General features: G+C 37.2%; 1 protein-coding gene and 2 pseudogenes across 4 annotated transcripts; 1 reads left to right on the top strand and 2 right to left on the bottom strand.

Annotated features, from left to right (window-relative positions):
* Positions 1 to 3,176, top strand: part of LOC113922385 — a 3,495-nt pseudogene extending 319 nt beyond the window's left edge.
* A 23,187-nt stretch (positions 3,177 to 26,363) lies between these two features.
* Positions 26,364 to 58,941, bottom strand: CPSF6 (cleavage and polyadenylation specific factor 6). Of its 4 annotated transcripts, none has more exons than XM_027595628.1 (11): positions 58,817 to 58,941; positions 51,089 to 51,298; positions 49,408 to 49,511; positions 45,510 to 45,655; positions 44,440 to 44,613; positions 44,199 to 44,309; positions 43,245 to 43,749; positions 40,351 to 40,466; positions 39,720 to 39,873; positions 35,490 to 35,682; positions 26,364 to 28,760 (listed from the first exon to the last, which is right to left on the bottom strand). In XM_027595628.1, the coding sequence occupies exons 1-10, from the start codon at positions 58,874 to 58,876 to the stop codon at positions 35,496 to 35,498; spliced, it is 1,767 nt and encodes a 588-aa protein (XP_027451429.1). In that variant the 5' UTR covers positions 58,877 to 58,941; the 3' UTR covers positions 26,364 to 28,760; positions 35,490 to 35,495. The 4 variants fall into 4 exon arrangements, with proteins under 4 accessions (XP_027451429.1, XP_027451428.1, XP_027451431.1 ...); XM_027595627.1 differs by having other exon boundaries at positions 35,490 to 35,685; XM_027595630.1 differs by lacking the exon at positions 44,199 to 44,309.
* Positions 58,942 to 61,936: 2,995 nt separating this feature from the next.
* On the bottom strand, positions 61,937 to 62,746 carry LOC113922819 (annotated as a pseudogene).
* Between the last annotated feature and the right edge of the window lie 9,343 nt (positions 62,747 to 72,089).

Consider the following 72,089-nt stretch of genomic DNA (forward strand, 5'->3'; position numbering starts at 1 on the left):
AGCTCAGTTTTGGACATGTTGATCTGAGTAGCTTGTGGGATTTCAAAGAGAAGAGGTTTCTATTGATCTGGAAAGAGAAATCTGGGATAGAAGTGAACATCTCAGGGTCCTTACAAGGTAGAGTTGAAACTCTAAGAGTAGATGAGATCACCCAGACAAAGTCAAAAGAGAAAAAGCCTAAGGAAGAACCCTGGGAAACACCATTTATAGCCAGTCAGATTATTATCAAGAACTCTCAAGAGAGATTGAGAAAGACTGAGCAGAAAAATATGTAAGTGAGAATAATGTGGTGTCATCGAAGGCAGAAATTGAATTTGCAATTGGGAAGCAATTGGTGATCTTTTGTCGGATTAATTTTTAGGGAGTAGTGGTGATATAAGCCAGGTTGAAGTGAATTGGAGAAAGGAACCTGAGAAAGTATTTTTCTACTATTCTTTTTTCTAAATTCTATTAAGACATAGTTTGCATTCAATAAAACTTACTCATCTTAAATGCAGTTTCATGAGTATTGGCGAATGTAAACACCTGATTAATCATCACCACAATGAAAATATAAAACATTTTCATCACCCAAAAGAGTTCTCTCTACCCCTTCTAGTCAATGCCTTCTGACCCTGGCCCCAGGTACCCACTGACCTGCTCTTCGTCACTATGGATAGTTTTTTCTTTTCTAGAATTTCCTAGAAGTGGAGTCATACTACAGATACTCTTATATCTGGATTCTTTACTTTATGTCAGCATGGTGATTTGTCCATGTTGATGAATGTATTAGTAGTTCATTGCTTTGTATTGCTAAGTAGAAATTTATTGAATGGATATACCATAATTTATCCATTCAACTTTTGATGAACACTTGAATAGTTTCCATTTTTTTTTAGTTATTATGAATATACCTGCTACGAAAATTTGTGTTCAAGTCTTTGTGTGGATATTATTTTCATTCCTCTAGGAGGAGAACTGCTGGTTCACTGGTGTATGTTTATAAGAGAGCTAAACTGTTTGCCAAAGTGGTTGTCTCATTTTACACAGCCAACAGCAGTCCCAACTCTGTAACATTTCGTATTGTCAGACTTCACAGTTTCAGCCTTTTTAGTGTTTATATTATAGTATCACATTGTGGTTTTAATTTATATTTTTTTAATGATAAGACATCTTTTAAGGTACTGTCATTCATGTATCTTCTTTTGAGACGTGCAAGTTCAAATCTTTTGCCTGCTTTTGATTAGTTTTTAAAGAATTCTTGATAATACCCCTCTGCCAAATGTATGTATTGTGAATCTTTCACCCAGCCTTGTTTCACTTGCCTTGTTTTTAAAACTGTGTCTTTCAAAGAGCAAATGTTCTTAACTTTTATGAAGTAAAATTTATCAATTTTTAATGTGTTTTCTGTGTCCTATTTAAGAAATCTATGCTTATACTAAAGTTGAAGATATTTTCTTCTATGTTTTCTCCTAGAAGTTTTATAATTTTAGCTTTTATATCTAGGTTTAGAATGTACTTTGAGTCAGTATTTATGTATGGTAGGAGAGTAGTTCACTTTTTTTCCATAGAGATTCCTGTTACTCCAGTACCATCTGTTGAAAAGACTTTCTTTGGGGCGCCTGGGTGCCTCAGTTGATTGGGCGTCTGCTTCGGCTTGGGTCATGATATCAGGGTCCTGGATCTGGTCCCATGTTGGGCTCTTTGCTTGGCGGGGAGTCTGCTTCTCCCTTTCCCTCTGCCCCTCCCGCCTGTTCGTGCTCACTCTCTCGAAAAAATAAAATCTTAAACAAATAATACATTATATGTTAAAAAAAAAAAAGAAGAAGATAGTAGGAAGGGAAAAATGAAGGGGGGGAATCGGAGGGGGAGACGAACCATGAGAGACTATGGACTCTGAGAAACAAACTGAGGGTTCTAGAGGGGAGGGGGGGTGGGGGGATGGGTCAGCCTGGTGATGGGTATTAAAGAGGGCACATACTGCATGGAGCCCTGGGTGTTATACGCAAACAGTGAATCATGGAACACTACATCAACAACTAATGACGTAATGTATGGTGATTAACATAACATAATAAAATAAAATTTAAAAATTTTTTTGAAAAAAAAAAAAAGCATATACCGCTCAAGGGAGTAGCTGGTCCTGATACCTGATGGTTCTCTGAAACTAAGAATGTAGATGCTCAGCCCCTGTTGTTCTCAATTGAGCCTTAGTTGCTAATTCTTATAAAGTAGGAACAAGCCCCACATGGTACCTCAACCTGATATCAATTGAAAAGTGATTATTGGTTAGAAATGCAATACATCTGGAATTCTCAAAAATTAAACATTAATGGTTCCTTCTTGTCCTTAATAAAGAAAAAAAATTAACAAGAAAAAAATAAAGATAACAAATTAAAGTACACAATTTGGTAAGTTTTTACATATTCATACACCCATGAGGCCATCACTACAGTTGAGAGCGAACATACTCTTCACCTCCAAAACAGTCCTTGTGTCCCTACGGCATGTATATGCTTTGTAAAGATTTTCCCCCAGTCTTTTCATTATCATAGCAGTGTCTTTTAAAAAGCATCATAAGTTGTCCTGCATGGTGCAGAGCACAGGCCAGATGCAGTGCAAGGTGTACGACTCCCTGCTGGCGCTGCCCCAGGACCTGCAGGCCGCCCGCACCCTCGGCCTCGTTGCCCTCCTCTTGGCCCTGCTCGGGCTGCTGGTCTACCTCGCGGGAGCCAAGAGCACCACCTGCGTGGAGGACAAGGACTCCAAAGTCTAGTCTAGTCTCTGGGATCATCTTTGTCATCTCAGGGGTCCTGATCCTCATCCGCATCTGCTGGATGGCTCACGCCATCATCTGGCACTTCTACAACCCCCTGGTGTCGGACGCCCAAAAGCGGGAGCTGGGGGCCTCCCTCTACTTGGGCTGGGCGGCCTCTGGTCTTGTGTTGCTGGGCAGGGGGCTGCTGTGCTGTACCTGCCCCTCTGGGTGGTCCCGGGGCTCGAACCATTGTATGGCCCGATACTCAGCATCGGCCGCACATGCCACCTCTCAGGGGGCCCCTGAGTACCCCACTAAGAATTATGTCTAAATCTGTTAGGGGAGTGGAGACTCCCTCGACAGTGGAGCCTAACCCCCTGAGCTGGAGACATGGAGATGGTAATCCAGACAGCTTGGGGGCTGTTTTTATCTTTTTTGCTTTTTGGAGGAGGGAAATTTTTAAAGTTCATTTGAAAACCTAACCAAGGAACCCAAGTCTCTCCTGGGCTCTGCTGTTGGTATTTCTCACCTCTGGATGATGGAGCCAAGGAGGTGATGCTTCACAGATTCTAGATCTTTCTCCACCCTGGACATCCCCATCTTGGAGGCCAACCTGGAGCTGTGAGCCAACATAAGGCTGCCTGCTGTTGAGGTGCTTTCAGCCTGTCCCTGAGTCCCTCCTTACCGGTCAGGCCTCTGGAACCCCTGGGGGCTCTTGAGCCTCAGGGATAATAAATCACCAAAGAACTGCCCGCCTCCAAGTCTTCTGACCTCTGGCTCCTCTATCTTGAGTCCCGAGTTCTGTCCTGGCTGTGCCGTAGGCCCCCTACCCCACCCTGATCCTCTCACCTTCAACCCCTGCACACTTCTGCCACACCTCCCCCCATACACACTCACCAGTTTTTGCTAAATAAAGCATGTCTTATTTTGTTAAAAAAAATAAAAATAAAAAGCATCATAAGTATTTAAACTATGTTTAAGTTCAGTTTATCTATTTGTCCTTTTCTTGATTGTGCTCTAAGAAATCTTTGCCTAACACCCAGGTCACAAAAGTTGTCTCCTATTTTTTTTTTCTAAAACTTTTATGGTTTTAGGTTTTTCATTTAGGTCTGTGATCCCTTTTGAACTCTTTTTTGTTATGTGGTGCGATATATGGGTTCAAGTTAATTTTTTTGCACATCGATGTCTAATTGTCCCAACACACCATTTGTTAAAAAGCTATCCTTTCTATACATTGCCTTTGTGCCCTTAAAACACTTTTTATATTTACAGAAAAGCTGCAATGATAGAAGAGAGAAGTCCATCACCCGGTTTCCCTAATGCTAATATCTTAGTTTTGACAAATGAACTGGGGTTAAGTAAGATGTTAACATAAACATTAGTACATTACTATTAACTAAATTTAGACTGTATTTAGATCTCTCTAGTTTTTCTACTTACGTCCTTCTTCTGTTCCAGGATCCAACCTAGGACATGATATTGCACTTGCACTTGTCATGTCTCCTTATGTTTCTTTCATTTACACATAAATAAAAATGCACTAGGCCAAAGCCTTATAACACAGACAAGAAAGAACATTAAGCATTATTCTGAAGTGCTAACAGTTGTGGCTATTAAGATTTTAAAAGCAAAATAGACAATTTCCCTTCAGAGTTCATAATGAACGGTGGCATTCTGAAACTTCATGAAAGTCACCAAAATAATTGCTACTTTTAACCCATGAGCATTTGAGAAAATATTAAAATGAGAAAAGCAAATTTAGCATTTATCCAAAAAACTTAAGAGTTAATTTTAAAATGGGAAAGTAGGTATAAAATTAGGTGGTTAAAAATAAACAAATTAGCAGGAATTATTGGAGATTTTCAGATATGACAACCCTGGTCAACTGCTGACTATTATGTAATATAGTTATGATAAAAAATCCTAGGCATAATTTTTAACTATCTAGCTGTGGCTTTATTCAACAAAGTGAAGCAAGATCTGGATGATGTGAACCTACTGTTGAATGACATTTGTGATCAGTTGTATAACAACACAGTTGTGATAACAGGTGTGAACAAAGTGTCCTTTAAAAACATGAATAAGCACACAATATGTGCTTTGTCTAGCTATTTTTTTAAATCTCATTGGAGAAAATATGACTTCTTTACTACTAGGATTTGTTGACTTGAATTCAACATTTTGCAACTATTATTTGTATTCTTTTCAGATTCATCTCACAGATGAAGTATTTTAAAGACACCTGTGAACTAGATGATCTCCCCATGATGAAGCTGTTCAAACTTTGCAACATGGGCTCCAAAACATTTTAAGGACTCCAAAATATATTTTCAAAGATTTGAAGAGAAACCGCATCATAAAGAAGATGCAACATGTTTTTTCCTAAAAGCTGATAAAGCTCTAATACACCATTAAATTCCTTTTAAATAATTATAAGGTTATAGGAAAGTTGAAAGAATATTATAAAAACTGTTTCCCTGAATAATTTGAGAATAAATTGCTGAGCTGATGTCCATCACAAACAAGGACATTCTCCTACATTACCACAACCAAAATCAGAAAATTAACACTAATATGTTAATCTGATCTTCAGCCCCCATTCAAGTTTCACTAATTATCCCAATAATGTCCTTTAGAGCAAAATAATTCAGTTTACAATCACACATTGACTTCTTTGTCCCATCTTTTTAGTCCTTTTAGGCTAGAACAGTTCCTTAGTCCTTTTTGAGGTTTATGATCTTGACAATTTTGAAATCATGTTAACTTATTTTGTAGAAATGTCCCTCAATTTTGCTTTGTTTGATTTTTCCTCATGACTAGATTCTGGTTATGTATCTTTGGCAGGAATATTACAGATATGAGGCTGTGTTCTTCTCAATGCATCCTATCAGGTAGCACATGGTATCCATTTGTCCAATTACTAATAATATCCACTTGATCATTTGATTATGGTGGTGTCCACAAGGCATCTTTACTATAAAAATAATGTTTTCCCCTTTATAATTAGTAAGTAATTTGTGGGGAGATATTTGAAATGATGCAAATGTCCCATTCTTTATCAAATCACCCTTCGATTTATTTGTTTGTATCTGTATAGGCTCATTCTTCTTATTTTTACATTGTGTTAAAACCTTTTATCACATTTTTTGCAATTTAAAAAATTGTAGTAAAATACATAATACAATAACTAAGTGTACAGCTCAGTAAACTATATTTACACTGTTGTGTAACAGATCTCTAGAATTCTTTTTTTTAAAAAGTAGGCTCCACACCCAATGTGGGGCTTAAACTCATGACCCTGAGATCAAGGTTCACATGCTCTCCTGATTTAAGCCAACCAGGTGCCCCTCTAGAATTTTCTCATCTTGCAAAACTGAAAAACTCAAAGTCTATACACACAGAAAAACAACTCTCCATTTCTCTCTTCCAAGCCCTGGTAACCACAATTCTACTGTTTCCATAATTCTAACTGGAAATTTGGAATCATGATTGTGACTGGGGATTACTCTAGATATCTCATGTAAGTGGAATCATACAGTATTTGCCCTTTGGTGACTGACTTATTTCATGCAGTATAACGTCCTCCAGGTTCATCCATGTTGTAGCATGTGCCAGGATTTCCTTCTTTTAAAAATCTGAATACTCCACTGTGTATCTACACCACACTTCATTCACCTGTTGATGGATGTTTGGCTGCTTCCACCTCTTTGATATTGTGAATACTGCTGCAATAAACATGGGTGTGCAAGTATTTCCTTAAAATCCTTCTTTCAATTCTTTTAATTATATATTCAGAAGTGGGATTGCTGGATCATATGGTATTTTTATCTTCAGTTTTTTGAGGAACTTCCATGCTGATTTCCATAGTGGCTGCACCATTTTACATTCCCGCCAGCAGTGCTCAAGGGTTCCAATTTCTCTACATCTTCATCAACATTTGTATTTTGTATTTTTTGATAGTGGCCATACTAATGTGTATGACGTGATATCCCATTGTTATTTTGATTTGCATTTCTCTAATGATTGGTGATGTTGAGCATCTTTTCATATACTTATTGGCCATGTGCATATCTGCTTTGAAGAAATGTCTATTGAGGTCCCTTGCACATGCTTTAATCGGGTTAATTGCTCTTTTGTTGTTAGAATTATTTATTCTGGATATTAACCCTTTATCACATATATGATTTGCAATTGTCTCCTATTCTGTAGGTTGCCCTTTTACTCTATTGTTTTCTTTAATGTGCCGAAGTTTTTAGGTTCGATGTCCCATTAATATATTTTTGCTTTTGTTGGCTGTGCTTTCTGTGTCATATCCAAGAAACCATTCCAAATCCAATGCCATCAAATTTTCTCCTATGTTTTCATCTAGGAATTTTATAGTTTTAGGCCTTAACTTTAGGCCTTTAATCCATTTTGAGTTAAATTTTGTATATGGGGTAAGGTAAGGGTCCAAATTCATTCTTTTGCATGTAGATATTCAGCTTTCCCAATACCATTTGTTGAATAGACTGTCCTTTCCTCATTGTGGTCTAGGCACCCTGTCAAAAATCATTTGACCATATATGTGAGGGTTTATTTCTGAACTCTCTATTCTGTTTCATTGGTCTATTTGTCTGTACTAACACTTTTTTTGTTCCCAAATTGTTCCCAGTTTGGCCAGGTGAGCACCCATTCTTACTGGCTTCTAGGTCATTTCGATATGTTTCCATTTCCTGAGAACTTCCTTGCTTTCTGGCACAAGATGTTCTGTCATTATTTTTTTTTTTTTGAGAGAGAGAGAGTGTGTGTGTATGCATGCAAGTAGGGGTGGGGAGGAGCAGAGGGAGAGAGAGAGAGAGAATCTTAAACAGGTTCCACACTCAGCTCCGAGCCCTACGTGGGACTCAATCTCACGACCCTGAGATCATGACCTGAACTGAAACCAGTCGGCCACTTAACCAACTGAGCTATCCAGGCACCCCTACTCTGTTACTATTCACTTTGCCTGTGACAGCCTCAAAATCAGCCATTTCTCTAAGCAGCCCTAATTCCTTTTAGTGGATATAACATTTAGAAGTCAAGATCTAGATACTAGATATCCTCGTTAATATTAAAGTGTCACTGTTCCCAGGCCCTCTGAGTGGATAGATATAGGAAATATAATTACATAAAACTCCAATAAAAAAAAACCACAGGGTTCATTCTATTTTTCATCCTTTCTATATTTTTAACTCCTTTCTCAGAAAGTGAGAAACCTGTCTTCTATCTCCCTTTTCCCGTCTACTCAGTTCCCTCATACGTAACCAATGTCCCATCTCCATTGCTACCCTCTTATACACATGACTCTCTCCTCTCCCTGCTTGGGTTCTACCACTCTACACCAGGCCACACTCCTGGACGCCCTCCTCATACCTGCATAGCCTCTGACTCCCCATGTTGGGTTACTTCCATACATGGACGCCCTCCTAACCGTACAGGCTGTGGCAACCCACAACAGGCATTCTTCACCTTACTCAGGATCTGACTCTCCATGCCAAGGTGCAGCCCATCATGAAACTTTTCCTCATTTACTTGGACTGTAATACTCTAAAGTGCCATTCCACAATGTGGGCACTGTGGACTCTAACCTCATCTGACTACCTCCCTGCACCACACACACACACACCCCACCCAGGCTACTCCTTCCATATAGACACCCTGCTAATGCCATTGGGCTCCAACAGTCTATGTAAGGCTGCCCCCATGTGGGCAGCCTCATCACCCTGCTTGGCTCTACACCACACACTAGCCAGCTACCATGGACTCCCTCTTCACCCAGCTCAGGTGAGACCAGGACACCCTTTTCTATTCTCTGGACGGTTTAATGTACTTGGTGTTATTTCGTCCTTAAATGTTTGAAAGAATTCATCTGGTGGTTTCTTTGTGGGAATTACGAAATTCAGTTTCTCTTTTTCTTAAAAGATTTTATTTATTTATTTGAGAGACAGCGCAAGGCGGGGAGGAGCAGAGGGAGAGGGACAAACAGACTCTGCACTAAGCCTGGAGCCCAATGGGGGGCTCGATCTCACAACCCCATGATAATGACCTGAGCTGAAATCAAAAGTCAGACCTTTAATCGACTGAGCCACACAGGTGCCCCTCAATTTCTTTAACAGACAAAGGACTACTCACTTTTCTCATTTCAGTTTTGGTAAGTTGGTTTTTGCCTGGCGGAACTTGAACTAATTTTCCCCTTTTCATTCCTGATGCTGATTAGTTTTACCTTCTCTTTCTCAATCTATCAGTCTCATTAGGGGCTTAGCTTTTTAATTACCTTTTCAAAGTACCAATTGTTGACTACGTTGATTCTCTGTTTAGTATTTACTAAGTTCTCCCCTTATCTCTATAATTGCCTTTTATTTCTTTTAAATTTCCTGTTGGTTTTGGTATCTTATCAAGGTAGCTTAGATTGGTGGCTAGCAAACTTCTGTAAATATTTTTGGTAAATACTTTAGGCTTTGTGAGCCATAGAGTGGCTCTCACTATGCTGTTAAGAGTACAAAAGCAGCCAGAAACATACATATATGAATGAGTGTAGGTCTGTTCCAATAAACCTTTATCTACAAAAACAGGCAGGGGGCAGGATTTGACCCAGTGGGCCATATATTGCTGGCTCCTGGCTTAGATCAGTCGATCTCTTATAGGTCTGTTTCCAATACGGGTCATTTCTCTTAAGTTTTGTCCATATCTTGTCTTCTAGTAGGTAAATCAGGTTATTTTTGATTGAGTGACAGAACTGCACTCGAAGGACTGTAGATAGTTTGGAACTCTGGATGATGTTAATCTTCCTCCAGGTAATTCACTTCTGCTTGTGCCAGGCAGGTAGACTCAACTTACGGTACCTTTAATCCAAACAGGGATTAAGAGAATTTTGAAGCTGTATGAGCTCTCTGGGGTGCCAAATGAAAACCTGATGTGTATACTTTTTCCTTGCAGCCCTCAACTCTAATTTGTGTCCCTTTAGCCCCATGCATGTTAAAGATCGTGTTTAGCTTCTAGACCTCTTGGCCTCTACTTTCAGAATTGAAATTTTAGAATATTTTTCAGAATCTCACATGCCTCTTACCTCCTTTTCCTAGATTTCAACCCTGCAATTCTTCATGTATGCGTGCTTTTGATGCTTTCAAACAGATACATAATTTCTCCAGCTTTCCCAGTTATTTTAGGTGAGAAAGTAGGCCTAGGCCATTCATTCTGCCATCAATGGAAACAGAACTCTCTTTGTACTAACCTAGTATACAGTGTGCCTTTTCAATGTAGAGATTTGAGTCATCACTTCAGAAAATTATTCTGATTTTCTATTTAGAACTTCAATTATGTTAGGCTTTTTTTTTTTTTGCCTGCCTTCCTATTTCCATAATTTTAAAATAGCAATAATTTTTAAACCTTTAAAAAAACCACTTATCTTACTGTGCTCCTTTTCAATTTTATTTTCATTTCTATGATGGTTTTTCTTTTTTCCTTTCCTCAATATGTCATTTCATATTTCATCTTCTGTTATCCGGCCATCTATATTTTTGTATTTGACACTGTTTTTTCCCACCATAGCAGTAACTGCTTCATTGTCTGCAACTTTTAATGCATGGCAAATGTTTGACTGGTTGACTCCTTTCATTTGCAGGATCTGGGGCAAGAATATAAACGGGAGCCCCTAACCATGTCTAAATTCAAAAGTTATTAAACTTTAAAACAATGAAATAAAATATATTCAGCCCTTCTACCTCGACAGATATACCTTCAAAACAACGAAAGATGTGTAAAGCTATGGTTTTTATATCACTGAAACTCAGTAAATATCAGACAACTAAATTTAATTATTACTGTACATGTCTAGGTATTCTCTTGAGGGACCAGCAATGCTTGCATACAGCATAAAAGAGGCACATTATTTCATAAGTTATATTACTTATCCCATGAATTTTATTTTTTGCCCTTATTTCAGCACAATCATTAATAATGTTATCCTATTTTCACATAATTTGCATTCCATTGACAGTAACAATCTTCAAGACTACAAATTTAAACATAATCTTATTCAAAGTACACCAAATTTGTACGGAGGTGTATACACTTCGGTACACTTTGAACATAAAGAGAAGAAATCCAATGCTTGGCACTTGGTGGGAAAATGCTTTGTTATGCAGGAATCTTTTGCATTTGTGCTAAGGAAGAACTTGACAATTAGTCTTTTCTGTGTCCCCAGAAAAGGGGACACTCAAATCCTCCTTGCTCTATGAAGCAATGTAAGTAGCAGCACAACCCACAAACCTGCATGGTATTTGGACACAGTTTTCTTTTGAAGACACTAGGCAGAGGATATGGAGAAACATTTCCCTAGGGTCTGAACGCGGTTATTCACAAGAGCAGAAGTTTTGAGTTCCTAATTGCACTGTGCTGGCACTGAGCATCGGAGTCAAAGTGACAGTGCTGCCTATGTGTTAATATATTTGTGTGCCTGTGATATGTGGGTCCCTCTAAAGTGTGGGACCCAGAACAGGGACTCCTTTTGTCTAGATCTATGGGTGGTACTGGAATTTGGTTATAATTCTCATCTTCTGCACAGTTTTTTCTGGTTACTTTTTTTTTTGTCTAATGCCAAGTTTTATTGCTCTACTCACATTTTTTTCTTTAGTATGTTTGTATCGGTGCAATGCCAAATACTTCACACCGTATACCCTTGCTGGCTCTTTCTTTTTTTTTTTTTAAAGATTTTATTTATTTATTCATGAGAGACAGAGAGAGAGAGGCAGAGGGAGAAGCAGGCTCCCGAGAAACAGGGAGCCCGATGTGGGGCTCGATCCCAGGACCCTGGGATCATGACCTGAGCCGAAGGCAGACGCTTAACCATCTGAGCCACCCAGGCGCCCTTGCTGGCTCTTTCTAAAAGGTGCTATCTATCCCTCCCCCCCACCACTCCAATAGTCTCCATTCACACTTGTTTTCAATACCACTTACATCTTTTGTCATTTGTGGATTTTGATCTATAATCCAGTTTTACAGGTCAAACTGTGTCTGTCCCCTTCTGCGACGCCCCCCTCAAAAAGATATGTTGAGATCCTAACTCCAAGTAGCTCAGAATGTGACCTTAGAAATAGGGTTAGTGCAGATGGAATTACTTAACACTGAGTTATACTAGAGTAGGGTGGGCCCCTAATCCAACATGACTGGTGTCCTTACAAACAGTCATGAAAAGTCAGAGACACACAGGAAGAATGTCATAACGAAGCAGAGACTGGAGTTATGCAAATGTAAGCCAAGGAACGTCAAAGATTGCCAGCAAATGACCAGAAACTAGGAAAAGGACTGCCCTACAGTTTTCAGAGGGAGCATGACCTTACTAACACCTTGATTCTGAACTTCTAGTCCCCAGAACTGTGAATCAATAAATTTGTTGTAGTGCTTGTACGCTCTTACGGCAGTGCTAGGAAAATAATACGCAGGCTGTCCTACTGCCTGCTTGTTGCTTGGTCGGTGTCTAGAAGGGGGAAGGAACTTTGGATCTAAGCTGTCACAAATTTCACTGCCCACCATTCTCCACATTTACAAAAGAACTCTGTCCCTAGAATTTCCTACATGATTACCCCAAAAGGAATGGGTTCCTGTTCTGTATACTAACCTACAAAGGATCCTGAATAAATATATACAAGCAGTATTTTCATACATGGAGGCAAATGAACTTCTCCATAGTATAAGTGTGACTACAATATGGAAGGCTTTTGAGTTACTGTGAGCTTGTGTCCTTGCTAAGAGCTTGCATTATTGGGAACAAAGGCTATTAGTAGCTGCACAATAAGTTCTGGTAAAAGTCCATCATGCCCTCCCTCCAAGTCCCAAATGAGACACAGGCTTACTATGTGAGAGAAATGGGAAGCTCCATTGTTAGGACTATGGAAGGCTCAATGAAGTCACAACTCTAGAACTTTAGATATTTCTGCTATTCCCTGACCAGTAGTAGCTCATTGGAAAATACCTATTTTGCAAAATTGTGTACTTCTTGGGGGCTTCAAGTTTACACAAGGCAACAAGTGCAAGAGGGCTTTTCAATCAAGTGCAGAGGGCTTGGCCACTCTGAATAAATCATCATGACACTTGATCTGTGCAAAAGTCCAAACACCTATCGATTAATAACATCCCTACCCAACTACTTTCCCATTTATTTGCTCTTCACAGTATTCTTTTAAAGACTATCTCCTTAAAAAAACAAAAAATTTAAAAAAAAATAGACTATCTCCTTTCTATCCTCTCATTCCCTTCCAAATCCACTCCTGAATTCATCTTTTTACGCTCACCACCCCACTAAAGCATACCATTCAAAGACACCAGTGAATTCTGCATTGTCAAATCAAATGGTCGATTTAGTCTTCATCTTATTGAACCCCTCAGTAGCATGTAACACACTCCACACCCTCTGTTGTGAAACTTGGCTTGAGACACCCTCCTGTTTGTTCCTTCCTTCCTCTGGCTCCTCCCTTCTCTCTCCCCTTTTTGGTTCTTTTACCTCACAGGCTGCCCCCTCTCAGTATTCATTGCCTTGTTCCATTTTCCCTATTTCTAGTCATAGAAGCACCCCAGAGTTCAGTCTGCTGACCTTTTCTATCATCACCCTCTTGATGATCTCACCTGGCCCCACTGCTTTATCTTTTTTTCATTTTTAAAAAATCAATTAATTAACATATAATGTATTATTTGTTTCAGGGGTACAGGTTTATGATTCATCAGTCCTATATAATATCCAGCGCTCATTACATCATGTGCCCTCGTTACCCCATCCCCCATCCCCCACCCCCTCCCCTCCAGCAACCTTCAGTTTATTTCCTAAGATTAAGACTCTCCTATGGTTTGTCTCCCTCTCTGGTTTCATTTTTTCCTCCCTTCCCCTATGATCCTCTGCCTCGTTTCTTAAATTCCACATATCAGTGAGATCATATGATAGTTGTCTTTCTCTGATTGACTTATTTTGCTTAGCATAATACCCTCTAGTTCCAGCCATGTCATTGCAGATGGCAAGATTTCATTTTCTGATGGCTGTGTAATATTCCATTGTATATATACACCACATCTTTATCCATTCATCTGTCGATGAACACCTGGGCTCTTTCCATAGTTTGGCTAATTTGGACATTGCTGCAGCCCCACTGCTTTAGTACTTCATTGTACAAATGTCCTATTTATCTACTGTCAGTGGACATCTGAGCTGTTCCCAGTTTTTTGCTATTAAAAATGTTGCTATAAATGTTCTTGTAAATGCCTCCTAGTGCAGAGATACAAGTTTTCCTAGTGTATATATGGACATTTACAAAGTAAGACTAAACTGGTTTCCAAAGTGGTTGTACCAATTTACACTCCTTCCAGCAGTATTTTTCATTGCATCACATCCTAGCCAATACTTAGAACCAATTAAACATTTTTTGCCTATCTTGTAGATATGAAATGGCACCTGTGATTTTAATATGCATTTCTTAGATTACTAATGAAATGAGAAATCATTTCGTATACTTATGGAATATTCTGTGAAATGTCAGTTCATGTCTGTTGCCCATTTTTCTGTTGGGTTTTTGTCATTCTCATAGATCTGGTGTTTTATATTCTTGATCCTAGTCCTTCCAGATTGCAGCTTCTCTTTGCAGTCTTTGTGGTATCTTCTAATGAGCGTAAGTTCTTAATGTATTCACACTTATCTTTCCCTTTGATTTGTACTTTGCCTTAAGAAATTCTAATCCACAGTCATAAAATTATTTTCTAGATTTTATGTTTTCCTGTATTTTCTAACTTTGCCTCTCACATTCAGTCCACATTTAATCCACCTAGAACTGGTGGTTATGTATAGCATTAGGTAAAAATCCTAGTTTTTCTCAGTATAGTCCACAGTAATTTCCATTCTAGCATAAATCTAGCTTTCATATATGTGGTTTTGGTCTCTCTATATTGTTACATAGTCTGTTTATCTATTCTTGCACTAAGACTTATTACACTGCACTATCTTATTGCAAGTTTTGACTGACGGGCGTCTTCCCCCATCTTGTTCTTATTTATCATTTGCCTTTAACTTCCACACAAAGTTGAGAAAAAAATTATCAAGCTCAATAACAAAAAGAAACCTCTTGGAATTTTAATTGAATTTGTACTAATGCTAGATCAGTTTGGGGGAACTGTCATATTTATACTTTTTATTCATGAACATGGTATGTCCATTAATTTGGATCTACATTAATGTCTTCCAATAAAGGTTTAAAACTCTCCAAAGAGGGTTTCCACATCTTTTATTAAATTTAATACTAGGTACTTTATATCTGATTTCTGTATTTTGTGTTCACAGAGCTTGCTAACCTATTAATTCTAGTAATTTAACTTCAGTCTTTCACATCATCTCCTATCACCTGTAAATAACGACCACCAAGACCCACGATTACATTCTCTAGGGTGGCTCCTCTGACTCCTGAGTAATTACTGCTTTGCTACTGAATCTTTCTAAATTTGTTTCCTCATCTGTAAAATGAGGTACTCCAATAATACTGTTTTGACACTTACTTGAAATAACACATGGGAAGTGGCCAGCATATATTAGTCTCATCAACTCTTTTCTTCCAGACAGCACATGGCTTTTTTTTTTTTATACTCAAGGTATTTTGCACATTGCAATAGTTTTGAGTATGCACTGAATAGAAATTATTCTATTTCCTGGCTCCCAAAAACAGAAAGAATATTCCTTGGCTTATAGCTCATTCCTGAATCCCATACTTAGCAGAGAGTAGGCACTCAAATGCTAAAAAAGATAGGCTTTCACCTAGGGTTAAAAACAAAAACAGTACTATATAACTAAATAAAGTTAAGCCCACTGCTACACCTACAATGAGAATTCTGTTCAGAACATTAGGATACTATATACACCTCTTCAAAGAAACGTTAACTATATTCTCTAATTAAAGTAACAGTCTCTGTAGAAGTACAAAATTTGCAGGTAAAAAAATCCCTTCCAATGACTGTGTGCATTGAGCAAATTCAGAAATATTTTCAGTATAAGCATGGAAATAAAAAAGATTTTAACTGAATAACTGGTTTTATTAACTGGTTCCATCAGAAAAATCTGTATTATTCTTATTACCTTATTCTGGTTTGACTATACTGCGCTGACTTACCAGAGATATTGGATTATAAAAGACTCTTTCAGATCTTTCTTGGATATTGGAACTTGGCTTCGATATCTTTCAGTTCTTGTGTCTGCCTTTTATTGGTTGTATTAGTTTGGGCCTGAATGCATACACTGAACTCAATTATAAAATGGAATTACTAAATCATGACTTACCCTTTTCTTACATAAAGCCATCACTAGATGGCAGCATACTAGCTTAAATTTTTTTAAGTGTTTAAAATATTTTAAACACTTAAAATATTTAAACTATTTAAGTCACTGTAAAAATCACAAGATATTCAAAAATAAGATGCCAGTTTTTACCTCCAAAATGGATATATGTATTTTAAAAGCAACCATTATTGAAAAGTTTGTGGAGAAATGTTATTTTTCACATACAGCTGGGGAGAAGGTAAAGCAGAGGGCAACACCATGTGTCAAAAAACCTCAAAGGTTCATATTCATTGAATCAAACACTCTAAGAAACTACTTTTTGGAAAACAGACATATATTTACATTTATTTACAAGGATATTCACTGCTGTATCCTTCATACTAGTAAAAAATCGAGTAAAATAACCTGAATACCCAATGACAAGAACTGATTAAAACTGTAAGTTGAAATACCAGTTAGCCATTAAAAGTTTAAAACCCCAATATGTTGATAATTACTGTACATAAGTCACTTGGGCATCTTGTCCAAAAGCAAATTCTGGTTCCCTAAGTCTGGGATGGAGCCCCTGATTCAGCATTTGTTAACAAGTTCCCCACTCACATCATGCTCACATTGGTAGGCTATAGACCATGTTTTTAGTAGTAAGCTTTTAGACCATTTAATTAGAAAATGTTGATACTTTGTTAGCACTCAAATGGCCCCCATATAACCTACCTATACATTTTCTCTATAACTTATTCATATAACACACGTCCAAAATCAACTTTATTTTTTTAAATAATCTCTACACCCAACATAGTGCTCGAACTTGTGACCCCAAGATTAAGAGTCACATGTTCTTCTGAGCAAGCCAGTCAGGCACCCAAGAACTTCTGCTCTTACTAATTATGTTTACTATTCAGTTGTGTTTGCTCTTAAACAATGTCAATAGTGCTTTTTTCCTGTGATTTCATGAGTATTATATAAAGATTTTATTTATTTGACAGAGAGACACAGCAAGAGAGAGCACAAGCAGGGGGAGTGGGAGAGAGAGAAGCGCAGGGAGCCCGATATGGGGCTCGATCCCCGGATCCTGGGACCATGATGTGAGCCAAAGGCAGATGCTTAACAACTGAACCACCCAGGCGCCCCCATGACTAATTATATAAACCAATGAAATGAGTGTAAATAGAATTGGCTCAATGAAAACTAAGCTTAATATTTTGGAGACTCAATAAAGAGTCACTTTAAAAATCAGTTGACAATGACACACCACTTCATACCCATTAAGATGGCTACCATCAGAAAAATGAAGAATAAGTGTTGGTCAGGATGTTGAGAAACTGAAATTCTTATGCACTGCTAGTGGGCATATAAAATGAGGCACCTGCTGTGGAAAAGTTTTGGGGTTCCTCAAAAATTTAAACAATCACCACATAAGATCCAGCAATTCCACTGCTATGTATATACCCAAAAGAATTGCAAGCAGGGACACATACTTGTACACCAATGTTCACAGCAGCATTATTGACCATAGCCAAAAGGTGGAAAAACCCTAATGCCCATCAACAGATGAATGGATGAAAGATGGTATATACATACAATGGATGAGTCACCCATTAAAAGGAAATTCTGATACATGTTACACCATGGATGAACCTTGAAAATATGCTAAGTGAAATATACCAGTAACACAGGACCACATAGTATAGGACTCCACTTATATGAGGTACCTAGAATAGGCAAATTCATAGACAGAAAGTACAGTAGAGGTTGTCAGGGACTGGGGGTGAAGTAGGAATGGGGAGTTATTGTTTAATGGGTACAGTGTTCACTTGGGATGATTCAACAGTTCTGGAAAAGGATAGTGGTGATGGCTGCACACTGCGAATGTATTTACTGTCACTGAAATATACATTTAAAAATGGTTAAAATGACATTTTAAATGTTTTACCATCTAAAAGATGCTGAATTAGCTCTTACAACTAGTATTACAGGTTTCCCTGCTAACCAAAAGTAGAGCTAAAATGGCATAAAGTGAAGGAATATAGAAAACTTTTTGAGCACTCCCAGGCCCAAACAATAACCTCAGGCTTTTCTAATATGCTAGGACACATTTTGCTAAGGGATATACAAAAGAAATCAAGACAAAGCACAGATGCTCACAGTTCAAAGCCATGGTGGTTTGATGCTGAGTGGTTTCCAGGGAAGGAGCTTGGTGGTGCCACTCAACTGCTCAGGGTACACAGCCTCTGTAACAGCTGGCTGTAAAAAAATGGCTTAACACTATTTTTACTTTTTGCCTTTTTCCATAAAAGCAAAAACCCTCTTCAGATTTCCTTTGGTTAGCAAAAACAAGGCACTAATGTCTTTCATAAAAGTGGCATAAATGCAAACTTTTGAAAACTATGGGATACCTGTGTAAGCTTAAGCTATCAAGATAATGTGGTAGAGCTACTAAAAGACATCATTCATTTATTGAACATCTATGTAGCATACACTGATGTAGGAACTTATGACTTAGAAAATAAACAGGATCCTTGCTTTTAATGGGCCTGTATATTCTAGTAGACAACAAACATACCATACATTGTGTTAGGTAACATATATTGCGTTAATAAGCACTTGGGAAAATAAAGCAGAGTAAGGGATTTAGCAGGTTCCATTCTTCAATAGAAAAGTGAAAATAAACCTTATTAAGATGACACTGTCATGCAGATATCCAAAGCATTCCAGGCAGGGGAAATGGCCCCTGCAAGCCTGAGAGGCATAAGTATGCCTGGCCTGTTCGAAAAAAACAAGGCCAGGGTGGCTGGAATGTAATCAGCGGGGAGGGCAAAGTGGTATTGGCAGATGTGGTGAGAGAGGTAACATTTAGAGGTCAGATCATGGAGAAACCTTTTAAAGACTTGAGCTTTCCTGATAGAAATGGGGAGCCACTGCAGGATTTTGATGAGATAAAATAAAAAACTGACAGTTGTGCTGGGAAGATTGTAGGGAGGCAAGAGCAGAAAATAGGGAGACCTATAGAAATTATTGCAGTAATTTATTTTTTTAAAAAAATTTTTTGAGAGCAGGGAGGAGGGGCAGAGGAAGTGGGAGAAGCAGGCTCCCTGCTGATCAAGGAGCCCAAACGGGGCTCAATCCCAGGACCATGACCTGAGCCAAAGGCAGATGCTCAACAAACTGTGCCACCCAGGCTCCCCTGTTGCAGTAATTTAACAGGCAAATGATGAAAGCTGTGGAAGTAGTTAAGTGGTCAGATTCTAGGTATTTTCTGATGATAGACCAAAAAAAAAAAAAAAAGATATTCTGATGTATTGGATGTGAGGTACTGAACGGTCAAGGGTGATTTCTAAGTTTGGATCTAAGCAATTGAAATGATGGTATTGGGTGTTAGCTATTGAGAAAGACTGTGGGCTTAGCAGACAGTGGGGAAGTGTGTGAGGATGAAAAGAGTTCAGCATGTTGTTTGATGTGCCTATTAGATATTTAAGGTGTCTAATAATTAGTTTGGGGAAAAGGTCTGAATTGGAAATATAAACTTAGAAACTGACAGCATATTAATGCCTAAAGCCAAGAGACAGGAAGAGCACCAAGGCATTCATTCAGGGAGGCTAAGGCTCCTCGTAATACCCCAAAATTAAAAATCTAGGGAAGAAAAAGAGCAAAGGAGACTAAGAAGGATGTAGGGAATAATAAAATGTAAATAAAAATCTTCATTTATAACTCCATACTTTATCTGCCTACTTACATTAGCTGGTAAGAGGGCATGTTCCATTCTCAGTAAACAGGATAACAACTGGTAGAAGGTAACTTTAGGTAGATTACTGCCCGGGTATCCTTGAGATGAGAGAAGTTGTGCCATTTGTCTCCATCCTCTGTTTATGTCCATTCATATATTCAGATCATTTAGAAAGTCAGGGACAACATAAAACAGATTGCTATAAGCTTTAGATAGGCAGTCTCCCAGGGTGCACAGATACACACAGCATGTTCACAAGTAATGTGGAATATGAAAGCTTAAGTTTACACTTTTTAAATTTTATTACGGCTATATTTACCTGTTTTTACCTTTTTTAAGATTTTATTTGAAAGCGAAAGTGCACGCACACATGCACAAGTGGGGGGAGGAGCAGAGGGAGAGGGAGAAGCAGACTCAAGACCCTGAGACCATGACCTGAGAGGTCAGGTGCTTAACCGACCGAGTTACCCAGGAGCCCCATAAATTTACATATTTGGGGTGAAATGGCTGCCAGCAATCCTGGAGTAACTTCTGAGTTGTATAAAAATAACTTGAACAGGCAAGTGTTTACAATGGATATACTATTAACTGAAAATCCAGCCATCACTAAATTCAGTAACAATTAGCTCTAGGCTTAACATTTCTGCAAATCATTTTCTAATATATTGAGCATGTTCTTGGGATAGGTTAGATGCTTAGGAAAAATTTTTGCTTGTATTTTCATTTAAGGTGATTCCCCATCCAACCCACCCCCTACCCGGGGAAATCTAGAGGCAATAATGTAAAATGATTTAGGCACTTTGGGGGATTAAAAAAACTAAAGTGATACACAGTGATATGTATCCTAGTTTCTATACTGTACTGGGGTAAAGCCCAACTTCTTAGTCAATGTCCAAATTTCCCACAATGTTAACATTTCCATAAATGTTATACTCATCTCTCATATCTAATAGGATAGCTATAATAATTATGGAGGTAGAACCCATGCAAGTATTCACATTTTTAAAAAAGATTTTATTTATTTGATAGAGAGAGACACAGCGAGAGAGGGAACACAAGCAGGGGGAGTGGGAGCAGGGAGCCCAATGCGGGGCTCGATCCCAGGACCCTGGGATCATGACCTGAGCCGAAGGTAGATGCTCAACGACTAAGCCACCCAGGCATCCCCAGATATTCACATATTAAAAAAAAGAATACCACTAAGTTGCTAAGGGCTAACAGAAGTATCCAGCACAGTATCTTGCAGAGTAGGCATGCTCAGTGTTTGTGGAAGTGTAACACTTTAGAGTAATATATTCCTAAATGCTTACAGTCCAGGTATCAATAGAGCGTAGTTAGCACTTACAACAGGGGTGGGGTGGGGTGGGAGGGTCTTAATTTGATGACATTCAGCAAGTAACTGAAAAAAGCAGATCTGGAATCTTAAACACATTCTAACTTGGACTCACCATTCTGCTAGTAGTCCTCTAACTCTTCAGAGCCTGTTGGCTCACTTGATAAAGGGGAATACTTTCTTTTGGGTGATTTAAGAAACAGAGAAAATAGGTACAACAATTTAAAAAAATGCTGATGGCACCCCTCCCACACCATCAAAACCACCAGCCATCTAGAGGGCATGGGTGACTATATTCTGTAGGTGGGTTTTAAACAGAAAAATGTTAACAATTATTAATGCCTTCCCCATCCGGGAGCTTGGTCTACCTACCTACCTTCTGGGTGACTGAATGTGTCACCACTTATTAAAGTGGACTGCCATCACAAAAATGGACCCTACTCTCAGCTAGACTAACCAAGTCCCAACAAACCTATCAACATCAGTTCATTCTCCCAAACTTAAACCACAATGCCCTCAACTGTTTCAAAGTCACTAGATATGACTTAAAACTTAAAACTACCACCTACCTTCAGCCCACAAACCTCCATGTATTTTTGTCTATCTACATTTTCCCTTCTGAGGAAGGAGTGTTTCTCTTCTAATCCAAAGCTACTTCCTCTCTGGGCACCTGGCTGGCTCATTCAATAGAGCATGCAACTCCTGATGACCAGGTCATGAGTGCAAGCCCCATGTTGGGCACAGAGCGGACTTTAAAACAAAACAAAAAACCAAGTCTCCAAAGCTCTTTCTTCTCATACTACTGATATATGAGCATTGTTTCCCAAACAAAAAACCTGGAAGTTGCACCAGACTCCTCACCTCCCCCACCTCCCCATGTTTTGATGGTTTCTTCTCTATTTTAACTGTTACTACAAAGTTATGACTTTAACCCACATCTTCAAAACTCTAAGACCATTTAACTAATTACTACTTGCTATTTCTTGGATCTCAAAGGCACAAAATTCATACTATCTCCATGTTTTTTTTCCTAAAATTTCCTGACTCAGGCAATGATACATCATTACATAAGCTCTAAAAGCCAGCCTTTCTCACCTCATATCCAAACATCCAGTATTTCCAATTTAGCTTCCCAAGTCTTTCACTAAACGAACTTTTCTCCACGTCTATTATCCTATCTCCCTATAGTCAAAGATTCCTTTAAGTTTCACTGGTTTACTCTATTCTTTTCCTGACTTAAACTTACAGCCAAAAAGATTCTTGAAATGCTAGCAATCGACACTTTACACACTTCGATGATTCCACATCATTCTTGGGGCAATCTTTAAAGTGATTTACAAGCCCTGTAGTCTTGGCTTTTGCCTTTTTCTTGAAACCCATACAGGCCAATATTTCTCACTTCCCACTTCAGCCGAACTGGCATTCTCTCAATTCCTATCAGTACACTCCCTCCTGACACAAAAGCCCTTTTATGCAAAGGTCTCTCACTAGCAGGTACCTCCTTTCCCTCTTCACCAAGTCTATTTGTTCTTCAGGTCTCAGTGTTATCATTAAGGAAGTAAACTCTATTTCCTAAAGTTTTCCTATAAAGCTGAATACAGATTTTTAAAGTTAAGATCATGTATATTTATCCTTTATTGGGCACGGACAACAGCAGCTGACACGAACTGATTTAACATAAAAATCCAACAGCTGTTAGTGAAATATAAATAGGAGACAAGATGGAAACAAGAAGCATTGGAAACCATTTCCAATAATATTTCCTGTTTCATGGTAATGGTTACTGGGTAGATTTTGTCTACCAGTCCTTTATTAAAAAAGGTCCATCTTTCACTAAATCACGCCTTGACTGAATGCTATGGAGTCGTGTGTGGCATCTGGTTAAAAAAAAGTTTAATCTTTCTTAAAAGATTTTCTTTCTTTCAAATACTCTCTGCAAAAGTCTCAATTTAACTCAATGAAAGGTGGATCAATGAATGCAATCTTCTTCAAAATGTAAACATGTAACAGAGTAACAGGGAAACTAACAAAACCTGAACCACAATTTTAATGGGTCATGGAACGGGATCCTAGGAATAACTTATCTCATATGGTTATTACTGTTTATAGACTTGTTACCTTCACCATACTTTGAAGCCTACAGGTGAGAAATCTTGGGCCTGATTATAATAGCTGGCATACAAATCCTTACTGAAATCACAATTTGTTACCATTTTAAAAGTACTCTGTTGTTTCTAAGCTAGCAGGTGAAATATTTTTGCTGTGATCTAGAAATATTTTTACTTGATTCAAGTCTACTAAGGTTAATAATCCCCTAAAACTAAACAAATGTTTTCTGAACCTTAGGTTTGAGAATAAAACAGCCTAGAACTGTTTTAGGTTTCTAAAGCCTAATTTTAAGCTCGGTATCATCTGCTTTAAAGACCATCAACATTCAATGCAGAAAAAATAACCACTGGCGGGGCGCCTGGGTGGCTCAGCCGTTAAGCGTCTGCCTTCGGCTCAGGCCATGATCCCAGGGTCCTGGGATTGAGCCCTGCATCGGGCTCCCTGCTCCGCGGGAAGCCTGCTTCTCCCTCTGCCACTCCCCCTGCTTGTGTTCCCTCTCTCACTGTCTCTGTCAAATAAATAAATAAAAATCTTAAAAAAAAAGGAAAAAGAACAAATAGCCTCTGGCTAGGAGGCTGGCTTAAAGGCAGATACAGACAACAGTCCAATTTGTTATACTGTATATTGCCAATAGATATGATTTATTCATACCATACACAATGGTTAAATTATGAACCAAATAAAAAGACAAACTGTAAAGTATTATCAAAACTGTGTTTTATTTTCAATACAAGATAAATACCATGCTTGTTACTAGTGCAGTTTAGGGCCAACAATGGCCATATAGCAAACTGCTGAACAGTCACCTAAATGCTAAAGAAAGAAAAGACAAAGTAAACATTAAACACAAAATTGCAATTACAAACATTTTAATAAAATGGAATGAGCTTTTTAATAGAAGCTAATATGGAAGTCTAGTTCTCATGGACACCAAAAAGATGTCTTTTTGATCAAATATCACCTTACCTTCTGCACAGAAATCTTACTGTGAAGTCACCAGAGTCAATAGCTAAAATTTTAAGACTTTCTTTGGCCTTCTGGTATTAGACAAATTATTTACAAACCGTGATTTAGTTAATTCATGGATACTGGTAATATGATACAATTTTTTTGTTAAGGGCTTTCCATTAAAAATTGTAAAACAACTTTGTAAGGCTGTACAAGGCTGTAAACTACTTTGCTAATATACCATGGGATGAAGAGGAAGAGTAAGAATAGACCTTTTTTTAAGGCTAAAGTCATCAATGTTATAGATGCATTCCTTAGAATACATTATGATTTACCCCAAGGATCCTTTCCCATTAAATACCACCTGAGTACTACAATTTTCAAAGTAAAAAAATAAACATGAATTCACCATTGTATTTTAAAATAATTTAACTTACAGAATGCTGATAAGTGTTATGCAGTAACAGTGTGACAAAAAGAACACATCTTCAAAAAGAAATGTTTTTACTAAATGCAGGGTCTGTCCAATTATGAAATTAATGCAAAACATTTACACCCATGGCAGAAGTTTAGGATGCTCGCAGATGAAAAACTTTCTGTAGTATTTACTATCCGCTGATACCATTTTAGGATTTGTGTGACTTCAATTAAATTCTACCTAACATTTTAAGACTCCTACTACAATATGTTAATATATCAGGAAGTCTTTAAAACATTAAAATCTGTCTATACCTAACCAAGTGTTTGTATGTCCCATACAAAAACCACAGTAGCTGCATACTCAGAATGAATGCCAACAACCTGAAATTTTAAAGAAACATTGGTTAAAACAAACCTAAATCAATCTAAACTGGACACAATTGCCTGAATATTTGAAAAATTTGTATTGCTTCTTTCTAATGCCAAGAAAGAAGAGTATAAGAACTTCCTCCCAGAAGCCTAGACATTTTAACACATTTTCTTTTTCAACTTACAATGAAACTTTAATCCAGAATCTTTTGATTTCTCTAATCGAAAATCTCACATTACAAACACAAGGAATGCTATATGTAAGGCCACATCTTAAGAAATTTATAATTTTTGGTTGAATATTAAAAAATTAGTCTAAGGCTTCTAAGAGTCAAGTTGCTAAAAAAATGAAATAAATACTCCAGTGTTTAAACTGAAGGTTAATGTAAAAAAATAACACACACAGAGTAAGAACAGAAAAATAGAATGCTTTGCTACAAAAATCCCACTTAATATATTTTAGCACAAAAATGTCTAATATGTACAATGGATAAGCGTGCATTCAAGTACATACAACTGCAGGAAACATTTACAGACGGCTATGGGATGCAAATGAACTTAATGAATAAAATTTAAAAGGCAGTTATCTGTAAAACAGTAAGACTCAATACTGTATTCTCAGTAAAGAATCAGAACATAAACTTCCTCTTAAAATAACAGGCTGAAGCTTAAAACACAAAATTGGAGCCATCTTATAAAATACAGAAAATGCAATGATCATTCAGGTATGAACCAAAATGTTGAGAGCACTCCAACAGAAAGTCTCATAGTAGCATTTCATTGTATAAAACAGTATGTATTTAGGTTATTGGCACATTTAAATACATAAGGGAAAGAGAAAGTCTTTACCCTTCCAACAATTTTCCCCTTTCACTATAAAATGTTATACAACATTCATTAAAATCCCATGTTTATTTTAAGAACTGACCTTAAACTAGTAAAAAACAAAGCAATATTCTCCACAGGAGAATTAAATGAAAAATAATACCTTAAGCTACAATCCATAAGTTATCTGTGAACTCCAAATTGTAGTTAACTGCTTAAGAATATTCTAGGTAAAGGGGCCATTAAATGGGCTATAAACTATGATCAACAGCCACTGCAACTTACTCCAAATCTTGCTTATGAAAACTGACAAAATAAACACTTCCAAATTTACATTGGAATATCCTTTCCAAAACGTTATGTCCTTTAACTAAAAGCAGCACAATTGATTCAAAGTGTTGCTTCAGAAGCATTACCACTGAGGTGCTGCATCACTCATTCATAACTACTGGCTGAAAGGAATGTGACCGCATAGCACTAATAAATGACTATGGTTTCAAGTCAAACTCAAATTTGTTTTCATGTCCACTACAATTATTAGTAAAAAGAAATGAAAAGGTCTCTGAAACTCTCTTTCTCTGTGGGTTTTTTTTTTTTTTTTTTTGGTGTCTATGTAATGATTTATCTCTTTGGATTGTTTTTACATGTTAAAAAAAGTTTTTCAAATAACATTAGCTCATAAACAACAGAGGGATATGAAGAATAAAACAAGGCTTGCAATTTTCACCTTTACTGCTATACATTCGTGTGTTATCAGGTAGAAGACTGTAAGAATTAATGTCAAACCAAAAAGTTATTTCCTTCTGACAACACTTAAAAATAACGGACTAGCAGCAAACAATTCTAGTACACTCACATTGTCTGCAACAAAAGTTACGTAATGAAATCAGCCATGTAGGGAGAAGAGTGATATAGAATGAGCAATTAAAGGGTTCCACTGATAAAAAAGGAAAAGATAAATGATTTAATTAGTACAAAATTTCCAGTTTCATCTCAAGTTCAAGTGGTTAGATTTTTAGAATTCCATTTTAAAACGGTCAGAGAGTATCTTATTCTCATGGACATTTACTTACCTTTTAAGCTTACTATTAACTAATTTCCCTTGAAATATATTTATGTCCATACTTCTTCACATTAGGGCATTGTAATTAAAATATAAAAAAGCTAAGGAATGACAAAACACCTATACACAAAACAAGAAAACTGATTTTGATACAACTCTCAAAGAATGTTAAAAAGGCAACTGCATTTTCAACAAGAGAACACTTGAAAAATTTCTGAGAGCAAACAGTTCTTAAAAACACCAATGATCCCATGCACAAATACTCTAAATCACAAAATGTTTTAAAATAAAACTAGCAATAACATGAATAACTTGAAACAGCTAATTTTGTAAGAACTAGTGTGATAGCGGACAAAATGAAAGAACTGCAGTGCAAATCTCTGGAGGGCTTCTACAAGTTGCACATGACATAATATCCAGGGTACTTAAATACTTTTAAGCATTGCCCTAAAATTTGGGTATATTTTTAAAAAACCAATGTGTATTACCAGATTGCTCAAAAACAATCAGATCTTAAAAACAAATTAATTTGTTTAGGAATTCAACTCATATTTCTGAAATAGTGATTCCGAATGATCTTCCTATAAAAGTATCTAATCAAGTTGACACTCTGCCTATGCTAATTTTGAAATTAAGAACACATGCTAGCCAAGTGCTTTTAATGTGGGCCTATATGCAAGGCAGACTTGAAAAAATCTTTGATTAAGTAACTCTAGCATGAATTAAAAGGTTGCATGAATACACACAAGATTCCTTAAACTGTGGTGACAGGGTACACCTATAATCACCCATTACACATACAGGAGAATACAACTCAGTATTAGTAAGCATCACGCCCTTCCAAAATCTACAGTAACCAGAAAATAAAAACTAATGCTCTCCTTACTCACATTTGTCTGCTGCACGGCTGTATTTACACTGCCTATGGCTTCAAAAATAAACCATAAGCACTATTAATATAAAACAGCAAATAACTGCCGCATCAAATCAGAATTGTCAAAATATTTCTTCAATGCTAGCAGTTTACAATTAAGCGTTTCAGTACATCTGTGTTGTAATTAAGCTGCATTACTGTAGCAAATAACGTCTGGGTTTTTACTAAAATGTTAAAACCACAAAATTTTTTTTGACCCCTAACACATTGACTGGATTGCTATGTCTGTGAAATTTTACAAGTTTACATACCATTCAGCAAAATCACAAGCTAACTAGGTAAAAACAGCTAGAAAAGCAGAATATAGAAATATTAAATATCCATGTAATCACCTATTCTAATATCAAAATCAAGGGCAAGAGACACTTAATTAGTATGTTTAATTCACTGAACGCAAGATTAGATTGGTGCATATCCAAAAACGCTATTGCAATGCTTTTTTAAAGGACAGTATAAATGTCATAGTAACATTATCTTTAGATATTGCTGAACACAAGACTTTCCCTGAGGTGTAAACATCAAATAACTTGAACAGCTTTACACATCAGCCCCATTAAACAGTTTATTACAACACTACATCTATTGTAATCAAAGTGGTGCTGTTTACAGACATTATCATATGAACATTTTTAACAAGAACAAACTACTATAAAAACAAGCATTTACTTGACGTTTTTTTCCAATTGCTTGCACATTATAATGGCCAAATGTATATAACCAGTAATAAAGTTGCAAAAGCTATAACTTTTTAAATCACACAGGTTTCCTTCAAATAAAACAGTTAAGCAACATAAAAAATAAAAGTAGAGCTACTGGTTACCATTTATGCAGATTTGCTTTATTCAGATCTATTCCTGTTCATTTTATCCATGAATCCTTACAGGTTCAGTTCAATCACAAGAAGCAAACTGCTGGACAAGCGTCATTTTTCCCCCATGAAGACTGTTTTGTCTTGGAAGGTGTTCCTCTTCCTTCAGCTGTAATGTGTCAAAATTTGTGATGTAGATTTTGCTATTCCCCACAATACACAGAAAAACGCTGGCTTAACTATACATACACAAGTCGTGCATCTACTTCACTGTTACGTATTCTAACACAATAAGCATTAACTGAAACAGTAGCTGCCCTTATGGTGGAAAAATGTTCCCAATTTATGTGATGATTAAAACTGAAACATTCTGATTTTATTCTTCTTAGTTATTACTGCCTTATTAATTTAATGACTGGAACAGAAATGAAAATATAGCAGCTGCTGTTTCTGTGATGATGGAAACATTTATAAGTCATTTTCTAAAGTATGCAAACTACAAAAATAAATGGAAAAATGCTTGAATGATTTTAATGTAAGTATTTTTCATTCACCCACATATCAATTCTAAAGAACTCATTAACAATTAAATGTGAACTGAATATAAAATGCAATAAATTATTTTACAAATTAGTTGTATTTATTTGACAGCATACAGGAACTTCTGCAAATGTTATAAATCAAACTTTCATGTTACAAAATTTATAAATAAAATTTATATATAGCTCAGTATGCACATTTAAATAAATATGACATCCACATACAAATCTTTAGACATAATACAAATTTAAAACATTTACTTTACTTTCACTCTATTCCACCTATATTGAAATAACTAATGTAGTATATAAGCTAACCAAAAACAAGCTAAGTAAGAATCTACAATGATAAATTTCATTGAAAACTCACACAAAGAAAAAAAAAACAGTAAATTTGATAAACTAAAATTTCAAAAATACAAAAATATGCAAACTTCAGGTAGAGGTTCACAAAAGAAACATTCAATTAACTTGCATTTAAGTGATCACTGAAACACCAGGTATTTAAAATATAAATTCCAAGAGAGCATTTTAATAAGATGATGTAGTAAGAGGAAAAGGGCACAATATTTAGTGATATTCTTGCCATAAAGTAATTGGAAAACACTCTCTGCTTTATAATTAAGAGTAATTAATATTCTGTCACAACTATAAATGTTATTTTTTATGTCCTTTCCTCCCTAGGCTGTAAGCATCTTAAGAGCATCAATACACATATGCATTCACAACGCCTAGCAGTAAAAACCTGAATTTTACAACTCAAAAAACAAAAACAAAAACAAAAAAAACAAAACCCAACAACAACAAAAAAACCAAAAAACCAAACAAACAAACAAAAAAAAAACCCCCAGATGTTTTAACCCTGGACCTTCTCTTTTAAATAGTTTCTATTTGCCCATATTTTTCAATGAGATACTTAAGCCATTTCTAATGTTACCTTTTATTGTACCTTTATCTTATGTTGCTGAAGCTTTAGGTGGAATTATTTCATGGAAAAAGATCTAGAAAGGCAGCTTTCACGGGTTTTATTTTTATTCCTTGCAATGTATTTTTAAAAACTGGTACTAAAGTATTAAAGAAAGATAAGGAATGTGTTCTAACCAGAAAAGATGCACTACTGGGAAATTCATAAATCTTACTGCAAAAGTATGTTATCTCCCTAACCTTTTTGTTGTGATGCGAGAGATCTGGTCATTAAAGAGGAAAAAATTATTTCAAGTCACAGTGAACAAAAAATACCCAATCCTTCCCAAAAAAACATATGGCATACACTGCAACTTATTCATAACTCCAAAGGAGAATTTTACTACTTTTTCTATAGAGAATCCTGTTTGTGAAATTGTAACACACATCTTTTTGCAGGACAAATGCACTTATCTTTTGCTTGATTATACTTAATAGATCTTTACTATTAAGAAGTCTCTCATTTTCACCATACAGACATAAAATCTGGGGGGTAGTCTAACAGTTTTTATTTCTCTTTCTAAACACTTTACATTTATCCATTTGGAAATACAAATTTTACAATCTCAAACGGAAGCAAATTTGAAGGCAATACAACCCATTTCCAATAACCCAATCCCATATTATACTCTCAAATTTCTAGGTAGACATCTACATAAACAAAGATATCAAAAAAGCTTAAAAGTGACAAATACATTCAATGCTCATGTTTTCAGAATACCATTTAAGTCAAATATGTTAATATCAAAGTCACACAATTACTTTTTTTTAGCTATCAGTTATAAAAGATCTATGCAAACACTTGTTTAAAAACTAAGACAAACGGAATCTACAGCTCTTTAATGAAGCACTAAGTAAAATTTCAATACAGAGAAGCACTGTATTTTGAGATAATGTAAGATCAAGCCAATACTAACAACTCAAATTATGAGCATTTCTATTAGAAAGTTATCTAAGTAAATTTGTTAGCATCTATTTCTAAGCTCATGGCCAATTCACCTTTCTAATAAGATTCAAATATATATTTGATATGGCTCTTTCACAGGTTTTCACATTAATCCTGAATCAGAAGAATTAAGTGAATATTGAATTGAAAGAATTCTAATGCATTTTTAGAGATGTGCTTCTATTAACTCAGTGAAATAAAATTCACTTTTCTCTTTTCTGAAAATTTCTCCTTAATGAGACAAACAGGGATGGAGTGGGCAAAAGAAATAGAAGATTCTGAATATAAGTCAACTCTTGTAAATCAAATTTCCTTCTTGTGTTGACTAAAACACAGTACATTAAAACACTGTTTATTATAGATATTTGCAAAAATTCCCTTACTACATTTGGTTATTTCCTTCTTTCTACCTGTGGACACAGTACTTACCTCATTTTAACTAGTCTTTCATTACACTATAAAACATATACAAGATAGGAAGTTCACTATAGAAATAAAACTTCACCACAGTCAAGGAAAACTCATCTTTGTACCCCAAATTTCACAAAATGGACATTTCAAAATAAGCTGTTTATGTGCTTTAGAACTTCCTGTGAGGATTAAAACACCCTACCACAGAAGACAAATTAGTAAATTTGGATAGCATATATGGCACACTTACCCCTTTTTGGTTATTAGGTTTTCTTTAAAACAATGCTAACTAAATATTCATCCAAAACATTACTTATTCAAAGTGATCTAATTTACAAACTAAAACGGTAGTAAATTTCACACTGAGATGAAGGTGAGAGCAAGGTGACTCACATTAGCACTGAATTTTCTTTTAACAGGGAACATTAATCATTTGTAAACAAAACCCATTCTTAAACCACAGTGAGCAAAAAACACACTATACATCCATTCAAGGGATTACTTCCTACCCTCCTCTCACTTCAATTATGATAGCTGTGTAGTCAGGTTTTACAAATATTAAAAGCAAGGAAACCTGGAGCAAAAGAAGTGAGAACTAGAATATCCAGATGAAGCATAGCAGTTAGGATATATGGGAAAACACAAACACAAGGCTGGATAATATTAGGCAGATCTCAGATGACCTAAGAGTTGCAGAAATAATTTTTAAGTATCATTACCACCAGTATCATTCATTGGAAATTAAGAGAACTTAATTTTCACATTGGCCTCAAAGTAACACTAAATCTTAAGGAGATGAAACAACTTAGCATATAAAAAAAGAACTTTTTATTCTTTTGCCTTTTTTTGTTTTTCCCAAATTAATGAAAAACTATAAACTAAATAAAGAATGCAAACCACCCCTAAATCTTGTGCAATAACAACACAATCTAAGATTATGATACCTATGGTAAGTCTTACAACAAAATGTAGTTATTTAATCCATATTCAATACAAGATGCTTAAAATTTTTATCAAAGAAATGGACAGTGACTTGAAAATACGTAAAATCTCGTATTTCAGGGAGAGAAAAAGCATGAATAAAGAGTATATTAAAAAATAATATGGATTCATTACTCTTTGTACAGAAAGAAAAACTGAATCATTAACAGAAATTTACTGTGTGGCATTGTTCCAAACAAGTAATAAGAGGAATGCAATCTAAAAGAAAATAACTGTGAAAGTAAAATTATTTCTGTAAGAAGTGTACAATCTTAAAACACTGAACTACTTTTGTTTTGCTCAGAGTGGTCTGAGAATGGAGGCAGAAATTACAGAATATGAAATACAATGTATTTACATACTGAAAATTTACAATACTGATATTCCCATTAAAATATTACCTACTTGAACTTAGATACTGAATGCTTTTAGAAAAATTAATACATATTTTAAATGAGAGAATGCAATTAACATTACCAACAGCTCAAACACAAAAAAAAATTAAGATGGGACAGACATTAACAGCTTGCCAACATCATTAAGTTTCCAGTTAAATTAAGAACTTGCCCTTTTAGCCATTCACTTTAATAATAAGTTACATTATTGTTTTATTTATATACACGCTTACTGACATTCATGTTAGCTTCCAAGTTACTTGTATTCCATTTAGTCCATTTAAGATTTACATGAAAGCTCAAAAGGACTCATTTAAAAACTTCTATAAAGGTCAACAGACCCTATTATGATAATAATTAAATGTGCAGTTATTTTGTTTAAAAGTTTTTCACTTGAATATATTTAATCTTAGCCCCCAACCCTGTAAATTCACATCTACGTCCGCAATAAATACTGTTTAGTATAGTAGCAAAGGTACAATATTCCAGGATAACAGAATTTTTTGCCCTAGAAATGCTTATGTAAAATTATGCTTGGATGAAGGCCCGTAACAATATTACAACTCAATTCTGATTAATGTACAAACAAAACATGGGAATTTTGATATGGTACACATCAGTGATTAAGAAAAAATGTCAACAATAGTTTGCAAGTTAGGAATTTATAGTTAATGTCTGAATGTAATGAAACCCAAGCCATGATACAGTTAGGTGTACCCATTACTGGAATGTAATGTTAGTTAATTCAAAGTATTTAAAATTAACAATGGACTTTTCAAGGAGTTTACTTGGCTGACTATGCTACTTTAACTAAAACCAGGAAGAAAACTCATTAATTAACTTTGGGTATAATCTGGTTCAGAAAGCCCTTGATGGGCATATCCAATCTTGGAGATGATTAAAAATGTACGGAAGTTTTGTTATCATGCCTTCAGTAATCAGAAGCTTGTTGATAAATGGCAGTCTAAATAAAAACATAACTTGTAGAACCCGTACCTTACTATAAATGAAATGGCTAATATAGTTATGCATTTCAAGTAATAAGTTGGCCACAATTCACCTTAAGCAACAGATGGACACTGAAAATTTTTTTCTTAAGATGGGATTAAGATCTATTCAACCCAAGGGGGAAAAACTACATCTTTAAAATTTAGTGTCTAGATTTACATGACACAACATTTAATCCTTATATCCAAAAGCAGTATTAATTTCAATAAGCTCAGTTTTAGAGTGAGAGATGTTCTGCTTAATACTAAATGTTTTGAGACTTATATTAAGTTCTATAATACAATACATGGAAAACTATTTTAAAATTAAAATTTTGATAAATATTTAAGATGCATGTTCAAAATGCTAGGAGTATTAAAACTGGCCTTTCACTTAAAATAGCCCATAAAACTGTAAATAATGTAACAGCTAATGTACCATAAAAATAAGATTTACATGCTTATTTTATAAATAGTATTATTCAAAAAGGATCTCATTTGCTAAAATATTATCTATTATAGTTAAAGAAACTGCTATTCTGTCACAGAATTACAAACACTTGATAGTCTTTGATTTTTGCCCATAACAATTTAAATACTAACAATTACCATGACTAAGTTTTCAGTGTTTCCCATGATTATGGAAAATAATTGTGTAAAGAGTAGTTACTGACAAAGGGTTTGTTTTAGCCTAATTTAATCTGGATATGCCACCAACATATAAAGAAAAATTATTTGTTCACAGAATAACCTTTGTGTCACATGCACAAGCCTCACAGTGCCCTCCCCCTACTTTTCACATGAATAAATGCTGTTCACAAATATAAAAATAAAATTACACATGAAAATGAAGTATAAACAGACAACTTCCCGCTTTATGAAAAATGTACACAAGAAATAGTTTTAAAATACAGAAAAAAAGACACAATGATTATGGTTTATGAATGAAACATCAAATAAAATTATTTCAAGGTTATTCTACCTAGGATGCATGATTTGATACAATTTAAAATTCTTAGATATGTAGTACCCTGAATCCATTTTAATTAAGTTTCGTATCTTCTTTGAAAATTAAAGGATATGGTTTCTTTTATTTTAAAACAAAAACCAGATGCCAGGAAAAGTGTCTCTTCTAAAGAATATTTTTTTAAGTACAAAAGGTCTTTCAATGCTGAGAAACCATCCTCCTGTATTATAAGCTATTATATGTTAGATTTTCTTTAAAAGTTTTAGGGAGTTAGTTCAAGAAGGGAAACTTTCGATTTACTTTTAAAAGTCCAAGCACTATATATATATATATATATGCACATATATTATATATATGTATGGATTAACTTCTATTTTATGTTTCCAATTACATGCAAACTACGCAATTAAGACAATTCCAATTTTTAGATTTTAGAAGTAGACATGAGTCCTCTTGATTGTTTTAAGACCATTAACAATCTCAAAGTTTTAACTCAGCAATACAATATTCAAGGATAAAAGGTTAAATTTTTTTTTTTACCTGTCATTACTCACCTGTCATTTGTCTCAGATGTTTCCAGAAGATTAAATTCAGAACAAGTAGTTGGACCATTTAAAATGTAGGTATATACTGTATAAACAATAGCCTTGGAGTTATAATTACTGTTAATAACACATATGCTAAATATAACAGGAACAAGGAATACCCACCTTCTTCTAACGATGACGATACTCGCGCTCTCGGTCCCGTTCTCGGTCCCGATCTCGGTCCCGGTCCCGGTGTCTCTCTCGTTCTCTGCTTCTCTCTCTATAATAATCATCATGACGATCTCTACTACGGGATTTATGACGCCGACTCTTTTCTCGTGATCTACTATGGTCCCTCTCTCTTGATCGTTCACGTCTTCTAAAAGAAATTACTGGATTAATGCTCTCCATAAGTGGATAGCAGTGTTTAAAAGTACCCAAGGCAAAAAATTCTTTACAAATCTAGTTTAGACTTAGGATGTCCTGAACTTCCAATAATGATTTACCAACTCAACAACAAGCATGAACTAGAAATTCCATTTTAAAAAATATTCACCCCCAAACTAGGAACCAGACACACCAGGGGCAATACATCTTATCATCTATAACATCTAATAGCCTAAAACAGACATGTAGTAACTGAAAGATCAACAGAGAGGTAAAGGAGAAAAAATTTCAAAGGACATGTTGTTTCAAACTAAAGAATGTACAGAAGGTAGTTATTTTAGACATAAAATTCATGAGACTTAAATACATAAAAATTACCACCCATTAACAAGTGATCTAAACCTATATGTAAGTATCAATTTTGCATTTATAATTATCCCAAATATGGTAACTATCCCAAATATGATTCATCATGAGTCCTCCACTGAGAAACTTTCTTATATATGTTTGCTGCAGGGGTGTGTGGTGGGGAGCTGGGAGGCATGGTGGGAAGCAGAGTTCAAAATTTAGTACTTATGACCACTGAAAATATTGGGATACAACTCACATTGTTATTCAATAAAAAGAAATGTTTCATGAGCTGCCTTCAAAAACAAAACAAGGGTGCCTGGGTGGCTCAGTCGGTTAAGCGTCTGCCTTTGGCTCAGGTCATGATCCCAGGGTCCTGGGATCAAGTGCCGCATCGGGCTCCCTGCTCAGTGGGGAGCCTGCTTCTCCCTTTCCCTCTGCCTGCCTCTCCCCCTGCTTGTGTGCACGCTCTCTTTCTCTATCAAATAAACAAATCTTTAAAAACAAAACCAAACAAAAAAAACAGGTAATTTAACCAAAGTATACTGCTTAAAATACTTTTAGAAATTTTGCTAAATTCTTCACAATTCTGGACTTCAAGCTCTATTACAAAGCTGAATCACCAAGATATATGGTACTGGCACAAACACAGACACACAGATCAATGGAATGGAATAGAGAACCAAGAAATGGACCCTCAACTCTATGATCAACTAATCGTCAACAAAACAGGAAAGAATATCCAATGGAAAAAACGACAGTCTCTTCAACAAATGGTGTTGGAAAAACTGGACAGCCACATGCTGAAGAATGAAACTGGACTATTTCTTTTTTTTTTTTTTAAGATTTTATTTATTTGAGAGAGACAGTGATACATGTGCAAGCATGAGAGACAGGCAGAGACAGAGGGAGAAGCAGATACCCTGCTGAGCAGGGAGCCCAATTCGGCACTTGGTCCCAGGACCCTGAAATCATGACGTGGGCCAAAGGGCAGCTGCTTAACCGACAAGCCACCCAGGCGCCCCTGAGAAACGGGACCATTTCCTTACACCATACACAAAAATAGACTCAAAATGGATGAAAGACCTAAATGTAAGACAGGAATCCATCAAAATCCTAGGACACAGGCAGCAACCTATTTGACCCCAGCTGCAGCAACTTCTTGCTAGACATGTCTCCAAAGTCAAGGGAAGCAAGGGCGAAAAATGAACTATCGGGACTGCAAAATAAAAAGCTTTTGCACAGCAAAGGAAACAGTCTACAAAACCAAAAGACAGGGACGCCTGGGTGGCTCAGTCGGTTAAGCGTCTGCCTTCAGCTCAGGTCATGATCCCAGGGTCTTGGAATCAAGCCCCAAATCGGGCTCCTTGCTGAGCAGGGAGCCTGCTTCTCCCTCTGCCTGCCTCTGTCTCTCTCTCTCTCTCTGATAAATAAATAAAAATCTTAAAAAAAAAAACAAAAAACAAAAGACAACCGACAGAATGGGAAAAGACATTTGCAAATGTCTTATCAGATAAAGGGCTAGTATCCAAAATCTATAAAGAACTTACCAAACTCAACACCCAAAGAACAAATAATCCAATCAAGAAATGGGCAGAAGACATGAACAGACATTTCTCCAAAGAAGACGTCCAAATGGCCAACAGACACATGAAAAAGTGCTCAACATCACTCAGCATCAGGGAAATACAAACCAAAACCACAATGAGATACCACCTCACACCAGTCAGAATGGCTAAAATTAACAAATCAGGAAACGACAGATGTTGGCAAGGATGTAGAGAAAGGGGAACCCTCCTACACTATTGGTGGGAATGCGAGCTGGTGCAGCCACTCTGGAAAACAGTATGGAGGTTCCTCAAAAAGTGAAACAAGGGGCGCCTGGGTGGCTCAGATGGTTAAGCGTCTGCCTTCGGCTCAGGTCATGATCCCGGGGTCCTGGGATCGAGTCCCGCATCGGGCTCCTTGCTCAGTGGGGAGCCTGCTTCTCCCTCTGCTTCTCTCTCTCTCTGTCTCTCATGAATAAATAAATAAAATCTTTGAAAAAAAAAAAAAGTGAAACAAGGCAGAGGATCATAGGGGAAGAGAGGAAAAAATGAAACAAGATGAAACCAGAGAGGGAGACAAACCATAAGAGACTTTTAATCATAGGAAACAAACTGAGGGTTGCTGGAGGGGAGGGAGGTGTAGGAATAGGGTAACTGGGTGATGGACATTAAGAAGGGCATGTGATGTAATGAGCACTGAATATTACATAAGACTGATGAATCACAGGCCTGTACCTCTGAAACCAATAATACATTATATGTTAATTAATTGAATTTAAATTGAAAAATGTTAAAAAAAGAAAGAAAGAAATTCTACTAAATTCTCAAATTCACAATAGGGAAATAACAACTGTCTGTAAGCTGAAATATCTATTTTGTATTTTTGCACCAGACAGCTAGACTTAGCAAACATTATTAGATGCTAAGCTCTTTGATCAAGGTAGAAGTTCTTATTAGTAGGGCTTAAAAAATTACAAAGACTATGTAAAGTATGGTCTTCAGCTATGATAAATTTGTTTGGATACAAAGATCCTTACTTACACTGGGTCAGAAAGGTACTAATTAGGAAGTTGGGGACCATGACCAAGACCAAAGTCTTAAGACTTTAACACCAGATAAAGTACACTGAAGACCGATCTATGAATATCATGTACAGATTAAAGATCTACCTTTCAAAAATATGGAAAACTTCAAGGTTAGCTGCAATGCTAAAAAAAGGAATTACCTAGTAAGAAAACTTAAGAATAGACCATTCAATAACTCCCTTATTCAATATTTATTTAGCACCTATTCTGTACCAAACACTGTTTAGTCATTAGAAATACTGCAGTGAACAGGACAGGTAAGGCCCCTTCCATCTTCCAACATGTGTTCTAGTGAAAAGAAATGTGCAATAATAATAAGGAATAGGAGCGCCTGGGTGGCTCAGCTGGTTAAGGGTCCAACTTTTGGTTTCAGCTCAGGTGATGATCTCAGGGTTATGAGAACGAGCCCCATGTCAGGCTCTGAGCTCAGCATAGAGTCTGGCTGGGATTCTTTCCCTCTTCCTCTCCCTCCCCCTCAAATAAATAAAATTAAAAAAAATAGATTATGGTAAGTACTATGAATATGGTAAGTACTATGAAAGAAATAAAAAGAACAACATGACAGAATAACCTGGGAGAAGACCTCTCCTAAAAGTTAGATTGAGTTGAGCATGAAGAGTAAGAAGCCAGCTATGTGAAGAGCCAGGGAAAAGGGCTCCAAGCAGAAGGAATATCAAGTATAAAAACAATGAGATGATTAAGTATTGATGTATCAAGAGGAAGAAAAGAGAGACCACCGTGACTAGAGAATACTGGGCAAGGGGTGAGGTACACAATGAGGCTGAAAAGACAGGCAGGTATCACACAGTGCCTCAATGTTTACGGTCTTATTCTAAAAGTAACCGGAAACCTTCGAAGGGTTTTAAAAGCAAGCAAACACCTGACATTTGATTCAATGTAAAAAAGAAGAAAAAAAAAAAATCACTCTAGATGTTGCATAAACAGTAATAAGTAAAATCAAAGTCCTATTTTAAAGTCCCCAACACAGTATTTTTTCTATTTGTAAAGTAAGAGTTTTAAATAGACATGAGACAGGAAAGTTTTACCTTGATCCAGAACCATAAGACTTGGATTCAATTCCATGAAGGCAATCTTGCAAAGAGCTAATAAGAACTTTGCAACGATCATCAGCAGATACTTTGGATTGTTTAATTAAAGAAATTGCAGTTACCAATGTCTCAATAGCACTCCCATAATCACCTATGAGGGAAAGGAGAGGGAGTGAAATCAAATAAATTGTTTCCAAAATACCACCAAACTGCTTGGGGTAAGAGTAATAAAGCATTTTATAAAAGAAAACTAAAATAACTACAGAAGATTTTCTTAATTTTTTTAGTGTTTCGCCATTTGGAAAAATGTGCATGAAATTAGCACAATTTGTTATTATTATAGCTGTGTAAATCAGGTTATTAATTTGTAAATATGAATCAAATTTAAGTCATTAAATGGAAGGACTAAAATTTAAATCTACACCTAAATATTTAAAATTATGGATCTTTTCATTACTGTGACACATAGCTTCCTTCAATGTCTTTTAAATAAACAAAGGTACAATTTGGGAATATGAATATAAGTACTAAATGCAAATGATCAATCTTCAAGATTGCACATAGTTTTAGGTCATTCCTAATAACATAAATAAGAAATATTAATACAGGAAGAAATATATATACAAACCAGCACTGGCATCAGACACAGCTCTTGAAATAGCACTGCTTGAGATTGCCCTATTTCTATTCATGATTTCTTCAAACTCAGCTTCACTCAATGGCGTTCTTGCAGTATCCATTTCCCTGTAAAATAAAAATAAACCTTAATTGTACTCAACAGTTAGTCGTAATAGTATAAAACAATTCATATTAGTTGCTTTTGACAAGTGCCTCAGAGCTAGTAGTTATTCTTCCAGAGTGAAGCATACTGTTTATCCTACAAAGAGAACAAGTCTAAGCAAAATTCTTACACCACTATCTTTCAGCTGAAATAAAGTAGCAACTTAGAAACCTTGCCTTGGGGCGCCTGGGTGGCTCAGATGGTTAAGCGTCTGCCTTCGGCTCAGGTCATGATCCAGGGGTCCTGGGATCGAGTCCCGCATCGGGCTCCCTGCTCCTTGGGAGCCTGCTTCTCCCTCTGCTTCTCTCTCTCTCTCTCCCTCTCTCTCTCCTCCTCTGTCTCTCATGAATAAATAAATAAAATCTTTAAAAAAAACAAAGTATTAAAAAAAAAAAAAAAGAAACCTTGCCTTTCTGGAGGCCAGAAATAATGTATTTAGACATCTACAATATAATATTTTTCAGAGTCATACAAAAACAGATATAATAAATTGTTCTGATGAATATATATTATATAACATAAAATAATATTTGTATCTTTTATTTATATATATTTTTAAATGTTGGGAACAAAAAGTACAGCCCTACACAATTAAGGAATCTGGTTACATTTATGTCTGGATCCTCTAGGCACAGGACCCAACTCACAACAGAAGGATAACAAATGTCTGATTAATTAATATAACTTCAGGCAGGGACAAGATCTTAGACCATCTTGTTTGCCACTGAATCCCCAGAAGAGTATCTGGCAAATATAGTAAATGTAAACAACTGTTGAAAAAAATGAATTTAAGTGCCAAAATTTTCTAAAGCTGATTGACAACTTTAAAAATTGTACATGTACACTGTGTCAACTATACTTCAATAAAAGAAGAAAAAACTGTACATGTACAGTATAGAAAAAGTAAAGTTTTTTGCCATCTGAGTTACTAGTTACTAGATTAAGACATTGAGTTGAGGGACACAGTAGCAGCTCATTCCAATGAAATGAGAAAAAAAGATAATCTAACCTTTTGCATGCTTTTTTTTTTTTTTTTTAATCTGAAAGAGAGAGACACAACGAGAGAGGGAACACAAGCAGGGGGAGTGGGAGAGGGAGAAGCAGGCTTCCCGCGGAGCAGGGAGCCCGATGCGGGACTCGATCCCAGGACCCTGGAATCATGACCTGAGCCGAAGGCAGACGCTTAACCGACTGAGCCACCCAGGCGCCCTCTTTTGCATGCTTTTAAGGTATTACTGTTATTCCCTGAACTTTATAAACATCCTGAGCAAATTACAAGTTGTTCAAAATACAGGTATAATTTCAACTAAATGCTATGACTTGTGCCCATCGTATCCCTCTTAAAAAAAAATCCCACCTAAGATAGTTTTCTCTAATTTTCAATAAAAAATTAGTCATTAATAACCATCCCCCCATCATGAAAACCTAATACTGCAGAAATTCTATTATGTAAGGAAAAGGATAGGAAACTCAAAATTTTAAATAGTCAAACCAAGTCATGTAACCCACTCTTATATACTAAAGGTGAACACTTAATATGAAGTCACTCACTGGAATTAAAGTGAACAGAAGTTATACTAGTTTAGCAGTTCTAACAGTTTTCTAAAGAAAACAGCATTTAAAAAAAAAAAAGATTTTACTTATTTATTTGAGAGAGAGACCATGAGTGGGGTAGGGGGTGGGGCAGATGGAGAGGGAGAAGCAGACTCCCCCCACTGACCAGGGAGCTCAACCTCGGGCTTGAACCCAGAATCCTGAGATCATGACCTTTGCCCAAGGCAGACACTCAACCAACTGAGCCACCCAGGTGCTCCAAACAGCATTTTTGACAGTCATATAGATGCAACCTCTACAAATGGATAACGGTCAATGGGCTTTGCTTACAACATCAAATTTATTGCCATGAGCCTGTGCAATTGCATGGAATTAGGCAGATTCTCAAATCCATTCCTTTATGACATTATCAGACAAAATGAAATACAAAGTAATTCAACAGTGATAGTTTAAAAATATAAACTCAGAAGAAATTAAAGCGGGCAAAAGATTATAAACCTAGCTCTCTAAATTATGTTTTGAGTACGGATAGTTTTTAAAGGACTTTTGAAAGGGGCTAAGAGATCACTTACTTCAGTAGTGATTTCCACCCAGCTCTTCTCCAAGGATCACCATTAATTATTTTAATTTCCACAACAACTGTGTTTTACAAGCCTTCGCCTACCCAAATGTATTTGTAAATTATTGAATGCTCCCGTTTTAATTAAAAGTTGGTAATTTGCTACTCAGGACTCCTGATCAGCATGAGATAATCAACAGTACCTATATAACAAACTAATCTAATTCCTAAAATGAAGAAACTTTAATGCTCTGTGTATTATCACCGATGGTAAAGGAGATTCATTTTTAAAATCTTAAAAGTAGCTTAAGGATCCCATTTGCTCACTTAAATTATCTTTATTAACCTCTTTTAACTTAAAAAATAATGAAAATGAATCCCCAGAATTTAGTGATTTGCTCTAAATCATGTAGCCTAATTAAGTGGCAGAGGTGGATTATTCCCAACAGTTCTGTATGTCTTTCACCATATGATACTGCCTCTTCTAACGAGAAAACAATATAGAAAATTAAACATCTGGGGGAAAGGTCATAATTTAAAAAAACAAAAACCTTAGTGATGACAGTGTGGAGTACCTTTTACCAATCAAATACACCAAGTCTACCGTCATAGATACATACTAACTTACCTTCCAGGAGGCCCATAGTCACCCCTATCATATGGTGGGGGTCGGCCATATGGATCTGTTGGTGGTGGACCCCGGCTATCTGAAGTAGGCATGCCGCTGTTAGTCGGTGGAGGAAAGAAAGCCGGGTTCACATGTGGAGCTGGTGGTGGGGCACCTGGAGGTGGTCCAGGAAGATGCGGAGGAGGAGCAAGTGTAAGGGGTGGCCCAAGAGGGCCAGGTGGGCGAGGTGGAAAGGGGCCTGGAGGTGGAGGTGGTCCCTGTTGTGGAGGTGGCGGACCAGGAGGGGGGCCGTAGCCTGGAACTGGAGGTGGAGGGCCAGGAGGAAGTGGACCCAATGGAGGCTGCCCAAAAGGTTGTCCAGGAAAAAGAACTGGTGGTGGAGGGCGATCTCCTCGATTAGGAGGCCCAGCTAAAGGAGGAGGCAGAACCTGACCAGGAGGTGGAGGACCCGGTGGACCAGGTGGGCCTGGAGGACCTAAGGGTGGACGTGGTGGAGTCTGTCCAGCTATAGAATAAAGGAGAGAGGAGAGAGAGAGAGAGAAAAAAAACACTTCAATAAGGTACTGTAACCTTTATGCCAAGATTATACTTTTAAAGCACAACTCATAGACCAAGATTCTCTTTAAATGAAACCCATATGGTAAATGCTACACTAACAACTACAAAAGTGAAGTATATCTTTACAAATTTAACTAGTTCAATTTATGCTTAAGAAAAATTATTGAAACAAAAAACATTAATAAAGAAGATTATAATGCTTAGAGATAGTTTCCACCTTTCAGCGTACACACATTTCTTACAGTGAAATCACCCACCTTATATTCTACTCTGATGCCAAGCTAGAAAGTGAAACAAGGAAAAATGGTCTTGAAAGGATTTTTTAAGAGGTAAGAAAATAAGACGGATGTAAATATTCTATATATAAGTCAAGCAAGTTTGGAGAAAAATAAAGACCTTTTAGGCCAAAAATGGGTATTTCCTCTATGCTGTGCCCCATATGCCATGGAATCCTAGTTTCCAGGAACAAAGGCCGAGTTCCTTTAACAAGATGCTTGATCAAATTTCCTGGATTCCAAAAATAGCATAACAAGGAGAGTAAGTCACATTAATAATGCATTACTTGAAAAAGAGAGAAAAGGAAAAGAGGTATTAAGGTAGACACATTTTATCCATGGTAATTTAAGAAAAATTTTACCTGGAAAAGGTGGGGGTGGCCCTCCTGGTCCTGCTGGTCCAGGAAATCTGTCCCCACCGGGAACAGCCCCTGGAAAACGGCCCCGTCCTCTACCACCTTGTGGAAATGCTGCACGTGAACTGCCTCCTGGAGGACCAGCTTTACCTTCCCCAGACATTTGTCCTGATTGTGTAGCTGCAAATATCCAAATACTCATAAATAGCATTTATTAAAATAGTCCTCTGAAATGTAACCACTGCTATTAGAAACAACTCTATTTCAAAGTTCTGTATGCTATAGGCTAACGTGCAGATGCCTTGGGCCTATCCACACTACACGAGGAAGTACTGGTTAGAAAACTTTCACATCTAGTTAAGTTCTTTTGAAGTCTCAAAATATCCAGACTTAAATTATATTTCCAGCGGGTAAATGAGTTACTTTCAAAACACCAGTACTCTACAGCAACCAAAACTAAAATTCTCCCAACAGAAATCTGAATTTCAATGAGCACAGACTACTTAAATTTTGTATCATATTCTTCAGTTAAGTCTTAAGTGCTAAAACATTAAATGAAAAACAACCACTTGAATTTGTTAATTGCATGATCATCCACCTTATCTCTTTAAGTGATAGCATTCATTAAGCGTGTAATGGCAAATCTTTTCTGTATTCACTTTACCAAATGGTGGAAGGTCTTGGTGACAAGCAGAAAATCAACGAGTATTTTCTGTTACCAGTTGTTTCTCCCCTACCACAACACACATCCACATAACCTTCCTTCAATCTAAGGACTAGAATGTAGTTTCTTCCTTTCTCTAGGATGGGAATGACAGGACAAGAATGGCAGGGCTACAGAACGTGCACAGTTATGTAATCCTGGGTCTGAGACATGTGGAGAAAAATGGGAATGGGTTTTCAGTACACTGGACCATAGTCACAAACCAGATTTAATTCAAAGGATGGACTTTCTAAAATGGATTCTCCAATGAACTAAATATTAAGATGACTTCTCTAGTGTAATATCTAACAAACACTAGCAACACTGGTTAAAATGCACATCTTTTAATAAAGGCCTCTGAGGGATTGCTTACTTTTCCTGGACTGCATTTCAAATTGACTCAGGAACTGTTTATTGCATGGAGTTACAACAGGATTCTGACCATGAAGTTCTCTTTTAGGCAACAGATCCATTAACTTTTTTGAGGATGCTTCAGATCCAACACCAACAAGGGCAAACCTAAAAGATGTTTAAAGGAGTGAGGGTAGGTGAGGAGAGATTAACAAAGCTACTGTTATTAAAAAGGAAATGGTGTGAATTTACTTTTATCTAAGAAAAATAAAAATATTTCTTAAATTAAAACAATACAAGTTCATACTTTCATCTTTAACTTTTTCAAAATAACACAGCATACACTTTGCTCATTTAAGGTGTACAATCCAGTGTTTTACAACCGTCACCACAATTTTAGAGCATTTTCATCATCTCAAAATGAAACTCCATACTCGTTAGCTGTCACTCCATTTCCTCCCATCCCCCAACCGTAGGAAACCACTAATTCACTTTCTGTCTCTATGAAATTTGCCTATTCTGGACATTTTATATATATGAAATTATATGACATGTGATCCTTTGTGATTAGCTTCTTTCACTTAGCATGTTTTCAGGGTTTATGCATGCTGTAGCATGTATCATTACTTAATGTCTTCTTATGGCTGAATAGTATTTCATATGGATATAGCACATTTAAAAAAGTATCCATCAGTTGGTGGGCATTTGGGTTGTTTCCATTTCTTGGTTATTATGAATAATGCCCTGTGAAAAGATGCCCAATGTCACTATCAGGGCAATGTAAATCAAAACCACAATGAGATGCCGTTTCATATCCACTAGGATGGCTATAATCAAAAAGATAAAAAGTGTTGATGAGGATGTGGAGAAATTAAAAATTTCATACACTGCTGACAGGAATGTAAAATGCTGTGGTTACTTTGACAAAACATCTGGCAATTCCTTCAAAAGTTAAATACAGAGTTAACATAATAATCCAGTAATTCCAATATTGAGTGTATGTATGTGTGTATACACACACACACACACACACACCTAACAATACTGAGTATGTGCTCATACAAAACTGGTACAAGAATATTCACAGGGGCATTATTCACAATAGCAAAAGTGGAAACAACCCTAATGTCCATCAAATGATGGATGGAATAAAGATGTAGTATATCCATATGGTATTCAGCCATAAAAAGAATTAAATGCTGATACATGCTACAACATGGCTGAATCTGGAAACATTATGCTAAGTGAAAGAAGTCAATCACAAAGGACCACATACTGTATGATTCTACTTACATGAAATGTTCAGAATAAGCAAATCCATAAAAATAAACTGTTAAAGGGTATGGGATTTCTTCTGGGGGTGATGAAATGTTCTGGAATTAAAAAGTGATAACAAATATACTAATAACCAACAGACTGAACATTTTTATTTTTTATTTATTTTTCTTTAAAATTATTTTTATTTATTTATTTGTGGGGAGGGAGAGCATGCGTGCGCACAAGCAGGGGGAGAGCAGGCAGAGGGAGAAGCAGGCTCTCCACTGAGCAAGGAGCCCAATGCAGGACTGGATCCTAGGACCCTGGGATCATGACCTAAGCCGAAGGCAGACACTTAACCAACTGAGCCACCCAGGTGTCCCAGACTTAACATTTTTTTTTTAAGATTTTATTTATTTATTTGAGAGAGAGAGATAATGAGAGATAGAGAGCATGAGAGGGAAGAGGGTCAGAGGGAGAAGCAGACTCCCTGCTGAGCAGGGAGCCCGATGCGGGACTCGATTCCGGGACTCCAGGATCATGACCTGAGCCGAAGGCAGTCGCTTAACCAACTGAACCACCCAGGCGCCCCCAGACTGAACATTTTTAAAAGGTAAATTTTATGGATGAGAATTATATCTCAATTAAGAAAAATAAATTTGAAATAGAGAAAAAAGAGAAAGAAAGAAGAAAAAAATGAGAGAAAAAAAGAATGGCTCCAATTTCATATAGTTATAGGATATTCTAGATTATTCTCAGAAGGGCTCTTAGGAGCTTAGAACCCTTTTCTTCCTAATGTTCAAAATGGCTCTTTAACTAGATCCCTTATTCTAGTCAACAAACAATTCTGCTGTGTGACTCAAGATTATCTTGGGTCACAACACTTAGAAACAATTTAATGAATTCATTAATTTAACAAGTATGTATTGAACACTATCACCTACATGCCAGACACAATCCAGGGCTAGGGACACAGGAGTGAACAAAACAAAATCGTTCCTCTCGTGGAGCTTACAATCTAATGGAGACAAGACCAGTAAGTAAAATGTACTATAATAAAGAAAAAATAAAGAAACAGTGAAAGGAGCAGAAGGTAATATTTTGCATAGGATGATGAGGAAAGAGAACTCTTTCAACAGAGTCCTGAATGAAGTGAAAGAGAGATCCATGTGGATATTTGGGGGAAAAAACCAAGAATAAGAAACTACTAGTGTAAAAGTCCTACGTAGGAATGTGTTTGAAGAACAGAAGAGATAATGTGGCTGAAACAGCATAAGGAAGGCAAAGAATAGTACGATTTAAGGTCAGACAGGTGGTGGGGAATAGATCACATAGTGCCTTCTAGGCCACAGTAAGATTCTGGCTTTTACTCTTAAGTGATAGGGGACCATTAGAAGAAGATCTGGGCAGACAAATACTGATGTCACTTTTTTCCAACGTTTACACTGTGCAGTAACATAAGCTGTAGGGGATTTAGGGTGAAAGCAAGAACACCAGGTAGGAGGCTATTACAAAAGTTCAAGTAAGAAATAATAGTAGCTCGGGACCAGGTAACAGAAGTGAAGTTCATAAGAAGTGGTCAGATTCCACATATATTTAGAAAATATTCTTCATGTAAACTAATACACTGAACATGAAACAAGCATACTGAGGCATATTCCTTATCATTTGACATCTAGTAATTTATCTTAAAAAAATCCAAAATCTGCAGCCAAAAGTTTATATAAAATGAAGCCTGCTGTAACATTATTTATAATAGGGACTGAAACTCAAATAACCAAAAATAAGAATAGTAAAATAAATTACTGGGGCACCTGGGTGGTTCAGTCGTTAAGCGTCTGCCTTCAGTTCAGGTCATGATCCCAGGGTCCTGGGATCGAGCCCCGCATCAGGCTCCCTGCTCAGCGGGAAGCCTGCTTCCCCCTCTCCCACTCCCCCTGCTTGTGTTCCCTCTCTCGCTGTGTCTCTGTCAAATAAATAAATAAAATCTTAAAAAAAAAAAAGTAAAATAAATTACTGTAGCACATAAGGTATGATGGAAAGAAGACATTACAGAAAATGGGAATTTACGGATAAATATGTTTTACTCATGTTATGAAACATGTGAATTATAATCCTGTTCTTTTAATTTTTTTGCACTAAATATATTATATGAGCACTAGGGAAAAACCTGCAAGTATATTCACTAAAATCTTAAGAGTGATCATGTATAGATGGCGAGCTTGTGGCTTTTTATTTTCCTATTTCTGGGTACCTGTATTTTATAATGTTGCTCTAATAACCCTATCTCATGTACATAATTTAATAGTTACACAAAACATTCATGTTACATTATTCTCCAGTTGCCCATCTTTCCCCATCCCTTAATCACAGGATAATAATGCTTCTTCAAACTGTCTTCAATAATCATTTCAACCACAAATGGAGGAAACTCAGGAAAATTAAATAGACCTAATCTGCCCACACTTCCAGCTTCACTAGTTTTAGTAAGTAAGATCACAGGGTAGATGAAGTAAGTGAAATGAAGGGAATCTCTGCCCAAGAACTTTCTGCCAATGTGAATAATAAAGCCTGCATATAGTTAGCATTAAGAATAGTTACTCCCAAAATTACAATCACTAGCTACTAACATATTAGGGGAAAAACAAAATTAAAATTCTTACCCCTTTGACTGGCCATTTGCCCGATTTTCAAAAAATTTTATCTCCAAAATATCATTTACTCCCAAAGAATGAACTGCTTCAGTTAAGTCTTCATCTGTTGTCCACTGCAAGACATTTCCCCCTCATTAACCATCAAAACATATCCAAGATTTTAATTGTTTCAACTTGTTAAGAGTAAACTCAGAACAAACAAGACACAGTTAATGCTCAGTGGAAATCTAAGCAGAGTTACTGCCAGTTAGTCTTTAATTTTTAAATGGTATAAAAGCACCTGAGGACATAAATTCATCCCTTGATAAGAGTTTCAGAAATTAGAAGGTATATTATCCTTGGAGATAAGATTCATTTTTTTTTACTCTTAAAGAGTTTCTGGTCTCTCCCAATTTTAAACTGCTATGATGTTAAATTTTTAATAAAACCAATCTCACTTATCACTTTTCTCCTTAAAGGAAATTATATCGGGAAATAAATTCCACCTTATGTTTGAGCATAAGATTAAAAAAAAAGCACTAACATGTACTGAGTACCTATCATGTACTTTATATCAAATATTTAACTCTTAAAATGATCCTGTTAAGTCCTATTATTATTCCCATTTCTCACATGGTGCTATGGAGAAATTAAAAAGCTTGTCCAAGATCACAAAAGTAATAGATGGACAAGCTACGATTCAAAATCTTCTTTAGCAATCACACTCCTCACAACTACACTGATAATGTCTCCAATATTATAAAACTGCTCAGACTGAGTGGTTGGAGATAGGTTAATTTTTTAAAAATGTGAACATTTTAAAGTGCTACCAAGGAAAGAAGGATGAAAAATTTTGATTTCTAGACAATTTTTAAACTTTCAAATGTATGTTCTAAATGCTTCTAGGTAGAGATGTAAAGATTCTATAGGACTATTTCGATGAATATTTAAGATTCAATGCTAAAAATCATAAATGTTTTACTCATGTTATAATATACATATTATATATACTCATGTATATATAATAAATATACACTGAACACACAGTTAATGAAACTCCCAATTAATAATCTCAGTCTCATTAAAAACCCAAATTCAAAAACAGTGCATATAGCAGTGTTTCCATAAATGAGATTTCCCAAATTTAAAAGCAGAAATGAAATTCAACAAGTTTGTAATATAAATTAGATAATGAAAACTTTTTTAAAAAAATATTTTACTTTTTTTAAGTAATCTCCACACCTAACATGGGGCTCCCAACTCACAACCCCAAGATCAAGAGTCGCACACTCTTCCGACTGAGCAAGCCAGGAGTGAGCCCTAATAATGAAAACTTTTTAAAACCCCAGGTCAAACTGTTTGTTCCTACAGTTCTGAATCCTGGTTTCAGACCTTATGTGAGTATTTTTCTTTGTAAAACTAGGATAGCAGAAGTAGTAAAGTAAAAAGAATACCTGATTTAAGCTTAAAATAACTGAATTATATTTAACCGGCATCTCTACCAAAACAAGCTGAATGACCACAAAATTCACCAAAACTAGACTTGGAATTTATAATGTTTAAACGTACTTGAATTTCTCTCCTCATTGCATAAACAAGCATACAGAACAAATCTTCAAATTTTTATTTTATAAAACTGGAAGAAATTAACTACTTGAATAGTTCAAAACCAACTACCAATAATTTAATTCATTATGTTAAATTTACTTACCCATGTTAGATTTCCAATATACAATGCAATTCTCTTTCCAGTATACGTATAGACAACATTTGGTGCTGCTCCTTTACCCACATCATCACCAACAGTTGGTGGGAGAGTATCCATGTAATCACGGTCTTCTGGGGCATCTCCATTATTTGCAGATGGAGAGATGACATCATCATACAAATCTATCTGATCATGCCCACCATATTCAGCTTCCTGAGATACAGAAATAATGCTCTAAATTATAAAACAGTCAGACCACCACTAAATAGATTTGAATACAAATTCATTAAACTATTTTGTTTTAAAAATCTGGTAGAAGATAAAGCCCCAAAGATCTCAGTAAAAATCTCTTACTTCACACCATAGATGTATTCTTGAATGGTAACTATAAAGTAAATTTCTATACAATAAATCCTATTTTTCCACTTATATATAATATAGGAAATAATGTTCCTTGGGGAAAAGAATGATATGGAAACAAAATAAAGTAATAATATAAAACTTTCCTTGGAAGTACAATACTCTTAAGAGTAAAAGTAACAATACATGAATGCAAATAGGTGGACTTTAAAAAAAATGACAAAAAAATATCACAAACAAAACTCAGAGCCATTATAAATCTTTAATATTTAACTGCAGAAAAATACGACTATTATTTTCTATGGTATTCAGGATCTTGTTTCCCAACTCTGTGAAAGGTGTTAGTTTTTTAAAAAAAGCACAGTGAGCTAAGCCAAAGGGAAGGGATGAAGAAATGTGGGCACATAAATTATTCCAAATGTCATAACAAAGGAACAAGGAAAAGAGAAACAATAAATAAAATACTCTGTAAAACTATCCAAATTAGTACTCAGCAACAGTTTCATTATTCTCAGTCAACAAAGAGTTAATGCTTACCTGACTTCTTAGATCTCTAGTCAATTTAGCAAGAGGTAACTAGTCAATTAGCAAAAGAAAAGTGATATGAACAAGGATCTAGAAAAGCTCTGCCACTGTCACCAGCAGAGTTAAAACAATGCTAGTGGATGCCACTTACGTGCCTAAATGGTAAGAAAGGGAAAAAGGAAAACGAAAGAAACAAATGTACACAGGAGAAAAATGAAAAAGGAGGGTTCTAGCATAAATAATTACAAGAAAAATGAAATGCAGATGTTGGCAGAACACTCAAAACCATTTAAATTGCCCTTCCACAGGCTTGACTAGCCAGAATCAGAAGAAAAACTACTTTTATCTTCCTTCATTTCCATCACTAAGTTATCTAAATCAATGTGAACTACTTTATTTTTCTTACAAGGTAGAATATTTGAGATAATAAAAGAAGAGAATTACAATTATAAAACAACAAACTTGAGAGCTCAGAAATGGGTTATATCCTCTCATAATTTGTTAAGGATGAGGTGTTACATAAATGGCACATAAGGAGGAGCTAAAGGTTCTAATAGTTTTAAGGACTATTACGAGGACAGAGAAATGACCCAGAGAAAGCATTTGTAATAGGACTATAAACAGATCAACAGAATTTTGTTATTATAGGCCCCAAGAGAACATAGCTATTGCTTTGTTATCCAGCAGAGCGGCAGAGTTAAGATTTTTTTAAAAAAGAAAAAAACCTAAAAGAGGAAATACTAATTATACAAATAGCCAAAGGAATATGAAATTTACAAAGTCATCTTCAGGTAATCTTCTGCATAACTGAGTCAACCAATTTACTAATTATATAACAGTATCTTTACATAACATTTTGCTATGAGGTAGAATGTCTGTACGACTTATCTATAAGGAATCCAAGATCTCTAGGTTAAGTCACAAAACAAAGCCATCGTTAGCAATGGGAGGAAACTAGACCACAAGTCACTACATTATGTCTTGATTTTATTTTGTTTGTACAGCAATATCAAAATAATCTTTTAGAACTAAGTTTTTGTTAAACAAAGTAACATGCTCAAATTGCAGTGACAGTAAAAATTAGAAAAAAGGAGGATGAGTTTTGTTATGAAGTTTCAGTGTAGCTGAAGCTTCAGGTAGCGTGGCCGAAGCAGTGGTTCCATACACTTAAGATACTAAAAAGATTCCCACAAGCAGTAGTGGGCATTTTAAACTCTTGCAATCCAGTTCTGCACATCAAGTGGAATTATTATTATTATTCAAAGGGAGTTGTGTTTCCATCCTCCTCAGCAGAGATTATAATCACAATATATGGTCTGAGGGAGAGTAAAAAAGAATGCAAGGATTATTTAAATTTTACACTTTCATGAAACAGGTTAACACATTGATTTTTCATTAGTTGTAAATCTAGGAAAATGTTTACTTAAGTAGACAATAATTTACAAGCATAATCGCAGCTACACTAACCTGGTGAATCACAATCACTTACTATTTTTGTCCGTCCACGAATTCCTATGTTGACACCAACCAATTTTCCACATTGATATGATTCTACCAATATTTAGGATCAGCCATTTTGTCTGGTAGTTGGACTGCTTCCAATTGGTTGAAGTATGATGCTAATTGAGACCAGGGTCCTGGGGTTTGATTTCCATGTGGACTAGTTAGCTTCACTCTGTTCCAAGGCCACAGCCTGTACTTCTAGCCCCAACGGTATGCATTTGGACGTGGTGAAAAAATATTAATGAATCTGAATACAACTGCTGCCATTACTAAAAATGAAACTCAAAGCACATATCTTGAAGTATCAGTACTCTTCCTTTTCAGCTTCAGCATATCACATCTATCCTCCACATTAAAAAAAAGATATAGAACACATCTATTTTCTGTTCCCATTTTAAAAAGGAGGGAAACACATTCTGAAATTATGCAAAATGTGTATCATAGGTCATATACAAAGAAGGTGAGCTCTGAACATCTACTGAACAAAAAAATAACTTCTACTTTGTCAAAGAGAAATGGTCAACAGTGTCAAGTTCTACTCTGGAAAGAATCTTTTCAATTATATCTTTAGGAAATTTTAATGGCATTCAAAAACAAACAAAAATCAACAATGCCCCTCTTAAGTATTTTAGATGTCAAATGCTGCCCAGTCTATCTACTTTTCATAGTAACTAATCTACTGATAGAGCTGCACATTACATTAACTTCCAATAAAGTAACAGTACTCAGGATTTGTTAAAAAAAAATCCAGTAATATTTTTCATTCCCTACATTCTAAATCACTAATCATTCTAACGGCAAGGCATCCTTTTAAGATTTTACACTTCGATATTACGTTCTACATGATGTACAAGTAGCTGTTGCCACATTAGAGAAAACAGTTTAAAATTAACACGGATAGTAAAATAACCAAAATCCTATTAGCTCCCTTTTAAAGGCAATGTTTCTTCTTCCCTCCAAGGATTTATTTTTAGACATATTTTCCTTAATGACCTCCCAAAATTTTAGTGTAACAGATGTCCTGTATATAAATTCTGTATACCATCACTGGGCTCACCACGGAATAACTGTACTACATTCTTCATTCTCCCTGACAAGCCCAACATGGCTTTTGGTGATCCTAAATTGTAATAGCATCCCTCCATTATACGAGAGTACCAGTAATGGTACAGCAAAGGCCACCTGTTTCAAAGCCCCTCTATTTAAAAAAGGAGGAGAAGAAAAAGAAAAAAAAGAGAAAGGAACTTAAAATCCATGTCCATTTGGAGAAATATAAAGGGGGGAGGTTTACATTTTGCATTTACAAAATGTATTCTTTACCAAGGAAGAAAAATACTAGCATGGAAAATCCAGAAAATAATCGAATTCATATTTATCTTTATAGAAAATATTTCTGATTTTTATCTACTTATGTTCTAATACATTTGAAAATTAGTTTTATAATCCCTGTAAAAAGATCAACTAATGGTAAAGAAGCCAACTTCTTTTTGCCACATAAACCACAAATGGTGGACAATTCATAGGCAGCTGAATAAACTACACTCATAAATTATAAAACTGAGTGGGAAGAGTTCTAGTTCCCCTAAATATTTCTGCCAAAGTTTCTGAATCAATCTCTACCTACCTCATTCTCAACCTTACAGCTTTATCTCAGAGGATTTTCTATTAAACATAAATTTATCAGAAATAAGGTTTCACTGACATTTGCCCAGGAAACTCACTTTCCAAAATCGGCTAGACAACTGGCTAGAGTAGATACAAAGTATAATGACTCATGAAATAAAGGCAAGTTGACTTATGAGGATGTCTAGGTCCTTAGATTTCTAAACAAACTTTTTCCCCAGCCATAACCTATATATATTTTCATTTTAAAACTCAGTGGCCAAATTACTAAATCATCACTGTTACCAGTGACCTACCACTAGACAGATCAATAACTAAATCTGGTATTAAGAGCTTTTGATTTCCAAACAAGCAAAATACACACTTCAATGTATACAGTATAAACTTTCCTGAGGTTCCTAGAATTTTTGACTTTCCCCATCAATAAAAATTCTACAGATAAAGATACACATAAAGGAGTTTTATAACACATGACCTGTCAGAGTGTTATAATTATGTAGATGTCTCTCGCCCCCACTACAGTGCATTGTAAGAGTAGGGACTATCTGAATTTTGTATCCCTCCTTGTTGGCATATAACAGATATTCAAGAAATGTATTTTGAACTGAGTTTGAAAGTTTTTTATATTTAGTCTTGGTCAAAATTAAAAAGTCTATAATTATTAAATATTAGGTTATTAACTACCACATTAAAGTACAAATCCCAGTTCAAACTGGACTGACACATACTATAGAGGCTGAAACAGAACCGTTTTCTTCTCAACTCCAAATTCAAGTAAGGTAGAGGTTGGAAGTAGTTCAAATTCTCCTTCCACTGGAGCAACTAACTGTTCTCAATTTGGTTACATCCAAAGACCTTTAATTTAAGAACTAAAGAGCACCCATGAGGAATAGCCAAGTCCCCTGTGCCTTCTCTCTTTCTCCAACTTTATTCTCCATTCTTAAATTCATCTGGTGATGAAAGGAACTCTATAGTTTCACTAAACTTATTCTCACCCCATCCCCAAATTAAAGTTTCTTCTAAGACAGCTGACTGTCTCATACTTTTTGAAATAGGTTTATACTGTGCTTAACCAAAATACACACCTGAAAAAAAAAAAAGCTTCATAAAGTACCATTTAAAATAGAAGAAAATGGAACATACAGACTACAGAGAATTTCAAAGTACACAAATGCAATTAAATCTGCAGCTCACAGTAAAGAACAAGGACTTTTTTTTTTTGAAGGTTTACAGCAGTTTAGAAGCCAAAATAAGTCGACTGGTTATACTTAGTAAAACACTTTACTCAACTACAGTTAAGAGTCATAGTTTACTATAGCAACCAGTAGAAATAAGGTCACCAGCTCACAATAAAGAGAAAATTACATCAGTTATAATTCTGTAGTTGCTTCTAATTCTGATGAATTTTCAGGAAAATATTTCAATTACAGTAACATTTTTATAAAAAAGAGGATGGACCTTGAAAACAACCAACTATCCTTGTGTGGCCATATTTTGCAAAGGAATTACCACAGCAAGCAGATTACAAAGGCCAACAATATGCAAAATATTAACAAAAACAAAGCCTCTGTTTAATCCCATTAATCTTTTCAAAAGTATAAAGATTTTACTGGTAAAAAATACAACTATGTGAGAGATAAAATGTTGTAAGTTCAAGTCAACAAAAAGCTACATTTTTAAGAGAACCCTGTAAAACAGTTCCTCATCAGGGCCACAAAATTTTAATCTCTTCCCACCTCCTGCTCAGTCAGCACTAGTTACTGCACAAGGATAAGCAAGTATCACTCCTTCCAGCTATATGTATTAGAGAAATGGCCATCCCAAATTATGTATGGGAAAGCCTAAGAAAAATCTTTCATGAAGAGGTCCTCAAGAAAGCTCAAATTCTAAAACTGTACCCAAATTCTTCTTTCATCATAGGGGAAAAGGCAAAGCAACTGTATTGTAAGAAAAGCTAATGAAGACAGTCTTGAATATTTAATTGCTCCTTTACTTTCAGGTATGGCCCTCTTTTGGATGGAATGTTATATCCATTTGATAAATAGAAATTCCCTAGAGGTCTTTGTCTACTGATCTTAAAAGCATTAACATCTGATTGTAGTGCCCGAGATAATATTCTAATTTGCCACTGACACAACTCAGTCATCACAGTTCTAAAATATAAACACAATAAAAAGAATTAAGATTTTAAAACTTAACGTTTGATTACAACAACCAGTCTTTAACGGAGTAGCAACCATTTAAAGCTAATTGAAAAATATTTTTCTTTTCTAATACTTAAACCAGAGACACAAAGTCATTCCTGAAAACAACAACAGTTAAGGATTTCTAGCTTTCCCTCATTTAAAAAAAATCTTGAACCCCTAGTCAGAAATAAAGTCCTAATGTAGTGGGGGAAAAAAAATAAAAAGAAAAAACATAAACCACTAAAATTCTATCAAGCTTCTCTTACAGACCTGGAATATAAAAAAATCAAGCTTTTAGGTGCACTACAGTTAGGCACAATTTAATTTTTTAAAATGTGTTACTACATAAAGGCAGTAAAGATGTGAACAGCAGGCTTAGAGCTTACACGTCACTACTCTAGTAACAAACGAGATCTTTTGCAAGGATGCCCAACATCAGACATCACAGCTCCGCGGCTAGTTCTTCCAGGCAACTGTGGCTTGAGAGATACCGGAAAAACCTTCCATTCTCACTTTCTCCAACCTTTCAAAACGTAAATTAACAGATCCCTCGGAGGGCATTTTACATTTGCTTCTGAAAATCGGGTCTTATTTACAACCTTTTAAACTATACTAAAAGAATTTCGGGTGAACGTTCTTTATTTTAATCACTCCTCTTATCTCTCGGTGAGCTACCATCTCCCCCCTCCCCCCATCCAACCAACACGCTTCCAAGTCTTCCTTTTAGCTCAGGCCATCTATCTTCACAGGTATTTTCCTCACAAAAGCCAACAACAACTGGGCCTCAAAAGCACTGCAAGACCTCGACCACCGAGGCACGGCCCCGCGCACCGACTCTGAAACACGATCGATGGTGCAAAAGTCCAAGGACTTGTTGCAAACGTGCTCACACCGAAGCCGCCTTCACAAAGTGTGAGGAAAGGAGGAAGAAGGCGCCACGCCGAAACCTGTCGCAAACGCGAGCAGGAGCCCAGGAAACTGGGCGCGCGGGATACAAAGGGCCATGAATGCGGCCTTCCATGAGGCGACCGTGCGCGGCCGGGGAGACAAAATGGAGCGACGAGAGGAATCGGAGCCCGAGCTGCAGGGTCGGGGAAGAGGCGGCGCCCCGCGCGCGTCCCGCCAGGCTTCCTCCTCGACCCGGCGGCGGGGGAGGGGGCGCGGCGGCGGCCCGTTCTCCCCGCCGCGCACACGCGGCCCCACCGCCCGGGCCTAGCGCGGCGGGAAGCGCCCGCCGGCCGCCGCCAACAATGGGGAGGTGGCGGCTGCGAGGGAGGGGCCGGCGGCGTCTGCACGGCGGCCCGCGTCCGCGCTCCGGACCCTGCGGCGGGCAGCAGCATCCGCGGTCCGCGAAACGACGCGGTAGAACGAGGGGCGAGGGGGGCGCCGCGCCGGGCTCGGACGGCGCGGCCCACAGGCGGCAAGGGCGCACGGTCTGCAGCCGCGCCGGCTCGCAGCCCGCGGCGGGCCCTGGGTCAGCGTCCGGACCGCAGCGCCGCCCGTTTCGGCGGCGTGGGCCCGGGCCCTCACGTACCTGGTTGAACTCTTCGCCCACATCCGCGTAAATGTCTATGTGGTCCACACCGTCCGCCATCTTCTCTCGGCCGAGGCCGCCGCCGCCTCCTGCAGGTCTGCCCGCCGCGGCAGCAGCAGCGGATCTAGCGGCGGGGGCGGGGCGCGCTGCGTCACTTCCGAGGCCCGAGGGACGAGGCGGGGGCGGCCGGGGGCGGCGGTCGAGTCTGCAGCCCGGCAGCTCGGCGGGCGAGGAGAAAAAGCTTGCGTCTCTGCTGGCAGAGGCGTTTTCTTTTGTGTGTCTAGGTTAGGCCTGGGGCTTGGGGGGACGTCCCAGCAGTTTCCAGAGACTGCGTTTTCACGTTGTCTCTGGCACACTCAAACGTTTTGTAATATTTTCATTCTCAGTTTTGCTTACAATTCTCAAAGCCAAGGCTTCTAGAGAGGTGGAAGTTTTATATCCATGATTAAATACGAAGTGTAACCCAGCATTCTGTGAGCGCCTTGAGAGCGAAAACAACGTTCTTATCCCTGCATCCTCAGAGACCCGCAGTTTCATTTGCCTAGTAAACGCTGGATTCCCGTGGATTGTTATCTTGAGTAATTTGCAAGCGACTTAGGTTATTTGCATGCTATTTATGTTTGCATCTCTATCCCCTGTCACCGTCTCCTTTCAGCTCTTTTCCCGTTCGTTGCTCTTCGTTTTTTCCCCCCTTGGATCGCAGTTGGTTTTTCTCTGAATAGTTCAAACGCCTCTAACTTGAAAGCAGTCATCCTAGAGCCCACCCAACAAGGTAGAGGCATCTTGGGGCAAAGGGCTTCTCAGAACCATAGAATGTCTGAGCGAGAAGGGAACTGGAAAAGGTGTCATTAGGTCCAAACATCGATTTTTCAAATGAGGGAACTGAGGCCAAATAGAAGTAAGTGATTTAACCGGGATCACGTGATCAATACAGACCGTTTTTGCCACCAGGATTTTATTCAAAGATGTCTCTCCAGTTAGAAACCTTACTCCATTCTTTATTTCTTTTTCACCCATTTAAAAACCCACCAAATTAGAGTGTGTTTGCTAAGATACAGAAATCTTTTGCACAATGATGAGCCAAAGAATATCCACCTGTACTTGGTATGTTGGAAGAAGCTTAGTTGGAGTCTTAGAGACCAATGTGGTGATGTGGATAACAATTACTAGTCAGTTTACCAGCAAGATGACCTCAGTGAGTTACCTAAGCTCTCTCTCATGTTCAATTTCAGAATCTTCAGACTTGAGGTAATAATATTTACCTCACCAAGACTGAAGGTTGATGGTAGTTTAAATGAGGTAATATGCAAAATGCCCTATCCTCTACTACTTCTTGGAAATACTGATTTTCTTTTTTCCATGGGGCTTTATAGAAGACAAGAGCCATTCATGATAAGGGGCGAGACCTTTTTTTAGATTTGGGTAGGCACCATAGGCCCATCATAGATGTCCATACCCCAATCCCCGGAACCTGTGACTTTATTAACCTTGGAAAAGGAGCTTGACTTATCCTTGATTTCTTGGTAAGTCCAAAGTAATCACAAGTGTCCTTATAAGTGAAAGAGGAGGCAGGAGAAGGGAGATTTGATGATAGGAGCAGTGTGTGTTCTTCCAGTACACTTAAAAATCATTCCAGGGCTCTGACTTCTACCATTACCTACGAAAAATCAGCCGTCAGTGTGACTGTTTCTTTGAAGGTCATTGGGGTTCCCCCCTCCGGCCGCTTTTAAGATTTTTTGGTTTTCTGCTCTTTTACCATGTATGTTTGGGGGGAAGTGTATTTCTTTTTATTTATGATGCTTGGGATTCACTGAGCTTCTTGAATACATTGATGCCTTTCATGAGTTCTGGAAAATTCTCAACCTTTACCTCTTCAAATATTGCTTCTGCCCCACTCTTTCTTCTTTCCCTCTATAACTCCAATAAATGTATGTTAAATCTTTATTATCCACATTTCTCTTACCTTCTCTTTTTTTTTTATCTCTACCAGCTTCATTTTGAGTAGCTTTTTTTCTGATATATTTTCTAAATGACTAATTCTCAAATAGAAATAAAAATAAATAAAAAATAATGGGGGTGCCTGGCTGGCTCAGTTGATAGAGTATGCAACTCTTGATCTTGGGGTCAGGAGTTTAAGCCCCACATGGGGTATAGAGCTTATGTTAAAAAAAAAATAGAAACAAAAAAATAGATTACTAATTCTCTCATGATGTCAAACTTATCTATTTAGCTATTAATTTTGGTTTTGGGGTGGTTTGTTTTTGGTAATTCTAAGTCTTAAAATTTCTATTTCATTCTTTTTAAAATCTGTTATGTTCATTTTTATAGCATTCTATTCTTTGCCCAAACAGTGAGTCTTGGCTTTCATCTCTTTGAGTGTAGTAGTCATCATTGGTATACAATCTGGGTCTCTGCTAACTCCAATATCTGGAGTCCCATTGAGTGTATTGTTGGTTCTTTGTTTTAGTTATTTGTTGTGGGTTTTTTTTTTTTTTTAAAGAGAGAGGCAGGGGTGGGCAGAGGGGAGGGAGAGAGAATCTTAAGCAGACTCTACGCCCAGCCCAACACGGCTCTATCTCACAACCCAGAGATCAGGCCCTGAGCTGAAATCAACAGTTGGACGATTAACCGACTGAGCCACGGAGGCACGCCTATTCGCTGTGTTCCTTATGCTGTTTCTCACTCATGTTGTCTTTTTTTTTTTTACTCTTAAGGCATTTATTTATTAAAACATTCTCTGCCAAGATTTCACATTAGCTTAAAATTCAAATCAGTCTTTACATTTCTCTACTGAGGTTTGCACCTCAGTGTATCACATAAAAACACCTTCTCCAGCAATCAGTGTTACCAGCATCCACACGGTGAGCCCCATGGTCAGCCTCTTTGTTCCCTAGGTGACCGAACTAGATGTTAATACTGCTCTGCTACAGGGTAAAAGCTCCTAACTCAAACTCTTTGGAAAAGGGGTGAAATGTCTGCAAAGTGCACTTTAAGAAGAGGTATTGTTTGCTCATGAAAAGAAACCAGTGAGTCCTCTAAGAATAATAAAAGGGGGTATTTTACAGTTAAGCACATGATTTGGAGTGAAGAATTCGGATGTTGCTCTGCTGGTCCAGGCCGTTAATACTCTTCTTGTTCCTCCTGTGGGCCCCCTTCTATCAGGTATCACAAAGCCTTCATCTGTGGCGTACAGAATGTCCACGATCCTCTGCAATACCGGGTTGTTTTCCCCCTCATTCTCCTGGCAAATCAATTCAATGTTCTTTAGCTTCCCAAAGTAGAAATCTCTTTCTTTCTCCAAGTCTTCGACGGTAAGTTTCAACGTGTTGACCTACTGCATCAATTCAGCTGCTTCGTCATCCCCGTTGCCCACACCAGGATTCTTTCGCACCACACCTGGGCCAGCCTTAGGGGTTGCAGTAGTTCTGCGTGTTGCAATGGGCCTCTGTGGAGCTGCACTGCTAGAGCTGAGAGGTTTCTTGGGTTTGTTCAGAGCTGGAGCAACAAGGGAGGGAGCCACTGCAGTTTCTTGACCTTGTCTGGCAGCTATGGGGTCATAGTCTTTTCCATCATAGTTTGCATCAAAAAACTTCTTGAACCACTGAACAAATTCAAAATTGTCCTGAATCTTTCCTTTTACTAATTTGTCCACAGGAATTATTTTGTCAACACCCATTCTCTTAAAACCTGCTTGTAGTATTTTGAAGTTCTGGATGTACTCATGTTCTAGCTTAGCCTGGAATTTCACTTTCTTCAAGGCAATGGAGCCAGGGAACAACATGTCCATAAACTGACAGTAGGCAGTCCCTGAGCACAACTGTTTGATCTTCATCAGATTCAGCTGCAAAGAGACTCATTGATCCAGGCCAGCATGTCATGTCGACTTAGGTAATCACTGGTGACTGATGTTGAATATACGTTCACTGCCATCTTCAGCTCTCAGCGGGACCGCGTCCACGGCCTGTGCCCAGCTTCGGTTCCGTCTTCGTCTCGTTCAAACTGCCCCCTCACTCATGTTGTCTTATTACCTATCTTTGGGTGCTGGACATCATAATTGAAATACTTGAAGAAATAGGGCACCTGGGTGGCTCAGTTGGTTAAGTGACTGCCTTCAGCTCAGGTCATGATCCTGGAGTCCTGGGATCGAGTCCCGCATTGGGCTCCCTGCTCAGCAGAGAGTTGGCTTCTCCCTCTGACGCTCTTCCCTCTTGTGCTCTCTCTCATTCTCTCTCTCTCAAATAAATAAATAAAATCTTAAAAAAAAAGAAATACTTGAAGAAATAATGTGAGTCCTAGGATAATTTTTTTTTCCATAGGAGGATTTTCATTATTTTCTGCAGGGCATCTCCGGACACTAATAAACAGGATCACCCTCATCCAGGTGACCTCTCAGCCAACTCTTTTGAATCTGAAATGCAAAAGCACTCTGAATGTAGTGCTTTCTACATCTTGGCCAGGTAATTCCTCACTCCCTGGCTGGCTTTTTGAGGATTTTAACATGTTACAGCAGCGCCTCGGTGGCCCAGTTGGTTAAGCATCTGACTCTTGATTTCAGCTCAGGTCTTGATCTCAGAGTCATGAGATTGAGCCCTGTGTTGGGCTGCGCGGGGAGCCTGCTTAAGGTTCTTTCTCACCCTCTGCCCCTCTCACCCCTGTGCTGGTTCTCTCCCTCTCTCCCTCTTTCCCCCTCCCCCTCTAAAAAAAATAATAATAAAAAATAAAATGTTGTTACAGGCTATCTGCTTACTTGGCAGTGTTCAAGAAATGAAATATTGTAGATTACAAAAGAAAATGCATAATAATAAAAACAACAAGCGAAAACTCTATACTTATTCAGTACTTCTATATACCACCGTCTTTGCTAGACATCTTACGGTTATGAATGTACATAGATGAAAGATTGGAGATTCGGATTTTTATCCTGACTTGACAACTGACCAGCTAGGTAACCTTAGATGAGTCCTTTACCTCAAGTCCTCCATGAAGGTCCCTCTCAGTTTTGAAATCCTGTTATTCAAATCTACACAGAATTCAAAGTCCAGAGAGCCTTGAGAGCAATTTGACAATGGTATTACCAGAAATGTGGTGGCTTGAAACAACACCAATTCATTATCTTATAGTTCCAGAGATCAGAAGTCCAGAATGGATCTCACTGGGCCAAAATCAAGGTGGTGGCGTTCCTTCTGGAAGCTCTAGAGGTGAATACATTTGTTTGCCTTTTCCGTCTCCTAAAGGCTGCCCACATTCCTTGTCTGCGACCCCCTCCTTCTCACAATCACGTCATTCCAACAATATAAACAATATAAAATCAAAATATTCAAGAAGAGTAACAAAGAGGTTAGAAAGAGGTAAATAATGTTCTAAGGGTCTCTGTACATGTCCTTCTTCTCTGTATAGAACTTTCTCTCCTTTTCCATGCACATGTCTATGCAACAATAGCAACCTCAGCTCCTGCATTCAAACAAGCGCCATTCAGGAAAATGGCGATCTTGTCTTAGTTTCAGTTACAAAATCTAAAGAGAAAGCAACTGATAGCTCAATTTTTACAGGAGCCTACTTTTAGTCCAATCAAGTTTAAGGAGAAGGAGTCACAGAGTAAAAACACAGCTTACAAAATCTACCCTGTGAGTTAGGAAAGGGTAGAAAATTGTCAGTGGAAGACAGTTGCTCTGAGCCAAGCAGACACCCCAAAGCTTCTCTAACATAACCCCCTTCTTAGAGGACAACACATAGACAAAGCCCTGATGGTTGGAGAAGGCAAATCCAAATCCATAAATATTTAACACCTATTATCATTCTGACTTACTTCAAGTCAGTCCATGCCGTAATCTCCGTAGGAATTTGATTTTGGTTCTAACATACTGTAGGTTATAGTTTAGGTCTATGCTCCCCAAAGTTTTATTTTTAAAAATTTTTTAAAAGATTTATTTATTTGAGAGAGCACGAGTGGGAGAGGCAGAGGGAGAAGGAGAGAGAATCTCAAGCAGACTCTGAGCTGAGCACAGAGCCTGATGTGGGGCTTGATCCCATGACCCTGAGATTACCACCTGAGCTGAAACCAAGAGTTGGACACCCAACCAACTGCACCACACAGGTGCCCCTGCTCCCCAAACTTTAAAAAATACCCCTAACATTTTAAACATGCAGCCATAATATATATAAATGTAAGTGTTATTTTATAAGGCATTTTATATTAACATTTTTATATCACGAACACCCATACAAATATATAATTTTGCTTTATTTCTTTTTTTTTCTTATTTCTTGGAGCAAATATATAATTTTGAAGGATGAAATAAACAAGGTTTGGGCACCTGGGTGGCTCAGTTGGTTAAGTGACTACCTTCAGCTCAGGTCATGATCCTGGAGTCCTGGGATCGAGTCCCACATCAGGCTCCCTGCTCAGCGGGGAGTCTGCTTCTCCCTCTGACCCTCCCCCCCTCATGCTCTCTCTCTCTCTTTCTCACTCTCAAACTAAATAAATAAAATCTTTAAAAAAATAAACAATGTTTTTAAAAAGATTTTATTTATTTATTTTACAGAGATAGCACAAACAGGGGGAGGGGCAGAGGGAAAAGGAGAGAGAATCTCAAGCAGACTCCGTGTTGAGCATGGAGCCTGATGTGAAGCTCGATCTCACAACCCTGAAGTCATGACCTGAGCAGAAATCAAGAGTCAGTTGCTTAACTGACTGAGCCACCCAGGCACTCCAATAAATAAGATTTTTTAAATGCATGACTATTATAAGGGCCTTATATTATCATTAGTGGATATAAACTCATATTTCAAATAGTCTTGAAATTTTTGGTCCTGCTCTTGTCAAATCTGATTACATCATCTTTGTTTTCATCTCATGATGGGACTGACAAGAATTCATACTAGAAGTAGGTGTTGGCTCTGACACTTTCTTGTCTTTCACTTGTACTTTCATTATTAGTATTAGCAATGAACCATGGTTTCTTAGGATTTTTTTAAAACACTTGGGCAGGGCGCCTGGGTGGCTCAGATGGTTGAGCGTCTGCCTTCAGCTCGGGTAGTGATCCCGGGGTCCTGGGATCGAGTCCCGCATCGGGCTCCCTGCTCCTTGGGAGCCTGCTTCTCCCTCTGCCTCTCTCTCTCTCTCTCCTCTGTCTCTCATGAATAAATAAATAAAATCTTTAAAAAAATAAAAAAAAATAAAAAAAAATAAAACACTTGGGCACTTTGTGATGGTTAACTTAGTTAAAGTGAGAAAATAAAATCTCTATGTAAGTCTATGTAACTGGGCTCTCATAAACTGACATGTATCATAATACACAGCAAGTAAAGTATATTAAGTGCCTATGTGAAGGAATCACTTTAGAATCCTCTGTGTTGGGGTGAAGTCCACCTCTTTCCTCAGGATTATCCCCAACAGGAACAATAATGTGGGAAGTGAAAAAAGTTAATGATTCAAAATCCCTCACTTCCATGGGACCCTTCCATAATTTATCTAAAACCACTATTTCTTTCCACTCCACTTTCCTCTCTGTCATACATACTCTCCTTTGTGTTGGATAGGGGTTGGTGAGGCAGCAGCCATATTTCTGCATCTAAGTGGAAATGGAATAAAGGGTTACATTTAGTTTGGATTTCATGGCAAATATTTATGTATAAATTATTGTTAACCATCCTGACATAGGAACGCTTTCCAGAAATATTTTTACTGCCACTGTGCCAAGAGATTGTGTGATATGAAAATGCAAAGCCAGAGGTCATATGGTGATCTGAGTCTGTCCAACCATGCTAGGCAATAGAAATATGTGGGTACTGGAGGAGAAACAAAGTTTGAGATGTATGGAATCAGATACTATTCTTTAGAAAATTAGTCTAAAGAGACACGCAAGCTTACAAGTGAAAGATTTGGTTCTCATTAATGCTACATAAACACTACATAATGAGGCATATAAAATTATCAACTCGCTATATGTATATATTTTTAAGATTTTATTTATTTATTCAAGAGAGAAAGAGCATGAGCAGGGGAAGGGGCAGAAGGAGAAGCAGACTCCCTGCTGAGCAGGGAGCCTGATCTGGGGCTCAATCCCAGACCCCGGGATCATAACCTGACTGAGCCACCCAGGTGCCCCTCAACTTGCTATATATTCTTTTAATGAGAAAAATCACATGAAATTGAAATTCCTGTGTTTCTTTTCTTCTTCTAAATAACAATTTGCTTTCGTACCTTATTTTATGTTCAAAATTTTTTGTTATTTTTCTTTAAGAAAGCTCCCAAAATATGAATATATCAACCCCCAGGAAACCTAGATTTATCCCTGCCACATACCTTAGTAACATGAAACCATTTGACATATGAATTGAGCAAGGACACTATTCCTATATTAAATGTTAGTTAATCTTAACTTTTCAGTTTTTTAAATAAAAAAATAAAAATATATGCTCTATTATCTTTCCACATCCCAATGAATATATGTGCATTCTCCAGAAATAATTAGTTAAACCAATTGCTATGGCTAAATAAGAAAGACTTATTGCAACACCAGAGAAGTGGGGCATAACATCCTTCACTGCCCCTCCTTGAATCAGTCAGTTCCACATTTTTTTCTTTGTTTGTTAAGTAAGCTCCATGCCCAACATGGGGCTTGAACTCATGACCCCAAGATCAAGAGTCGCATGTTCTGTTACTGAGCCAGCCAGGTGCCCCCGGTTCCACATTTCAACACAGCACTTCCTGTTACCAAATTCTGTTAGACTGTACCATATAAAAGTGCAGGTTTTATAGGTCATAAATGGTCTAACATTGCCATATCGTTGGCATTGTATATGTGGTATTCACCCAGATATATCATTGGAATGCATTTGGCTGCAAGTAAAAAAACCCAAAACTCGGGGCGCTTTGGTGGCTCAGTCGTTAAGCATCTGCCTTGGGCTCAGGTCATGATCCCAGCGTCCTGGGATCAGGTCCTGCATTGGGCTCCCTGCTCAGTGGGAAGCCTTCTTCTCCCTCTCCCATTCCCTCTGCTTGTGTTCCCTCTCTCACTATGTCTCTCTGTCAAATGAATAAATAAAATCTTAAAAAAAAAACTTATAGCACAAAGTCATGCACACACTGCCAGGGTGATCAGCTACTGGCCAAAAAAAAGTTCATCTCAATTACATACAGACAAAATACTGCATAGAAACATGTTCAAATGTTAGTATCATTTTCGAACAGTGGGATTATGAGTATTTTTAGTTTCTTATTTATACATTTCTGTGTTTTTAATATTGCTACAGTGTGTATTTATTAACTTTATAATCAAGACACAATTTCAACCTTATTTTTAAAAATAGAAAAGCATAGAGGCACCTGGCTGGCTCAGGCACTAGAGCGTGCAACTCTTGATCTGAGGGTTGTGAGTTCAAGTCCCACATTGGGCATAAAGCTTACTTTAAAAAAAAAATAGGGGCATTTGGGTGGCTCAGTTGGCTGAGTGGCCAACTCTTGATCTCCGCTCAGGTCTTGATCTCAGGTCGTGAGTTCAGGCCCCATGGAGCCCACTAAAAAAAATAAAATAAAATAATAAAAATTAAAAGTAAAATGTTTAAAAAATAGAAAGCATAAATTTAAGATTTTTTAATGCAGTATAGCCATTATCTTGGACTCAGGATGGAGCGTGACATTTAGAAACCTGTAATAATAATGAGTCACATACCTGATTGAAAAATAAAAGCATATGAAGGCTACACTGTAGCTTTGCCATAAACTATTTTTCAGCACTTGTGTGAATTGTGTTTAAAAAACAGACATTTCTCGGGCGCCTGGGTGGCTCAGTTGGTTAGGCGACTGCCTTCGGCTCAGGTCATGATCCTGGAGTCCCGGGATCGAGTCCCACATCGGGCTCCCTGCTCAGCAGGGAGTCTGCTTCTCCCTCTGACCCTCTTCCCTCTCGTGCTCTCTATCTCTCATTCTCTCTCTCTCAAATAAATAAATAAAATCTTTAAAAAAATAAAATAAAAAAATAAAAAAGACATTTCTCACCATGGTTTTAAAATGTATTGTTTGATACAAGTGGTCTTTTTTTGTGCTATGTAAAATGCATTCATCTTTGTGTTTTGAATGATTTATTTCTGGAAATTACTGAAGATGAAGATAAAATCCATGTGAAGAGGTGGACTTCAGCAAAATACAATAACATTAGTATGAGTGAAAATATTTTTCTATCAAAAACTGCTTTTTTTTTTTTTAAGTAGGCTCATGCCCAGTGTGAAGCCCCACCTCGGGCTGGAACTCAGGACCCTGAGATCAAGACCTGAGCTGAGATCAAGAGTCAGATTCTTAGCCAATGGGCACCTCAAAAATTGCTTTTTATGGAGCTAATGGGACTCAAAACTAGTAATCTTACCTTTTTTTTCATACAACTTATACAGCAACTAAATAAATGTATAAATGATGACAGAATTTATTCATTCTACTATCCAACAAATGTTTTTAATGCAACTACTGCATGGGGGCCACTGTAGTAGGTAGGAATGAATAATACAAAGGTAAGATTTCATTATCCTGTAGTGAGAAGCGGCATGGTAACGTGTAATGTAACAGATCTTGGTTTGAGACCCAACTCTGTCATTTGAGACTCAACTGTGCTTTGGGCAAGAGTTACTGAACTTCAATGGGACCTGTTGAAAAAAATAAAGATCATAATATCTACCTCAAATAGAGGAATAGAAAGAAACCAACAATTATTGAGCACATAGTATTATGCACCAGCCCCTGAGATACATGCTTTATAAGCATCAACTCAAATTAGAAACTATATATAAAGTGTGAGAGATGGGGGAACTCGTAATCCTTAGAGGTACAGATATTACATTGGAATCTCTGGGAATATGTGTCAGTCAGAACCTGGCAGGAGAGAGTTGGTACACTCAATGGGGAAATGGAGAAGAATGTAATGGAGTAACCATTTATGGGGGTTCAGACAGGGTTAAGAGAAACTAATAGAGGATGACAAAGCACTGCAGGGCAAGCCTGAAGGGATAAAGGGAGCAATCAATTACTAAAACTCAGAGAGAGAGAGAGAGATCTGTAGTTGTTGGAGAAGGCTGCCTGAATCAGCTGTAGCCTTCAGGCATACAGTGGAGAGATCCTGGAAAATTAATCCTGGTATTACGTCTTCCTTGACTTTAGATCTCCTGGTGGGGCCTCCCACTGATTGAACCCAATTGGAAGTCAGAGGGGAGGAGGTACCATTGGTATGGCCAATAAAGGTCACCCACTGGAGCAGAGAGCAGGATGGAAAGGGTGGGAAGTAGGTCTGGAGAAGCAAAGAAAATATCTAGCACAGAAAGTATAGAAATGAGCGAATGTTGCCTCCCATGTATGTTCACCTGTGGGATCAAAAAGCTGTCATCCAACTTTGTGGAGAGCAGCGACTTCAGAGAAGGCATCTTTCTAGGCCAGGCTTACTTCAGAACCAGTTTTGTTCTAAATTCGAAGCTCAAAAGTGATGAGATTTAAAATGTATTAGTCAACTCTGGTTAAGCTTTCCACATGGCCAATTCCGTGATTAAATTGTTCAATAGTGAGCATAACTAGTTTTTAAAAAATGTCTCCTCCTCACTCAGAGTCAAGAAGAAATGTTTCATCTCACGAGCTAGGTAAGCTATTATGGAGCTTCGGTTCTGACTAGCAAGCTATTGTATCCCCAGCTCCATTTCATCTTCATAGACCCCCCTAAAATGAAGCTAATTCTGCTACTCCTTTTTCTGTATGCTGTCTCCCTTCATCAAGAAACAACCCCAATTACATGGATCCAGGAAGAGAAATACCTGGGGTGAAGTTACAAACTGTCTCTACATTAGGCTCCAACAATGTTAAGATTGGCCTTGGAAAAAGCAGGCTTGAATAAAATGAACATAAGGTGCTGATGATGGTAGTAGTGATAATAATGATGATAAACCCTTATATCACACCTCTTATACTCTGAATTCCTTGAGGTCAAGGAACACATTTTTCTTATCTTTATATTCCCATAGCATCTGGAAGGATGCCTTAGTTGAATAAGGTATTTAATGAATGTTGGCTGAATTGAATTGTTAAAAAGAGTCAACAAATTTCAGAACTAAGAAGGACCTATGAATCCAAGTCCCCCCCGCCACGCTTTTCTTTCTTTCTTTCTTTCTTTTTCGCAGAAGAGGAAACCTAATCCTAAACAGGTTGGTGGTAAAACAGTGCTGGTCCCACCACACAAATCTTTGAGTAAACAAGTGAAAGAAATTGGAACTGAGATATAAGCATTACTAGGTGGTGGTGAAAAAAAGCAAAAGGGAAAAAATGCAAATTGTTGAAAAGCCTAGGTTCATTAAATCTCAGACTTGTTGAATTTTCCTTTAAATATTTCTTTTTTAAAAAAGGATTTTATTTATTTATTTATTTATTTATTTATTTATTGAGAAGCGCCGGCAGAGGGAGAAGGAGAGAGAGAAACAAGCAGACTCCGAGCTGAGCACGAGCTGACAGGGGACTTGATTTCATAACCCTGAGATCACCTGAGCCTAAATCAAGAGCCAGACGCCCAACTGACTGAGTCACCCAGGCTCTGCTTCCTTTCAATATTTCTCAAATACCTTCTATTTTGTTATTATCCTTTTTTTTATTTTCTTTATTTATTTGTCAGAGAGAGAGAGCACAAGCAGCGGGGGCAGCAAGCAGTTCAGGAAGAGGGAGAAGCAGGCTCCCTGCTGAGCAAGGAGCTCCATGGGGGACTCAATCTCAGGACCCTGGGATCATGACCTGAGCTGAAGGCAGACGCTTAACCATCTGAGCCACCCAGGTGTCCCTCTGCTATTATTATCCTGATGCAGACTTTGATCACTACAAATATTCAATATACATAATCTAATCCAATGTGCTAATTTTACAACGGATGAAAGTGATTTGTTCCAGAACATGGTAGAAGGGATGCATTTTCTTCCCTCTTTAAGAGCCATATTCAAGTTTTGCGTAAAGTGAGACTAGAATCCTGATCTATTAGCAAACACTTTGTTGCCTTAGTTTTTCTAACTTCTTTGCAGCTAGGATAGCATCGTGACTTGGTTCTGGCCAAGACAACTTAGTTGAAATTTCCACAGTAGAATATGGGAAAAGTTTTGCTTTCTTAATAAATAGGATAGATATAACCTTTCTTCCCGTCTTTTTTCTGTTTTGAATGTAAACTTGGTACCTAATGGAGTTAGGGCAATTGTATTGCAACCATGAGACAATAAATGAGGGCAAAAGCCAGAATGGTAAAGATAGAAAGCTGGAAATAGC

This window comes from Zalophus californianus, chromosome 9, assembly GCF_009762305.2.
Source record: "Zalophus californianus isolate mZalCal1 chromosome 9, mZalCal1.pri.v2, whole genome shotgun sequence".
Lineage (NCBI taxonomy): Eukaryota > Metazoa > Chordata > Mammalia > Carnivora > Otariidae > Zalophus > Zalophus californianus.

What these genes read in the sequence shown, in the direction of transcription:
- CPSF6 (XM_027595627.1), bottom strand. Translation starts at nt 58,876, where the DNA reads ATGGCGGACGGTGTGGACCACATAGACATTTACGCGGATGTGGGCGAA. An exon ending in ATATTGGAAATCTAACATGG is followed by an intron (nt 49,512 to 51,088) that starts GTAAGTAAATTT and finishes AATGTCTTGCAG; the next exon opens with TGGACAACAGATGAAGACTT. An exon ending in TGAAATGCAGTCCAGGAAAA is followed by an intron (nt 44,614 to 45,509) that starts GTAAGCAATCCC and finishes GGATATTTGCAG; the next exon opens with CTACACAATCAGGACAAATG.